Genomic DNA, 72,017 nt, shown 5'->3' on the forward strand with positions numbered 1-72,017 from the left:
GTGTCCGCACACTGTCTTTCCTCTATGTGCATCCCTGGTGTCTCTCTGGGTGTCAATTTCCTCTTCTTGTAAGGACACCAGTCAAACTGGATGAAGGCCTATCATAACAACCCCATTTTAACTTAATCACCTCTTTAAAGGCCCTATCTCTAAATAGAGTCACATTCTGAGGTGCTGGGGGTTAAGGCTTCAACATATGAATTTGGGGCAAGGGGGACACAGTTTAGCCCATAAAAGTCAGGAATATGATTTTGGAACCTAACAAAACTGGGTTCTGAAATTCCCTATTAATGGCTATGCCAATGAGAGGATACTTTGTTTGTCTGAGCCTCAGTTTCCTCATCTGAGAAGCAGTGATAATACCACCTCCCTCACAAGGGTGTTAAGAAGATTAAAAGCATTGACTTACATGAAGCACCTAGCAGAGCTCAGCACACAGTAGGCACTCAGTTAATTAGCGTCACTTGTCACGTCACTTCCTTAGATTTTCTCTGTCCTTAGCCCAGCAGCAATCCCTCCCTTACTTCAGGTCCCTGCAGCACTGGCCTCCCCAAGCCTTTTGTCATATACGCCCCCTCCTTATATTCAAATCCTAGCCTTACTTGTGGCCTACTTTTCTCTGTAGTCAGGGGTCAGCCCTCAGCTCCTATGCTCCACGGTTTGTCAGCATTGCTATCAAGTCTATACCACCATCCCATCCAACTAGCACCTACGAATTAAAATCCCAAATTGTTCATTTTTCTGTTGACTCTCCCCACACATAGGCCAACCCTCCCAATTAGATTGTAAGGCATCTTAGATCAAAGCCCTCCATTACACTTGCTAGTTTCTCTCACAGTGCCTGTCAAAGTGTCTCAAACATAGTAGGCCTTAAATGATCAATCAAAAGAGTCTGTGAATATAAAAACACTTATACATGGTCAATATTCACTGATTAAATAGATACACGTATATGTATATATATAACGTGTGTGTGTGTGTGTGTGTGTGTGTGTGGTTTTAACATAAAGATACCGTGAAAAAGAGAAATACCAAATTCAGGAAACTGACTCTTGAGGGAAGAGGAGATAATCCAGGGTGGATATAACTGTGTTGACAATGTCGTGTTTTGTTTTTTAAACTGGGTGGCAGCTTCATGATTACTTGTTATATTATTCTCATACCTTTTTGTATTCTTAAATATTGCAAATTAATATTCATTAATTGATACATATCTACTGTTTATAGATGGGCTTATTAACATACACAACTAATGTATGAGGAATTCTCCTGACAGGAGAGAAAATACTTAAAATATTTGTCTTAGACAGAAGAGTTTTCAGTTAGGACTTCAGAGTATAACTCAACAAACTCTTTTAATTAATATTTTATCTGGTAGGAAATATTTATGAGACATTACCAGCCTCATAAATGCAAATAGAATTTCTATAAATAGGAGAAAAAATAATTTCCTGTGTGTCATATTCTAAAGAGAAAACTTGAATTGTGAACTCATCTCTTGCTCGATGGAGGACAGGAAGACAAGCAGGAGAAGGAGGACAGAGGCGGCGGGTCTGCCCTCTGAGCCACAGTGATCACACATGTAAACTCCCAGTTGCTTTCAAGCACCACCTCATCAATTCTCAGACAATGGAAGGGGCACTCAGCGCCTTCCAGGCCCCTGAGTGGTTCTTCACTTGTGTCTCCTGTCCACACACGTCACCTGGACTCTTTGGGAGACTCGGGCAAGGAAAAGTTAAGGCTTGCCTAAATTTGCAAAAACCAGTCAAGACTGGAACCCTCATATTTCTCATTTTTCAGGTCTAGGCTGAGAACTGGATCTAGGTTTTCTGTCTTCTGATCTAAGGTCCCATCACTGAGAGAATATTTACCAAACAATATTTCCCAGGTCACCCTACATTTTTCTTCAAAGTCAGCCAGGCTCCCTGATCAGTGCAGAAAAAATTCCATGGTCTTTATACTGAATCCAAAGGTAACTGCCTCCCCAGGACAGAGCACCTCATAGACTTTGTCTCCTTGTAATTTAATAAACCTTTTTTCTTGTTGGTGACAGTGTTCTCTAGATAAATACTCATTGAGCACCTGTGCTAGGTGCCAGGGACAGGGCAGAGAGCAAGACAGTCACAGTCCCCGTCCTGGTGGAGCCTACAGTCTGGTGGACACTGATCTCACACGCTTGATGGGGTGTGCCTACCCTGGAGAGAGGAGACACACTTAGGGCCAAAAGACTGGGCAACAGACAGGGAGGGGCCGGGCCTAACACCACCAGCTAGGAAGGGCCACCCTGAAGGGACCAGTCCTCGGAGAAGCCTGCCCGCCCTCCCCAGACAGCAGCCTTCCCTTTGCAGGAGCTGTGATGGCTGCAGCTGCCCTTCCAACAACTCACATGAATTACAGAATAAATACATGCAATCATCTTTCCTCAAGGCAAGGAGGACTCCAAGATGGAGGGACGAGAGGTGGCTCCTAAGGTGGTGGCTCCAGCAGCCTAGGTGTGTACTCAGCCCAGCTCTGCCTTTGGACTGCTCTGAGACTTCTTTGAGTGGAGGGAGCATTTCCCACTATGCCTACCCAGCCACAGCGACACGCCTCTGGAGAGGACGGCCAAGGGGTGAGCAGAGAGCCCGGGTGCCGCAGAATTGTTTCCTGTCTCTGGACCAGCTGTCTCCAGCCAGCGGGTCAATGCGCCCCAGACCCTCACTCCACCCACGGGAGGGAGAGCCGCCGGGTGGGGATGCAGTGCCCAGACTGTGGCTCCCCCAACTTCCCGAAGGAATGCCTCCCGTCTGCTCTGTTCATCTAAAGAAACGCAGCTACGTTTTGCTCACGGCCCCCTCCACGCACTCGATGCGGAGTGACTGAGCAGCCCTCCAAGGCTCTGATCCAAGGTCTCTGCCCTCCTGGTTTCTTCCTTCTTTTGGTCTGCTCCACCACACCCACTAGACGGGCGGGCGCTCACACACATACACACGCGCGCTCACACACGTGCACACGCGCGCACAGATCTCCGTCCTTTGCATCTGCAGGACCAGAAGCAGCCCCGGTACCACAGGCCGGGTGTAGCAGGGAGGTGGGCGAGCCTGGCGGGAGGCAGAGTGGGCAGCGGGGAAGGGAGCGCAGAGCTGCCAGCCCCCTCCCCTCAGGTTCTCCCTCCACCTTCTCGGACCCGATTCATTCAGAGCTGACCGCGTCCCCACCGTAGGGGAATGCCCGCCCCCACCCCCGCCTTTGCCTGTGGCCCTTTAACTCCGTTATTACACAGAGATTCGTTTGTAGTGGGGGCAGAAGGGGAGGAGAACCAGGGGAGAGGAGAGGGCGGAGAGGAGGGAGGGAGGAGGATGAGAGGGAGAGGGAGAGAGAGAGACTGGGGCGGGGGGGGGGGGGGAGCGCGAGCCTCCCGCCCTCTCACTGGAGAAAGGGAGCGACTGGAGGAGCTGGGAGGGAGGGGACAGGGCGGCTTAGCGCCTCTGCCCACAGGACCCCAGGCAGGGAGAGGCTCCAGGCAGAGCCTGAGGCTGCGGTAATGGCTGGGGCTGGAGAGTCCTCTCAAGAGCCCTGAACTCCCGCTGCACCACCTCTAAGGGACACCTCAGAAGTTAGCGTCAGTGGGACTGGGAAGCTCCGATCTCAACAAGTAAGTTGTCTTCTTTTCCTCCTCCATTTCTCCTCCGCTCGCTGGTTCTGGAAGGCAGGACGGGCACTCTCAGGTCGCCCATTGCCCCCGGCGGCTACCTTTTGCCAGGCACCTGCCAGTTTGGGAGCCGATGGGAACAGGGAAGGGCTTCAGGCGAGTCCAAAGTTCCGCCAGGAAATCCCAGATCTCCGTAGCCCTGGTGGTTGGGAGTTGAGCCTCCTGAGGGCTGTAAACATCTCTGTTCTGGTCCTGGAGCAGGGATACCTGCCGGGGCTGAGTGCCCCCGTCATTGGTGTGAGAGGCCAGGGCAGTGGGGAGGGGGCATCATTGCCCCCGGTAGTGGCTCTGCCTTCAATTGGGGGTGTAGAGGGCTGGAGTGGGGTGGCCATCTCCCTCAGCCACAGATCCTCAGCTTAATGTTGCTTTCTTTTAAGTCTGGCCAGATTGGACCCACGGCCTTGCTATTTCTGCCCCTTGCTGCCAGGTCACTTCCTGCACGCTCCTCCATCTCTTTTTAAACGTCTCTCAAACTGTCCAGAAAGACTAGGGATCAAGGCTCCAAGGGCAGCGATAGGGAATAAGGAAGGGCGTCGTCATTATTCCCGGTCTCCCCAAACCTTTGTATCTCCCTGGAGAGCTTCCCTGTGCCTCCCCTCAAACAGGGCTCTCCTCCCCCGGGCTGTGGAGCAGCCTTAGGTCAGTGCCGGCTCCTCGGACCAGGTCTGGTCCCCAAAGCTCCAGGGCCTACCCCAGACGTGGGGTCGGGTGAGGCCAACCCAGCACCTGTCCTGAGAGTCCTTTCCAACACCAGAAGATCAACAGGCATGTGACTGCTTGGGGTCTGCCTGTGCCAAGTGCTTTGCTCTCTTTTGATCCTTTCAATGGAGTCGATATGATCATCTTCTTTCTACAGCTGAGAAACTGTGGCTTGGTGAGGCCATGTAATTTACCAGAGGTACACAGCTTAACAAGTGCAATTCTCACCTGGCTCTGACCTCAAAAGGTACCTTTTCTTCATCACTGAGCTGCTCATCATAGGGCTTCCTGGTTCACAAGCAATTTTCCATGTGGGAGAGAGGTGGTGAAGAGAAGCTAATATTTATGGAAACAAGTTCTGAGCTAGACACATTCATCTGAGTTAATCTGAACACTGGTCCTGTGAGGGGGGGGTCCTTTCACCCACTTTATAGATGAGACAGATGCTTAGAGAGCTCTGAGCACTGATGAGCGGCAGAGCTATGTCTTCTAACCCTTGTCCTCTGGCTTCAAATGCAGAGTCTTTCCGCTATCAAACACTCCCCTGAAAGGTGTTCTGGCCTTCCCAAATCCATACCTTTTCCTCAAAAGCCGGGTGTAAATCCCATTAGCTGGCTAAATGAGGCCTTTGGGCTTTCTAGAATCTGATGGAAGAACCAAGCAGAGCCAAGGATGTGGGAGTTAGAGAGAACAGGCCCTTGGTTGGGCTCTGATACGAAAATTGTGGTCAGCTTGACTGGGATTTTAAACTATTGCTCTGACCTGAGATGGCATCATTGCCCTGGGTAGGAGTCCCGGGGCACAGGACGTGAGCTTCCTGGCAATAACAGCAAGGAACCGTCATGTTGAAGGCTTACTCTGCGATGTTAGACATTTTATGTGTGTGATGAGATTGTTTTTTTCTTTTCCCATCCACCGCTTTTCCCACTATTCCTCCCTCCCCACCCCCACACCCCCTCATCCCACCCCCTACACTATCCTGGACCCAAATAATCTAAAACTATGTTCAGAGTAGAGATTTAAAAACTTAGGCTAAAAAAGACAAGCATTCTTTTACCTTGGAAGGAATATTGTTTGGCATTTATCGAGTGTTTGTTACTCGTCAGTCTCTGCTCATTGATTATGAGATTGATAATAAATTATTACAACAGCACCAGGCCCACCACTGGAGGAGGAAATATCACACAGAGAAGTTGCCTGTACATTCCACCAAAGCACAGTGCTCCTGATTTTCCCTAAACCGTGGTCTAGACTCACTATCTAGCTCTCCGACACAGGGGACCACTCAGATGTAGATTCTCCCACTTTTTCCAAAAGCCACTGTACACTGCGGGCATTCCTCACAGGCAGGCTTTCTTGTTTAAGTAGCAGGTCTACATTAGACAGAGAAAGAAGACGCTCCATCCAGCAAGTAGTGCGGCTGGAGGAGACGAGGATGAAGTGTGAGCAACAAGAAGGGGCCTCTGCTCACTCCGCCCAGGGCTGTCCAGAAGCTCCGCGGCCCTCTCTGGCGGTGAAGTCAGATCTCAGTGGGATTCCCCAACATGGGCTCCGCTGAGTCTGCTGGCACCTCCTGAGCTGTGCAAGGCTCTTCCCTCTGCGGGTCCAGAAGAATCATCCGTGTGGCTCTGTCACAGACATTCTCTCGGACTCATTGGCAGGCTGAGTAGCAAGATCGCTTTGGGGCTCTCTGCAAGCACCTGCCTGGGTTTCTTGTCCAGGAATTCAGGAGACTCTAAAGCTGCTCCCTTCACCTGTGGTGAATTAACCCCAGAGCAGGGAAGAGACGGCAAAGTGCCCACTCTCTACTTCCCATTTGCCCTGAAAATGACCTGGTTCTCGCTGCCTTCTGTACTCAAAGTCAAGAGCGGGTGTACTGCGCACTCACGTATGTGAAAACTGTGTCTACTTCTGTTTTTTGTTTTTAAATCAGTTCAACAACCATGTATTTGATCACTTAGCATGTGCCAGGAATAATTAATTTTTGAGAACCTTGGAATGTGATCATCCGTCTGGGTTATGCTTTCCCCTTAGGAAGATGTTAGCAAAAGCTCGCGTTTTCTGAGCAACACTGATTGAATATTTAGGCTGTGGGTGGGAAGAGGATGGGGAGAAAGGAGGGGACCAGGAATCCATTAAGTAGTTTGAAGGAGCCATTTTTAGATTAAAATTTGCACTGTGTCTGAGCTACAGACAGGCCGTTGAGCGCTGGCAGTGTTTCTAAGAGAGGCCCGTCATCAGATGTCTATGAAGACAGTTGTCAGCCACAGAGGAATTTTTCTGTCTTTCCTAAAGACAAGATAAGAAGAATCGGAGTTCAAACACAAAGGATTGTAGGGAGGCATTTGAAAAAATTTCTCTAAGAGACTTGTGGAGTGGCTTTCTCTGGAATTATTTTTAAACGGATGGGACAGCTTCCCCTTCCTGAGACCCTGGCTGCCGAGGGACAGAGTGGTGGCTCCTGACAGTGCAGCACGGCTAATCTAGTGCCCCCTACCTTGACATTCTGATAAGGGAGCTATTCTGGTTGACAGAGCCCAGGATGGCGGCACCCCTTGCCAACAGCTGTGTTAAGTGAAATGTCAAAGCCAACCCTGAACACGTGACCCTGGAGAGCCTGCCTGGTGCTTACACATTCTGTTCCATTCTCATTCCAGACTCCAGCAGGCAGAGGGACAAAGGTCAGGGGTAATCTGACGAGTTTGGCAGGTGGCAACAGCACTTCCTGGTCACCAAGGGTCAACCCATGAGAGAGGCAGGGGGTGGGGAGTGAAAAGGGAAATGGAGGACGAGGGAGAGAGACCATGACAAGTGTTCAGTCTCTTGTTTTCATCTCTGTGACTTGGTTGTTTGGGGCTGAGTGTGCTGCCTGGCCCTGTCTCTTCTCTCACAATTCAGGCTCCCTACCTTAAAATCAGGGAGGCCCTAATACCATCATCCTACATTACTTCTTGCTGCTCATAAAGGAAAGGGGGGGGAGGGAACAAGAGTGAGCAGCGCCGTCTGGGGCCAAACCCGTGTCCTGTGCCTTGCCCTCAGAATCTGCTCCCCTCCCAAGGTCGTGCTGTTGAGCACTTGATGCTCAGAGCCTGGCCTGGAGGAGGGTCATAAGAGCAACAGGGACGAGGTGCCACCTGTGCTCCAGGAAGCTGGCTGTCCAGCAGGGATAACAGAGCCCACAGGTGCCAGGTTAGAGGGGACCTTACAAACAAAGGCTCTGACAGCCAGCTTACCTGGGCTATCCAGAGCACCCCCACTGGACATCAGGGTATGCAGGCCAAGCAGTCCCAAGTCAGGTTGCTTCAGTCACTGTGGAAAGTGCCCTTTATTGGACAAACTTAAAACGTCACTCATATATTCCTTCAAAAATGTGTATGGAGCTACCACAGGTTAGACCTTGTGTAGGAACCTGCGGTAGAAGATTGGGTCATTCACACACCCTGCCTGCCCTGCCCCGGACTCTCTCTGATGACTGCCCTGCCCTGGACTCTCTCCGACGACTGCCCTGCCCTGGACTCTCTCCGACGACTGACTGGGGAAGGCAGAGTGCCCATGAATACATTCCGGCATCAGGGGTAGGCACCAGTACAGAGATGCAAAGAGGGCTGAGGGAGGGCCAGAGAGAAGCAGGAGGGGCTTCCGAAGGGGGCTTGGAAAACAGTGAGGTTTGCAGGATGGTGGAAGAAAGGAGGGAGCCCAAGGAAGGGGCCTGGAGAGCCTGGCTTAGGTGGCCCTGAGACGGCCCTGGGAGAGCCTGCCTTCGAGCTGCTCCTTTCCTTCATCTATTCCTTCTTTTCGCCAGCCCTGGTGGTCTGGTGGTTAAGATTCGGTGCTCTCACCGCGGAGGCTGGGTTTGTTTCCGATGTTTCAAACACCAGCAGGGTCACCCCTGGTGGACAGGTTTCAGTGGAGCTTCCAGACTAAGACAGGCTAGGAAGAAGGACCTGGCCGCCCACTTCCGAAAAAATTGGCCATGAAAACCCTATGAACAGCAGCAGAGCGTTGTCTGATGCAGTGCTGGAAGGTGAGAGGATGGCGCAAAAATACCAGGCAGGGTTCCCTCTGCTGTACGCAGGGTCGCCAGGAGTTGGAATCCACTCGGCAGTACTAACAGCAATACATTCCTTCTCTTAACTGCTCACACTTGGTCACATTTTATTTCCTTTTTTCTCTCTCTGTATTTTCAGTTTGGCTCTTTTTTCCCTCCATTTTTGTCTTTTTCTCTCACTCATTGTTTTGACCGTAAATGCCCTTTAGCGATGCTTTAGCTCAATCCCTTTTTTACTGCATTCATTCTCTTATGTTTTATTAAGCTTTTTCTTTTGAGATAATTGTAAGTTCACATGCAGTTTAAGAAATAACGCAGAGATCTATGTTCTTTATGCAGTCTCTCTCAATGGTAACATCTTGTAAAACTATAGTACAATGTCAAAACCTATAAAAAATTGGCAATAAAACACTTCTCACAGCCAAGAAACAATCAACCAAATCAAAAGACAACCTACAGAATGGGAAAAAATATTTGCAAACCATATATCTGATAAGGGGTTAATATCTAAAATATATAAAAAATTCATACAACTCAATAGCAAAAAAAACACAAACAAAAACAAAACAAATGATCCAATTTAAAAATGGGCAAAGGACCTGAATAGACATTTTTCCAAAGAAGATGTATGAATAGCCAATAGGTAAATGAAAAGGTGCTCAACATCACTAATCATAAGGTAAATGCAAATCAAAACCACAATGAGATAACCTCACACGTGTTAGAATGGCTATCATGAAACAAGAATTAAATGCTGGAGAGAATGTGGAGAAAAAGGACTTTGTGCGCTATTGGTGGGAATGTAAATGGGTGCAGCCACTAAGGAAAACAGTATGATGTTCCTCAAAAAATTAAAAATAGAAATATCATACGATCCAGCAATTCTACTTCTGGGTATATATTCAAAGGAAATGAAAACACTGTGTTGAAGAGATCCTCATGTTCATTGCAGCAGTATTCACAACAGCCAAGATATGGAAATAACCTAAGGGTCCATCAATGGGTGCATAAAGAAGTTGAGGTACATATATATTATATTATATATATATTATATAACGGAATATTATTCAGCCATAAAAAAGAAGGAAGTCCAGCCATTTTTGACAGTATGGATGGACCTTGAGGACATTATGCTAAGTGAAATAAGCCAGAGCAAGACAAATACTGTATAATCTCACTAGAGTCATGCATGGCTTAATGATGGTGATAATGTTCTGAGAAATGCATCATTAGGTGATTTTGACATTGTGCAAACATCATAGAGTGTACGTACACAAACCTAGAAGGTATAGCCTACTACACACCTAGGCTCTGTGGTACTAATCTTATGGGGCCACCATTGTGTCTGTGGTCTGTCGTTGACCAAAACGTTGTTATGCAGCACATGACTGTATGTGGAATCTAAAAAAACTCGTAGAAAAAGAGATCAGATTTGTGATTACCAGAGGTGGGGAGGGGGGGCGGGGCAGGGGGAATTGGGGAAAAAATTTCCATCACCACAAAGATCTCTCATGTTTCCCTTTTTTATAATCACACCCACTTCTCTCCCATCCCCTCCCTTCCTCAACCCCTGGCAACTACTACTCTGTTCCCATTTCTACAGTTTTTGTTAGCTCACGGTTGTCATATAAATAGAATCATACAGTCTGTAACCTGTTGGGATTGGCTTTTTTCACTCAGCATAAGTCTCTGGAGATCCATCCAGGTTGGATTGTGTGTGTGTGTGTGTGTGTGTGTGTGTATTCATGCATATTGCTGTGTAGTGTTCCATAGTGTGAATGGACCACAGTTTGTTTAACCATTCATCCCTTGAAGGACATCTGGCTTATTTCCAGTTTGGAGCTATTTTAATAACACTGCTATAATATTTGTATATCAGTTTTTGTGTGAACATAAGTTTTCATTTCATTGGGATAAGTGCCCATAAGTCCAATTGATGGTTCATATGGTAGTTGTATGTTTCGTTTTTTAAGAAACCTGTCAAACTGTCTTGCATAGTGGCTGTACCGTTTTCCTTTCCCACCGGCAATGTGTGTGTGATCCAGTTTCTCCACATCCTTGCTAACATTTGGTATTGCTGCTATTTTTCTCTAGCCATTCTGATAGGTGTGCAATGATGTCTTATTGTGGTTTTAATTTGCATTTCCCTGATGGCTAATGATGTCGACCATCTCTCCATGTGCTTATTTTCCCTCCACACAGTCTCTGCAGCTAAATGTTTCTTCACGTCTTTTGCCCATTTTCTGATTGGATTGTTTTACTGTTGAGTTTTGAGAGTTCCTTATACAGTTAGTATTTTTAGTATTTGTTCTAGATACTAATCTTTGTCAGATGTGGTTTGCAAATATTTCCTCCTACTCTGTAGCTTGTCTTTTCATCTTCTGAACAGAGTCTTTTTCAGAGCAAATGTTTTGAATTTTGATGAGGTCCAATTTATCAATTTTTCCTTTTATGGATGAGGCTTTCAGTGTTGAGTCTAAGAACTTTTTGCCTGCCATAGATTTTGAAGAGTTTCCCTCATGTTTTTTCCTAAAAGTTTTATAGTTGTATCTTTTACATTTAACCCCATGATCTGTTCTGAGGTAATTGTTATGTAGGGTCTGAGACAGGTCAAGGTTCATTTTTTTTTTTCACTATGGATAGCCAGTTGCTCTGGCACCATTAGTTGAAAAGACTGTCTTTCCTCCACTGAATTTCTTCTGCACTTTTGTCAAAAATCAATTGGGCATATCTATGAAGGTCTGTTTCTGGGTTCTCTGTTCTGCTCCATTGATCTATGTGTCTCTCGCTCCACCAATACCACGTAGTCTTGATTGCTGTAGCTATAGAATAAGTTTTGAAATTGAGTAGACTGATTTCTTCCACTTTATTCTTTTTCAGAATTACTTTTTTATATTCTAGTTCCTTTACATTTCCATATAAATTTTAGAATAATCTTATCTATATCTACAAAAAAGTTTTGTGGGATTTTGATAGGAATTGCATTAAACCTGTATATCAATTTGGAGAGAATTGACATCTTTACTGTATTGAGTCTCCCAATCCATGATCACAGTATGTTTCTTCATTTATTTAGAGAATGTTTCTTCATTTATTTAGAGAGTCTTTGATTTCTTTCATCGACATTTTGTAGTTGACCGTAGTTCTTTTTGATCTGCCATGAACTTCTTGTGTGACCTTGGGCATGTCGCTTGGTTTCTCAGACCTTCTGTTTACTTTCTGTCAAATGGGTGCAGTAACAGCTGCCTTGAAATGGCCTGGAGAAGGTCGGCTGAGCTAGGGCACAAGAAGTTCTGACAGTGAGTGTCCAAGGACTTACTCCCTTTGACCGATTCTCTTATCTGTTCTTTTCTTCTTCCCGCCTCTCGAGCTGATGCCCATGCTCACTTCACTTCTCTTCACTTTGTCTCTACTTTTCATCCTCTGTTTTCTTAACCTCCTTTCATTCTCAATGCCTTACTCCAATCCTCTTCACCGTACGTTTCTCTCTCGCTCGCTGGCTTTTCCTGTTCCCTCGTTCTCCCATGAGATCTGTCTCATTCCTCTTGACTGGATCATTTGGGGCATTCTCGTTTCCTTGTTTTCCTTAGACTTTGAGTGTGACTCCAGGGCCAGTTAGGCTGGGCTCAAATCCAGATCGAGGACACTAGCTTTGGGGCAGTTTACTCACCCTCCCTTGCGCCTCAGTTTCTTCATCTGTAAAATGGGGGAACAGCACCTACCTCAGCTCTTTTCTGAAGTGATTAGATGAGTTCATCCCTATAAAGCATTTAGAATGCAATCTGGTATAAAGTAAGCCCCCAATAGGTTCCGCTTATAATTATTGGGATTTTAGCTATTATGCCCTGTTTCTCTGGTCCTTTTTCACTGGTTCACTTACCTTCTGTCACCACCCATCTTTTTTACTTGTATGTAAGTGTTCACATTATCTTGCTTTCTTGATACTGTCTTCTCTGCACTCCTGTCTCATATTCTCTCACCGTCATTGATAAATTGGCACCAGCCCAGGAAATCTGCCCTTGGGGCTGTAGAGAAGAAAGAAGTAGTTTTTCGTTTTGATTTAATTATTAATCTCCTTTATTATTTAATGCAGAATATATACTCACAGTGCAGGGTTACAGTGAAGAGAATGTATTATTTCTCTGCTGCTCGCTTTCCGAGAGATAGCAGGCTCCAGAAGGAAAAGTACTGCCTAGACAGATACAAATGTGGGGAAAATATAAAATGAATTAATTTGATTTTCATGCCCTTTTCTTCATGATTTTTCATACATCTGCGGCAGGAGGCTGGGAGGGTGAATCTGGATTGTGGCCAGGAAGCCACAGCTAAGTACTGAAATAAATAGCCATAAGGACCCCACGAGCGGCCCACAGCAGCCTGCCCAGGGGGGCAACGAAGTATTCTGTCTTAAGCAAATGAGGGCAAACAAGTTGGGAACCTCAGTCCCAAGCTTACAGCCCTGTTCCATAGATTCCCTGCTCCGTAATTAGGTACACATGAAGTGTGAAATTGCTTGAAAGGTACTCACAGGTGATTAAGCCTTTCAAATCTAGACCCTATACCTTGAATTAGACCTCATTTTGCCCTTTTAAAAATTGCTGAATATATTTAGACTCATTTAGATATACTCAAATATATCTTTGAAATACCATCAAAATCACCTTTTTGTCTCTGTATTCTCTCCAAAGAATTGCACTCCATAAGCAAATGCCAGATCTGTCTGCTCTCATTTCAGACAAGAACTCTGTCTTCCTTTAAAAACCCTTAAGTGAATCACCACTTAATCCTTCTCTCTGTGGTTTTCTTCTTTAGTGTGAACTGTCTGTGTTTCTTTAATGATGAGGTAAGCATGGGAGTAGCCCACAGGACTTCTCATAAGGCACACATCTCTCTGCAGATACTATAACGTAACGCACGAGGTTTTATTACATCCTTAGAATTGTGGTGGAGAATCTTCCAAGGACGCAATCCGAATGAACAACCAATTATCTTCCCCTTTTCTGGGCTCACCTTCTGGTGCCCCGCATGGCCCCCTCCACTGTGCAGCCAAAAGTCAGGGCCACCTGTTAGATCCACTGTTAAATCTTTCAGCGTTTGACAGAAACTTCCCATTCGGTGTTTCTGTGTTGACAACGTCGTCATCTTGGGAGGGGGTTAACCCATATTTGTGTGCCCTGGGCAAGCCGCAACTGTCCAGCTATAAAGTAGGACTAATTATAGGATTCTCAGGAGCCCTCCCAGAGTTCTGAAAGAGCCCCACAGAGATGCAAATTAACGTTATTATTCCATAATAATTCCATATAATAATAATACTGGTGGTGTTTCATACCTCATACCTGCTCTCAATCTGTAACAATTCAGGTTGGGGGCCAAGTGCATTAACTAGTATTTGGTAAGGTATAATTTTCCTGAAAAAATGACAGATATTTCATTGATGTTATGATTCCCATGGATATTTCCATTTCTTATGTAGGAAAGAGACCCAGGGTACGGAGCTATGGTGTCATGTGTAACTCAGGGCGAGGTATGTGCCCAGGAGGGTTGGGATTATAATTCAGGACCAAGATCACACTCTGTCTGATGCTCTGGACTTTGAGGGGTGTCAGGTGGGAGAGTGGGAGAGCACGGGCTCTGAGGTCAGGATAGTATCAGTTCAAAGCCAGGTTCTGCTGCTTACTAGCCATGCAACTTGGGCAAGTTCCCTACCTTGTCTGAGTCTCAGTCTCCTTATCCATATAATGGACACATTGAACTTACAGTGTTGTTGAGATGACTAAATGAGATTGCATGTGTAAGGCACCTAGTTCAGAGGAGCACGCATGGAAATTTCAACTCCAGGGCTATTTTGCAAAGAAAACCAAGGAATCAGCATAACCTGCTGCAGGAAATAAATTGAACACATCTAAAACAAAAGCAACATGAGCGCAAAGGGCATGGGGGAACACAGCACGATGGGATAGATGCTCCCCAAGGAGCTGGCTCTGGTCAGGATGTCTCCGAGTCAAAACCAGGGATAGCTGAGTTACTCTGGGAGCAACCTCAGGGCTGCATCCATATCCCTACTTAGACTTTGTTCCAAACAATGATCCCAGATACAAGGGCTCTTCTTGGAGGGACAGAGGCAACCCCAGGATGGAGGCCCAGGATGCCTGAGCAGGGGAGACCTGTGAGTCTGTGACAGCCGCCCAGGGGAAGGTAGGTCTGAGCAGTCTGATGCAGCGGGGCCCTTGTCACCTGAGGCTTCCTCAGCCGCCTGACACAGCAGCTCCCTTGCAGAGGCCGTCGCAGCTCAGCAATCAGGAACATGGTGTGCAGGGACATCCACGGTGAGGAAGTGTCCCATCTGACACAGCCTGTCCTCCTTCCACTTTGTCCCTGGCTCCATGTTCCACTGAAAGCCCCTCACCCTGCTCCTGACACACACACCCCCCTCGCACAGCCACGGGACAGTTTTGCATTCCGGAGAGAAAGGTGCCAAAATTCACTTTGGCTCTGGCAGACCTTGAAAGCATTCCCTTTCTTGGCATTCAGCTTGGAGCAGAGCTAAAAGGAGTATGCGTTCTCCAAGTCCTCATGAGCCCATGACAGTGACGAGCATCCTGGACATAAAAACCACATATGGTCTACCTCCACTGCTCTCACAGAGCTCCACAGTCCTCCTATTCCAGGATGCCTGAATCGTTGGTGATCAGCATCCATTACATCCAAGCCAGAAGTGAGCTTGGGTGGTGACCTGATCCACCCTCCTGTCCTTACAGCCCTCCCCCAGAGAGGGAGCCCCCTCTACCCTCTTTGAAGCATTTATGGTCAGAAACCTCTTCCCCCTGAGAACCACTTCTACTGCCAGTGAAATGGAAGATGATAATGCTTACCCAAGACCCTGCTCTCTGCAGCAGATTTGCAGGGAGTGCAGTTAGGGAGGAGAAGGCAGCAAGGTAGAAGATGCAATGTAAGAATAGGGGCGGTCATGGCAGCCATCTGCCTGATGGAGGGGACTGGAGGGGACAAGGCTGTGGGCACGGAGACAGGGTTGGTTAGGACCATGGGAACCAGGCTAGTGGGAACTGAGGGAGCCGCCCATACCCTCTCTTTGCTGTGGGGTGAGTCCCAAATTGGCCTCCTGGCTTCCTTTGCACTGAGAATTGACAGGCTGTGTTCACGGCAGACTCGGTAGTGCAAACGGGAAAGCTTTGAGGAGAATTTATAGGCGCTACTCTTAACACCACGCTCAGCATGACTCAAAGTACAACCCAGTGTGTCCATGTGAGGAAAGCCTCTCTCTGACTCGGTAGCCCAGGAGTATAAATTGGCAGCTGACAGACTGAATCTGACTCACAGATCTATTTTCTTTGGCTAGCTCAGTGTTTCAAAAATTGTTGAATTAGTTGTCAACATCGGGGGAAGAAAAGAAATTTCATGTTTAATAAGTCTTAATTTCTAGCTTTTCTGGAAAAAGAAGTGGAAGATCTTGCAGCACTGGCTCTGCATTTTTGCATGGCATTGATGAGCTTGAGCTGAGCAGCAGTTGCTCCCTTTTAGGACTATGCTCAGCTCACCTCAGTCCCCACCACTCCCTATTGCATCCCCAGAACCCCAAGCAAGTTTTGCATTTACCATGTGTTCATATGCTTTTCCTGGAATAAAGACAATTAATCTTTTTAAATCTTTTTCTCTATCAAAAATGTGAAAATGGGGGCCAGCCTGGTGGCGCAAGTGGTTGGGTGCGCGCGCTCTGCTGCGGCGGCCTGGGGTTCGCTGGTTCGGATCCTGGGCGCGCACCAACGCACTGCTTGGCAGGCCATGCTGTGGCGGCGTCCCATATAAAGTGGAGGAGGATGGGCATGGATGTTAGCCCAGGGCCGTCTTCCTCAGCAAAAAAAGAGGAGGATTGGCGGATGTTAGCTCAGGGCTGATCTCCTCACACACAAAAAAAAAAAAAAAAAAAAAAATGTGAAAATGAAGGTCTGAGATCTCATATTTGAATAAAAATGGGAGAAAGTGTGTTATCTGTGCATGATCGATAAGCATATGCAGTGTGTCTGTGTTGAAATCACCCCATCCAGCCGCCCCGCTCACTGTCTTTGTAGGCGGCAGAGTTTGGTACTAACTACGCAGGTTCTAGTTACTACAGCACGCACATCACACTCAGCTAAACAATTCAGGCATGTAAGGTCTTCACCCCACTCCTGGCAGAGGCAGACACACCTTGGATGAAGGAAAATCCAGCCATGAGTTGTTGAGTGAAACCAGTGGCCGCTAGTTAGTGGTCTCTTCCTTGTAGGGGGGCTGTTGTCCAAATGGAGACACTTCTGGGAGTGCACGGGGCTCTCAGTGATTCCACCAGAACAGCGGGTATTGGCTGGGACGTGTGGACACCCTGCCTCCTTGGAGCAATTAGGGACCTGGGGGGGCAAATACTGTAGGTAGAAAAAGTGCAGGAGCAGCTGTGAGCGTGAACAGGGGGCACTCTGGAGGAATGCAGGAGGGTGGATGGAGAATACTGCCCCAGCGGGAGGAGAGGAGGGGTGGCCTCAGCTCTGCCAGGCAGCCTGGGTGCAAGGGGCAGCGCAGTGCTTCATCATGAATTGGTTTCCCGGCACAGATCAGGATGTGTTATCTGGCTGCCTCCTGGGCCAGGTGTTTCAGGGCCTGACCCCCTGAGGCTTGGAACCACTGACACCTGGCTCAGACCCCGAGGGCCTGGGAGGAGGAACTCAGAGGCAGCGGTGTTTGCAGGTCCTGCACTTAATCACTGAGTGGCCTTCAGCAATTTCCTCCAGCACTCCGCTCTTGTGATCTGTAAGTGAGGCTACTAAGACGGATTTAGTACATCTGTCTGAGTATTAAAGGAGACAATGCATAAAAGCACCCAGCACAGAGACGGCACACATTGGGTGTTCGACACGCGAGCTGTCGTTAGTGTCTGCTCCCCTGTCTCTCATGTCAGGAAGGCTCACCTCACCCCACTCTCTGTGCACCTTCTTCACCAAGTCTTTCCTGACTGTTCCTCACCCCCCTGGCCAACCGAATTAAGAACTGTGCCTGGGTCCCTCTGTCCCTCTCTGTTGCAATGATGGTTTGTTGTGTGCTCCCCACCATACATACCACAAACTCCTCAAGGGCAGAAAATAGAGCCGTGGTCCTCAATCTCAGTTGCCTATTAGGGTCGCCTGGGGTCAGGTTCTCTGGGGGTGGGACTTAGGCATCAGCATGGCATCCAGCTCCCGGCCCATCACTAGAGTGGAGAAGCCTTGCTACTTAAAGACTGGACTGAGGACCAGCAGCATCCACATCACTGGAAGCTCCTTAAAAAAATGCAGACTCCGGAACCCCGAGAACTACTGAATCAGAATCTGCATTTTAACAGGATCCCTGTGAGTAGAAAGCACAGGAAAGCTGGTGAAGTGCTGTTCCGCCTCCTTCCACCCCCAGGGCCCAGCGTAATGCAAACCTGCAGGGGCTATTCAGTGGGGCTTTCACTGACTGACTGAATGAATGAATGAATGAATGCGTGTGTTACAGTTTCTGATGGGCTTTCACGTGCTTGGTGTTTCCTATGCTATCACCCAGATACTTTCTGAACTTGGGGTCAAAATCACGTTCAAAAAGTAAAACCATAAGTGCCCAGTGGCATAGTGGTTAAGTTCGCACGCTCCACTTCAGCCGCCTGGGGTTTACAGGTTCAGATCCAGGGCGCAGACCTACGCACCACTTGTCAAGCCACGCTGCAGCAGGCATCCCACATAGAAAGTAGAGGAAGATGGGCACAGATGGTAGCCCAGGGCCAATCTTCCTCAGCAAAAAGAGGAGGATTGGCAACAGATGTTTGCTCAGGTCTAATCTTCCTCATCAAAAAAAAAAAAAAAAAGTAAAACCATAAAACACCCAGGAATTAAAGAATAGACTCACACCTATGTTGATAAGAACAAATAGCTGCAAAATGATGAGATTTTTAAATAAAATACTTGACAAGTTTTTAAACATTTATTACTACTGAGTTCTTTGCCATTAAACCTCAGAACGCACTTAAAAGAGTTTTTTCCTTTTATTTTTTTTAAAGGTTGGTAATTCTGAAAGCTGGGAAACCACCCCACTCATTCCTGGGAGACAGGGTCACTGTCTCCACTCTCCACAGGCCCCACCTGGCCTGGCCTCTCCCTCTGCTGTTTCTGCGTGGGGCTCCAGGAGGGGCAGCCTGCGGGGTGAGGTGATGCCCTTCTGAGTGGGCGGCTGTCAGGGGACTAGAAGGCAGAAAAAAGGCTAGAGCTGCTGTTTCCATCCCCAGTGGGACAGCCTGCTGAGAGAAGGGCAGGTCACAGAAAGCCCCCTGAGTTACATTTCCAGAGTCCCAGATCGGGAGGGTGACCGGGCTCTGGCCAGAGCCACCTCGGGACCCTGACCCCATTCTCCAGGCCGCCGTGCTCTGGGGCAAACCAGTCCCCACCGTGTTGAGGGCTCCGCGGTCCCGGTTGCCTCCTCTCCTCCTCTTCCCCACGCTTCTGCCTCGGGGGGTCGGTAGCAGGGGCTCATCAGGGACCCAGAAAATGAGGAGCAGAGGAGCGGGCCTCTGCAAGTCCAGGCGTGGAGAAGGCAGGTCACGGCGCAGGAGAAACGCTCTGGGCCAGTACAGCCTCTGCCTCAGCATGGAAGGGCTAAAAGCGAGAGTTCTTAGAAAGTTCTACGGGCACATCTTCTTGAGCAAGGGGTTCCCAACCAGGAGCCCACGGAGACCCGAGCCGTCTAAGAGTTCCTCTCCAAGCAGCCATTACTCCTCCAGTGCAGCCACTGTGGGGTCGGGAGAGCTGTGCTGGGATCCTAGGTCACCCACAGAAGCTATGTGACTTTGGGCAAATGATTTAAGCTCTCTCCTAGTTTGCCGCTTTGCAAAATGCAGACAAACCTCCCTCGTAGGAGAAAGTGAAAGGAAGCCATGGAAGCATGATGCTGACACGTAGGCACCAGGGAGCCGCTGGTTCTCCTTCCTCATCCTTGAGTTGCTTGAAACACTCCTACGTCTCCACACCCCACCCCTGGATAGAAATAATAGCGACTGCTTTCCAGGGCTCCTGTAAGCCAGGCGCTGTGCATACACCTGTGACTTCATCTTCTCAGCAACCCTCTTTGGTTGGCATTATTATCATCCCCAGTTTGCAGAAAAAGTAACTGAGGCTCAGAGAAGTAACTTCCCCAAAAGTCCCTCAGCTCAAGGTACAATAGGAAGCTAGGCCATCAGATGCTAGTCAGCTCTCCTAACTATTCATTACCTGCTTCCCCTTCTATCCTGTGGTAGCTTTTTATTTCTGCCATAACAAATGAGCACAGACTTAACGGCTTAACACAACACCCATTTATTAGCTCACAGTTCTGTACGTCAGAAGTCCAGGCACGACATGACTGTGTTCTCTGCTCAGGGTCTAACAAGGGCTAAAATTCAGTGTCAGCAAGCTGCATTCTCCTCGGGAACTCAGGGCCTCTGCCAAGCTCCTGTGGTCGTGGCAGAGTTTAGCTCTCTGTGATTGCAAGACTGAGGTTCCTGTTTCCTTGCTCACTGTCAGCTAGGGGTTGCTCTCAGCTCCTAGAGGTCACCCACATTCCACGCCATATGGCCCCTCCATCTTTAAAGCTAGCAAAGGGAATCTCCCTGTGGTCTAATTCCTCTCCTGCTTCCAATATCCTGCTTCAGGAAAAGCCCAGTCCCTTTGCAGGCTTATCTGGTTAGGTCTGGCTCACCCCAAATGATCTCCCTTCCTTAAAGTTAACTGTGCCATAACCCAATCACGGGAGTGACGTCCCACCCCCAAGTCTGGGGGACTATACATCTTAGAAGTCCGCCTACTTTCATGTACCTTCTCTATACCTGGTACATACTCTATTGATAACACCTTTAATAATCCCTGCTGATCTTGGAGTCTTTGAGGGCATTGAGGCAGTCTACTCACCAAGAAGTCTAGAATATTTTCATATTTTTACAAGCAGTACAGCCATAGAGGTTCATATAGAACAGTATACAAATATCTCAGTCTGAGATAGAAGTCTATCCTCCTCTGTCACTCTTCCTCCAACCTCATTCCTTATCCCAAACCTCAGAGAATGCAGACTTTGACTCAGCATGTATAAGAGAGGAAGGAGGAAATCATTCCCATTTTCACAGTAGGGAAACTGAGTCTGAGATGAGACTCCTGGCCCAGGAAACCCTGCTGACCCTGAAATTCAGTTCCTATCCAGCTACTGTGTCCTGGGTCTGTTACTCCTGACTTTCTAGAGCACCCCCATGACAGAGTTCTCTTCACGGGCAGTGGATGGGTGGGGTTGGAATTCTTCATACAGAGGTCCATTTAAATGGATGTCAGATTCACTAATGCATCATCTGAAATACAACTTCCTTTGATTTTGCCTCTTTTGATTCTTTCTCCACTTGTGTTTTTATATCAAAGAGATTAACCGCTTTGCTGGACTTTAAGCTCTGTCCTTCCCAAGAGCTTTCATCGTGTCTCAGCACAGCTTCCCACGCAGGGACACAGGAGAGGATTAAAGATGTAGAGCAGTAAGGGGCTTGATGAGGTTTCTTAGGATTTGCTGCAGTCAGTGCCTCTCCCTGGTCCCGCAGAGAGCAGGCGCAGTGCTCGGCCGGCCAAAGCCTATCTCCCTGCCTCTCTCCCCACAGGCTGTTCTGCACAGAGCCCTGGGGTCAGTGGCAATGCTAGATATTAATACACAACGGCTGGGTCTGCATCTGTCTTGTTCACTGCTCTATCTCCAGCACAGGAGCTGGACCAGAGTAGTTCCTCAATTAATGCTTGTTGAATGGATGCATAAATTAATAGAATGGATCTTGAAAATCTCATTAAAGAAGCTCATCTCCATTGACCCTGAAAATTCTTATGACTTGTGGGCACATAGCACTGGAGGCAAAGATTTCTAGGATGGGCACTTCACTGGCTTTTAGAAGAAATCTGGGTAGTAGAGGCTTCATGTCTGTCAACACGACGCCTGCCCTGCACATTGCCCACTAGGGCTTTAGATACTTGGCTGAGATGGTCCACGCCTCCTTCTCCATCTTCAAAATAGGGGTAATGGGACGTTGCGTTAAATTTCAATTCAAAGAGAGTTGATGAATATATATTTACATTTATACTTATATCTCTGTTTGTATTCATATCTCCGTTCCCTGGAACCCCATAATGGCCCCCAGGGGGGAGGAGCAGAGCATACTATCTGAGGTTTATAGCAGAGTAAACTGAGGCAAAGAAAGTTAAGACTTTTTCTTTGGATCACAGAGCAAGTTTGTTGGAGGTTGAGCTAGAATCCAGATCTCCCCCTGGGTTGGGCGAGGAATACCGTCTGCAGATGATTCCAGTGCCCTTGGAGAATATATCCCAGCCTCGAATCAGAAGAAAACCTCTTTTTCCTGTCTGCTGGACACAAAAAGTTTTCAGGTCTTGGCTCAGGTGTCCTAGAAAAGCTTTTTCTGTTTCTAATACAGCGTAAGGCCTTCTCCTACAAGAACGTATGCAAGTACGTTTAAAAATAAAGAAGGAAACAGTGCAGAAAATCAGCAGAAAGCTGTTTTCCCAAAAGAGCTGAGGACAGGAGAATGTGGTGTCCCAGGAGCGCTGGCCGATGACGCATCCTCACCAGGGCTGCCACTGCCCTGTCTGACATCCACGGTTCTGGGAGTCCATGGGCAGCACCCGGTCGGGCCCCTATCTGGCTTCCAACAGTTGGGGTCCCCAGGAGTACACAGAGCCTCGGGATTTCTCACCATTTCTGGGCATCTCTGACTGAGTTTTCAGTGAACAGTCTCCTACTGAAAGGCAGAGCAAAACCATGCATGGGGGTCTGCAGAGCAGCACCACGCGTTTCCCTCCCTGTTTCATTTATCTGTAACTGCCACGTGAGGGAGCAGGTGGCCCTGTGCAGAATGGGAAGTGGCCAACGGATGTCTGAGACAAACAGCCCTTCCGATGACCCTTCAGGACGATATTTTAAAGATTGCCTTGAAATTGCTGCAACCACCCAGGCAGCAGACAAAAAGGTCTGCAGGATCATCTGACTTTCCATGATGGGTGAAATCTTCCTCATTAGTCAATGAGGCAGTTGGCTCCATGGTTTATAGAATGTAATCCAGGCTGTTCTATCAGGGACAGTTTTCTGGGAAGGGGAGTACCTGTGAAATCAAGGAAAGCTTGATTATAAGATGAAGAAGGGCTGAATAGTAGTATCCCCTGAGGTGACTTCTCCCAGGATCAAAAGCTCACAGAACTTTCTGGAGGGAGCAGCCCGTCAGTCTACACATGAGCCATTGAGCATCAATGTCTGCAGGCCATTGCATGGTGGGTGATGTACACCCTCCGGCTGGAGCCAGATACGCCTAGATCCCAAACCTAACTCAGCCACTTGCTACTCGAGCTTCACTTTCCTCATCTGAAAATGTGAGAGATAATAACAGGACTTGTCTAATAGTTTTGTTGTGAAGATTATAAATGAGCTAACGGATATAAATTTCTTAGCAGTTATTAGCTGCAGAGATTCTCATGGTCTTTCCTAGCTTTATCAGAGTCTTAAAGCGTTTTAAATGGGTGTGAGCAGAGTATCAGAAAAACAGTAGACTGAGTATTACAGGTTTCTGGGTGTTTCTTTAAAGTGTGGCATATACTCCAAAAACATTTTACAGCCTTTTTTTTGTTATTTTTTTTTATTGAGGTACAATTGACATATAACAATGTATAAGTTTAAGGTGTACAACATAATGATTTGATATATGTGTATATTGTGAGATGATCACCACGGTAAGTTTAAACATCCATTCCCACACACAGTTACAATTTTTTCTCGTGACGAGGACTTTGAAGACCCTCTCTTAGCGACTTTCAGATATACAGTGTACTATTGCTAACTATAGTCACCCCGCTGTACATTCCAGGACTTACTTACCTTGTAACTGGAAATTTGTACCTTCTGACCACCTAACCCATTTCGCCCACCCCCAGCCCCTGCCTCTGGTAACCACCAATCTGTTCTTTACATCCATGAGTTTGGTGGGGACTTTTTTAGATTCCACATATAAGTTATAGCCCTTTTGAAAACCTTGGGCGTTACTATCTTGCTCATCCCAGTTTCTTAGAGGACAGGGAGCTACTGCATTAAGAGTTTTAACGGTGTGTCTCCACAGCAATTCGTCACATCAGTAAGTGCTCGGATGGCCTCAGACTCCCCACTCAGATGGTGGGAGCGACCACAGGGTGAACCAGACACACACTGCCTTGTCGTTTCTGTCTGCTGCAAGATCTCAGATAAAAGGAAGGGAGACAGGGAGGCATACAGGGAAGAGCACAGGCTGTGGGCCCAGCGAGCAAGAATCCAAAGATTGGCTCTGTCACTTACTTGTTGGGTGGCCCGGGTATCACTTAACCTCTTTGGGACTGTTTTCTTATTTATTCACCCATTTATTCAATAAGTACTTTAGTTCCTAGTATGTGCTGGGCTATGCTCTGGGTATTCAGAATGTATTAGAGAACAAAATGGACACAAAATTGTGCCCATGGGCAGCTTACCCTCAAATGCAGGGAGAGACACTATGGGAAAGAACCATGATGTATAACCAAACAATACAGTACTTGTATAACGGAGATGACAAGATTGAACTCCAGTGGGTTGTTGTGGTGATGACAAATGACAGTTCACATCTAATATATCGACTATAGTAGGCATTTAATAAATTGTTCCAGTTGTTATTTATTTTTTATTTTTTATTTTTTTTGGTGAGGAAGATGAGCCCTGAGCAAACATCTGTCGCCAATCCTCCTCTTTTTGCTGAGGAAGATTGGCCCTGAGCTAACATCCATGCCCATCTTCCTCTACTTTATATGTGGGACACCTGTCACAGCATGGCTTGATGAGCGGTGCATAGGTCTGTGCCTGGGATCCGAACCTGTGAACCCCGGGCCACCGAAGCAGAGTGCGCAAACTTAACCACTATGCCACCGGGCCAACCCCTGCAATTGTTATTTTTAAAATTGCTCCCAGATTTCTTTAAACCCTTTAAACACTTAATGTGTAATTTGCATGTAGGAATCATTCATTTACTCAATCCACAAACAACTATTGAGCTTCCATTATATGCTAGAACCCGTACTAGGCACCAGATATACAAACCAATAATATAAGAAAACACGGTCCCTGCCATTGAGAATTCCACAGTCTGGTCTACTGTGCACTAGATGAGAGGTCTTTGAGAGAACAGGGCAGGAGTGACCTTGAAGTCTTGTGTTTCTGTGAATGAGAACAGTCCACCTCACTGATCGTGTGTTTTTTTACTCCACATATCCCAGCTATGGCTGGCGATTCTAGGAATGCTATGAACCAGGATATGGAGATTGGAGTCACTCCCAGGGACCCTAAGAAGATTCCCAAACAGGCCCGCGATTACATCCCCATTGCCACAGACCACACTCGCCTGCTGGCGGAAGGCAAGAAGCCCCGCCAGCGCTACATGGAGAAGAGTGGCAAGTGCAATGTCCACCATGGCAATGTCCAAGAGACCTACCGGTACCTGAGTGACCTCTTCACCACCCTGGTGGACCTCAAGTGGCGCTTCAACCTGCTCATCTTCACCATGGTCTACACCATCACTTGGCTGTTCTTTGGTTTCATTTGGTGGCTCATTGCTTATATTCGGGGTGATCTGGACCATGTTGGTGACCAAGAGTGGATTCCTTGTGTTGAAAATCTTAGTGGCTTTGTGTCTGCCTTCCTGTTCTCCATTGAGACTGAAACCACCATCGGGTATGGCTTTCGAGTGATCACAGAGAAGTGTCCAGAGGGCATCATACTCCTCTTGGTCCAGGCCATCCTCGGCTCCATCGTCAATGCCTTCATGGTGGGATGTATGTTTGTCAAGATCAGTCAGCCAAAGAAGAGAGCGGAGACCCTCATGTTTTCCAACAATGCAGTCATCTCCATGCGGGACGAAAAGCTCTGCCTCATGTTCCGGGTGGGTGACCTTCGCAATTCCCACATTGTGGAGGCCTCGATTCGCGCCAAGCTTATCAAGTCCCGGCAGACCAAAGAAGGGGAGTTCATCCCCCTGAACCAGACAGACATTAATGTGGGCTTCGACACTGGGGATGACCGTCTATTCCTAGTGTCGCCACTCATCATCTCCCATGAGATCAATGAGAAGAGCCCTTTCTGGGAGATGTCTCGGGCCCAGCTCAACCAGGAGGAGTTTGAAGTCGTGGTCATTCTAGAAGGGATGGTGGAGGCAACAGGTAAGACGGTTTATCTCCCTTGGCCCTTCCCATGCCCAGAAGATTAGCCCACCATGACTCCAAAAGTCATGGTGATACATACATATCCAGAAGACTGAAGTTTGTGCCTAAGAATTCTGAGATGGTACAATCAACCAGCCTGGTCCCTGACTTGTGATCTGAGGGGTATTGTTACTCAAGATGGAGTAATAACAGCTAACGTTTATTGAGCCCTCCCAACTTCCAAGGATGGTTCTAAACTTTAAACATATAATATTTCATTTAACGCCCTCCCACATGCCATAAAGAAACAGAGGCACAGACAGGCAAGTTATTTGCCCAAGAGCAAGCGCTACTAAGTCGTAGAGCCAGGATGCACGCAAAGGCAGGGGGACCCCAAAGCCAGCCATCCTGGAGTAGGTGTCTACCCAAAAAGAGTTCTGTGATCAAATAACTTTGAGAAACACAGAGTCAAACAAGATGAACTGGCTTCTTCACAGTAAGACTTCACAGTGTCCTTACATGTTGTGAATTGCTTCTTGAGGAAAGGATAGTGTGCAGCATTTCCCAAACTCAAGGATTCCCGACGTCACAGAAGCCTCTTTTTGGAGACACACCTATGCCTGTGGGAGCAACTCTTCTGGCTGAGCCTCCCCCAGAGCAGCCTGCCCCTCAGCTTCCCTGCAGAAGGCTGGCTCAGTGAACATGGGGCATGCAGAAAACAGTGCACCCACATCCACATATGCCTGAGAAATGCCCTCTTGGTGGCCAGCCTGGCACCTCTCTGCTCAGCTACCACCTCTCACAGGCAGCTGCCAGCCGTGAGCTTCCACCACTCCTCGGCCAAGGCTGAGCTCTGTGCGGGGCTCCAGCGAGCCCGAGCTCCCACCTCCACCACTGGGCCACACCTCCTGGCGAGAAAAGCTCTCCAGCCAAACTCTGTACCCTCTTCTTATTCCCTTTTATCCTCCTGCTCCCTCTCTTTCTTTCACCGAGTAGACCCAGCAGCAGGTCTGGCCCTAGTAACGACTTATAGAAAACTCACTCACGCTTGGAATGAAACACACATACCTTTCTAATTCTTGTAACAACACCGAAGGGCTGGCTTCAATCTCGTTTTACAGATGTGGAAGTTGCATCATGGTGTTTCATGCAGACAGGAAGCGTTCACATGCAGGTCTTTCACTTACAGATCTGGAGCTTTGTCTACAACACCACACTGCCCCCTGAAATATTAGGGGCTGGTCACAAAGGTGGCCAAACAAGCTGGTTGGGAAGCTGGTTGCTGGATGGGGTACTCAGAGAGAGGCATCCACAAACCTTCCCATTTGGAGCCTGTGGAACCCAGCTGGGGGTGAGAACAGGCTCCAGGGACGGGTGCAGAGGGGGCTGCGTGGCCATCCGCTGGGGGCCAGAGCCTGGCCAGGCAGCATATGGTGGCAACTGTGGCGCCCCTGGGGCTGAGGGCAGTCAGGATGCAGGAAGCCTCCTCCAGCAGAGCTGGGGGCTCACAGGCCACACTGCCCTTGGTGCTGGGCTCAGGATAGGAACGTGGGCTGCGATTCTGGGGTGAAGAGCTCCACTCTGAGGCCACAAGGGGGGGCAGGTCAGAGATGTGGGGACAGATAGGAAAGCCATGACTTACCACTCCCCCAAGCACTCACTGTCACCTGCAGTGGAGGGGAGCAGTGCTGACCTGGCCCAGCTGGCCCCTCCCCTCACGTCTCCCTCAAAGTCAGTGGCCTGCAGTTGACCTGCCCTATCTGGTCCACCTCGTCCCCTCCCATGATGTGGGTTACCCTTGTTGCTGTCCTTGGGAGTGCAGAGAGACCCAGGGAGCTAAAGGAAGGAGACTACCCACCCACATCTGTTCCGATCTCAATGATATTAATGGATTGGTTGCCATACTTATGGAGCCAAGCACGGGCTGTGAATTCACACCGCGGCTGGACTAGCACAGCTCTGCCATAACCTGCCTGTGTGAGTGTGGGCAAGTTGCTTAATTTGTCAGCAAAATGAGAATAATAAATTCCACAGGGTCGTGGGGGGAGGGGTTGAATGATGAAGTGGAGGAACAGACGTGAAGCATGGCGCCTGGCTCCTGGAGGGGCTTCTGTCTTTCCCAGATGCAGTGAGAGACGACTGCCAGGGACACGGTGGGCTCTCTAGCTATGGGGCAGCCCACTGCCACCTGACAGAAGAAGAGCAGGAAGAGACCCAGGAGGCTTGGCCCAAAGGTCCCACGGAGGTCCCGTCTTGGTGCCTTTCCTGAGGCCCCCGTGCCTGTGGACATCTAGCCGGCGTCGAGGCTGGTCAGCGCCCAGCGTGGGCCTCTGCACCTCTGCTGAGGCGGGGCTTGGGCAATGGGGGCAAGGACTACATGGAGAGGCCTGGCCCAGGCAGCACCCCCGGGAGCAGAGAGCCAGCTGTGAGCCTGCAGTGTGTGGGGGCACTGGGGGTGCCCGGCACTGGAGCACTGGGTGGGAAGCAGCCTTTTACCCGGTCTGGTTTGTATGAGACCCCTGCCAGAGGAAGGCCAGACTGGGGAGCTAGCACAGGCTTCTTCAGTTCCCAAAGAGCACAGGCTAGCTTCCTTGGCCAGAAGATTAAATATCAGAAAGCTGCTTTCCTGTGACCCTGAGCGCAGAGGCTTCCTCATCCATAAACAAAGCCGCCCTCCCTCTCTGGAGAGAAAGCAACGCCCAAAAATAATACAGGCATGCCAGGGCTGCGTGGACAGGGAATGGAGGCACTGGAGCGTGCTCAGATCAAAGAGCTGAGTGGTGTGTGTGCACGTCTGCTCCCTCTCGTGTGTGTGTGTGTGTGTGTGTGTGTGTGTGTGAAGAGAGAGACAGAGAAGGAGCGCGAGGAGGCTTCTGCCCATATGTGTCTACCAGAAACAATCCCCGCGTGTTCTAAATGCCTGCCAGCTTCTCTGCATTTGCTCACTCTGAATTTATCTTTGTTCAAACCCTATTCCTGCCTCTTTTCTTGTCTCAATCTTTTAGACGATTAGTGCTGTTTTCAAGAACCAAGTCCCTGGCGCCAGCTATTCCAGAATTATCCACTCCAGTTTCTAGGAAGTTACTCCAGAATCTTGCATGTTGATTGCTAATTTTCTGCCTCCGCCACACCTTGAGTTCCTCCAGGGCAAAGGCTGTGTCTTATTCAGCTTTATATCTCCATCATGCTTAGCACAAAGTAGCTGCTCAGCGAACGTTTGATGAATGACTGGATGAAGGGAGGGATGGATGATTGGATGGATGGATGATGAATGGATGGATGGACAATAGATAGATAGATGGCTCTGGCCACTCTAATACATGTGCCCTCTGTCCCCCAGGCATGACTTGCCAAGCACGGAGCTCCTACATGGATACAGAGGTGCTCTGGGGCCACCGATTCACACCAGTCCTCACCTTGGAAAAAGGCTTCTATGAGGTGGACTACAACACCTTCCATGACACCTATGAGACCTACACGCCCAGCTGCTGTGCCAAGGAGCTGGCAGAAATGAAGCGGGAAGGCCGACTCCTCCACTACCTCCCCAGCTCCCCACTGCCAGGGGGCTGTGCTCAAGCAGAGCTGGATACAGAGGCTGAGCAGGATGGAAAGGACGAGTCCGAGGGGCTGAGTGGGTCCCAGGAGACCAGGGGCTCAGTGTGAGGGCTGCACTCTCCCCACAGCCTCCCCTCACTGGCTTCTATGAGCACAGGCTGCCAAGCTGGGGGTGGAGGGGGGTGAATTAGCTGAGTGGCTGTTAGAGGGGCCCAGGAGCTGTCAAGGCTCCGTGGGGAGGAATACTATCTCTAGTCCTGGAACCTCCCAGCTCAGGGCCTCCTGAGCAGGTGGCCTCCTGCCTGGGCCTCCATGGCAATGCTGCCTCTTCTCTCCCAGCCTGTGTCAGCACTGGCTCAGGGCCAGGCCAGGATGGGTTTCCCCACAGTGAAGGTTATAGGGTGGCCTCTGCCCTCACACTCTCCACTCTCTGCCAACTGGCCCAGGATCACTTCCCTCCTTTGGTGTCACAGGGCAACTGGTAGCTCCCATCCAGGGGCTGACACCTAGGGAGGGCTGTCACACCCTTTCCTTTCATTCCTACCATCCTGAGGCTTGTCATGGACTCGAGGAGGGGAGATTCTGCCCTTCTGGAAGCTCAAACCCCTGGTCCTAGGGTGAGCTCACAGACCTCATGGCCTAAGGTTGATTCAATTCATGTTAGGCAATTCCTTTCAAATCTGAGACCAATGTCTGCTCACTGAGAGCTGCAAAGGACAGGCCCTTGATGATCACAATCATTCTCTGTGAAGAGTGTGTGTTTTCCCTCTATTGTGTTCCTCATGTCAAATGTGGCCTACTGGATAATTGATGTACTTAGAGTGACTCTTAGAAGGCGGCCTGGGGCCACAGAGCACCTCTGAGCACATGTATGGTGGTCTCAGCCACTTCCTGGCCACTCCCAATCCCACTGTGCCCTGCACCTCCCACCAAAAGGAACACTCCAGCAGCTGGTTCTTTGCTGGTACTTTTGGCCCAAGACTCTCAAAGCTGTTCTAACCTTCACTGTGGTTTTCTTTCACAACCTCAGAGAGCCTGTGGTGTATGATCCAGGGAGAAAGCTGAGTTTCAGAGGGCAAGATGGGCCAGGCAGTGCCGAAACAGGGAGGGCAGAGAGGGAAGAAAAGCAGAGAGGAAGGCAAGCAACCAAAATTTTAAAATAAGCATCAGTACCAATTTTTGCCTGGCTTCAGGGCTCAGCACACCTTTGTTATCTGGCAAATTATGGGATGTGAAGCAAAGCAAGAAACTGCAGAGGCAGCTTCCCCTTCAATCCCAGGCTGGACTAACTCTCAGATGGTGCCCAGAAGCCCTTGGCTCCCCTCCCCCCAGGCAGGGGTTGCGAGCAGGGATGCTGCCCAGGGAAGGGAGGGGAAGCGCCGCCTCCTCCCACTTTGGAAACGTGGGTGAGGGGAATCAGTGGGAGAATCAGGGAGGGGTGAACGTTAAGAGAGAAAAGAGCAGAGATGAGCCTTCTACATGACAACTTCAGAGGGCCCTTCTTTTCCAGTCTAGAGGACGGAGCAGAATGTCGTGTCCACGAAGCATGTCTGATGTGTGTTGAAGCAGACAGGCTTCTGATGAGCTGACCTGGACCTGGAGAGAGATTTCAGACGTTCCCCCAGCCCCAGAATTATGGAGGCCTCACCCACAATTTTCACAGCTCCCAACTAGCCTCAGGAAATGGAAGCATTTTCCTGCGCAGACCTGAAGCACCTTCCCTGGAGTATGAGCTGCTCGTAGTGAGGCGGAAAGTTAAGGCAGAGTGGAGGGGATTTCCCTGGATCTCCGGCCCAGTTCCCCTCCGGCTGGGATTTCTAGGTCCTGGCGCTGGTGAGAGACGAGGCAGGCAGCCTGAGAGGGGGGCTGTCACACTCAGGGGCGGGGGACCCTGCGCTTGGGCCCGTGGCTGCCTCTTGAGAGGTGGGCTCCAGGAAGCAGGGAGCCAGTGGAGTCCTCCCGCCAGGGGCATGGTGCTGAGTCGTGGTGCCAGGCCTCCTTCTGTGGTGAAGCAGGCTTGGAGGGAATGGGCAATGGGCTAGAATCCTGCCCTCAGGGGAAAGGAAAGCAGGCGGCCTACATCACCCCAGTGCGGGAACTGCATGCAATCAGGAATCTAAGGCAGGGGGCCCATTGCTAAGACCAGATGCCCCAGTGGTGGGAGGAGCTACAGCTGGAACCCTAGGGTGAGTGCTCATCCCAGGCCCACTAGATCCAGGGCTTACACTGCAGGACTATTTCCTCACCCCCAGCCGGATCCACAACCTGCCTTAGTGAAAACCCATCAGTGCCTGTGGGTTACAGCCTTCAGTGAGGCGGCTAAGCAAGGATGGGAAACCACAGGGGAAGGTAGCCTTGGAGCTGGACTGGGGCCTGGAGCCTGGTTCACACTTGCCTCCATTACGATTCTGAAGAATCTCCCAACTGGCCAAGTGAGCCACTCTCCAGCTCCCTAACTCTGCAGTAACCTCCTTGAACCTGGGCCAAATCACATCTCAGCCGACTATAGAGGCCAGAGAGGCTACAGAAGAGAAAGAGGTCAATAAGGTCTTATTCTAAAGCTTCCTGATAGGCCAGAGCTGACATATGCTAATCCCAGTGACCAGTTAGCTGCTTTCTTTCATCAAAATTCAAATGCAAGAACACTGCTCTTCATATCCCAAGGAAATCCTTCTTGATGACCAGTTGATCCAACTAAAGTTTGGAAAGTTCTTCAAATCATTTTCTGGAAGTTCTTGTATAAACATGGACTTACTAATGCAAAGTCTGATGAAAGCCAGAGCTTCAGTGGGTCCCTTTAAAAACATCACGCCTGCACACAAGCCACCTGTGCGTCATAGCCCTTAGTTGCGTGGCTCTGAGCCCACACATCACTTCTGATGGGCCACAGGGAATTGAACCAGGCTGTAAGGTGGGGCCACCAGTAATTCCCACAGGCCTCAACATCTCCAGAATTCCAAAGCTTTATCTCACTGGTCAGACTCTGAAAGCTTTGGGAGCTAACATCCTGCCTTAGCTTCCAGGTCCTTCCCATCTGGAAACAAACGTCCCCTGTAAGGGAGAAGCCCCCAGGAACTCAGAAGAAGGTAAATTCCCACTAGTTCTCCTGTCTCCACCATCTGACATCTGATAGGGGTTGACACCATTGCCCAAAGGACCCTGTTGCCAGGCCAGGTAGAATGGGCATTGCCCACGACTCTCCCCTTCAGATGTGGCCCTTGCTGTGCAGTCAGAGCCCACTTCCTGTCCTTTCCTTCTGCTGCTTTGAGATCCTAGCTTGAGTAGTTGGCCTTGATGGAGGAGAAAGAGCCTTTGTCTGACTGGGGAGAACCTCCCTGCTCACGGTCTGTAACGGCTGGGCACCTTCTTTCACGTTGCTTATCCCATGCCCTGCCTTCCAGCATGCCTCAACCACGTGTCTTGTGTGAGGTGAGAGCCATAGAAACTTGAAATTTTTGTACTGAAGTTGCCAAATACAAAAACAGAAAACCAAAAACAAGTTACCTGTTGTCTCCTAAGAATATGTCTTGACCACATCTCTGCGCGTGCACCGTGTACTGACCGCCTCCTGTGTGCCCCGCCGTGGCTTAGGCCCTTCACCGCGGTGATTGCATTTAACTCTCAAATACCGCAGAAAGCTCTTACTAACCCTCGTTACCAATGAGATAACTAAGGTTGAGAGAGGTTAATTAGTTTGCTCAAGTCCACAGATGATAATCAGAAGCAGGGCCTCAGCGCCAAGCGCCTCCCAAACAGACCCAGATGGACCACCATCCTGCCTCACACCCACCTCCTGGGCACCTCCCGAGCTCCAGGGGCATGAGGAAGGAGAGCCCACCTCTTCAGATGGCCAGCTTGTGAGGTGTGCTGTGCTGCGCAGCCCGAGCTTCCATCCACCAGCCACGTCCTCCTGCAGCAGGATAATTGGGAAACACCTTTGTCTGGTTCCTAGACAACTAATGAGCTGTGAGAAGAGATTAGATAGATAGGGAGTTATTGCTTTCAGAAAGAAGCCACTTATTCTGCTCGGCTTGGTTTTTGCTAAGGACATCTCCTTAAACTGCTGTGTCAAATCTTTCTCCCTGTGTAGGATTTGTCAATCTTCTTATTAAAAAGAACACCATTGCACCACTAAAATTCATCCAATAAAGTGGATTTGATCTTATAGAACTCTTTCTCATCTTAAATAGATGGCCCTTGGTGTCCCATTCAAATTCACTGCCCGTATAAGCAAACAGGTCCTTCTTGTTTTCATTTGTCTAAAGATGCAGTCTCAATATCTAGACTAGTGTGGAGGTGAACATGTGGGCAAAGGCGGGGAGGAGGAAACTGGGTGAGGAAAGCTGAGCCGGGAGTCAGGGCTCAGCCTCTGGGGGCAAAGAGCAGACCAAGGGGACACCCAAGGCAGAGAGCACGAGCAGTGGGGATTCTCAGAGTAGATCATTCACTCCCTCCCCCAAATAATCTTCACACATTCTGTAATGTTAAATATTAGAATCTACATTACCTAATAATGAGTAACTATAAAAACGTCCACTTTAGGCAGCCCCTCGACTGGCAGTCTGCATTCTATTGAGAATGTCATTAGCAGTAGAGGATTTCAGTCTGGCTTCTCTTCTGTTCTAGTCAACCCAATGGGAATTGAACAGTTCAGATTTACAGAAGAGGTTAACAGAAGATCCCTCGCTTAAACCATTCTGAAAGGATAAACGAGGGTGCCAGGGCTTAGATTTAGAATGAGAAGCAATATTTTAAGTTGTGGAAGGCAGTGCAGCCCCGATGTGTGGGGGAGCGTGTCCCGTGTCTGGCCCAGTGGCACATGGTAACCAGGTATGTCTTAGTTTGTTCGGGCTGCTATCACAAAGATACCATAGACCGGGTGGCTTACACAACAAATATTTATTTTCATAGTTCATAGTTCATGGTGGAAGGGGCAGAGGGAGCTCTCTGGGGTCTCTTTCATAAGACACTAATCCCATTCACGACGGCTTCACCGTCATGACATAATCACCTCCCAGTACCATCATATTCAGGGTTAAGATTTCAACATATGAATTTCAGGAGGACACACACATTCAGTCTACAGCAAGGCATGAGCAGATTAGTGCCTGTGACCTGGACCTGAGCAGCTGCAGGGCCTCTCAGTTGGCACAGGCAGCGTACCTGGTGATACTGTGGGTGAAACTGCTGTCACGGTGGCAATGGAAAATAACATGGCAGAGGCCAGGCAGCTCTGGGAATGGCTGGCTGTTTGCCTGCAGATTGCATGACAAATACTGCTCAGTCTCAGAAGGGAGACACAAAATCAGGGGGCCAGAAATGGGCCCCTAAAAGGACACATTTGCCGGTCAAGACTGGATTACAATTTAGAGAAGGAGAACTATGCACACATTTCTAATAAAAACAAAAATCTGAACGTTACCCTCAGAAAACCGACCCTGGTCCAGAAGGTCCAGTCTTTGCTTGTGCCAGTCAGAGAACCGGCACAAGACGCACACAAGACGTCCCTGTAGACCCCATTAGGTGTCAGCCATAAAGTGTATTGACTTCTTTATGGCAAATAAATGTCCAGGAAGGAGTTTCAGAAACAGAAACGTTGCTGACTTCTTCTCTAAGGGACTCTTCACTTTTACGCAGAAGCTGCTACTAAAATAACCTTGACTCTCTTCTTTGAGGCAAAAATCCTCAATCACAGGGGAGGAATTAATGAGAATTTGGGCATATTAGCATATGCTTTGAGCTTCATTATTCTACCAAATGGCAACAGCAAAGTGGAGAAATCTAGGCTGAGAGGGTGAGGTGCTGGTAAAAAGTAGGTGATATGTACATGCATTTAGGACCCCTTTATGGGCACACACTGAATGTCATTGTCACATTCCAAATTGCCTCTTAAATAAAAATGCTCATGGAAGACACGGCAGTCAGCCCTGCGTGATTTGAACCTTCACAGCAGTAACCATTTTCTCTTCTAACCTGAGGAAGCGATCAGTCACGGTCATTCAGGAATTCACCCACCATCTGTTCTGCTCACAGAGTCGGAGTCCAGCTGGGTCTGGTCCACAGAGACAGTTGGGAAAGAGGGAAAGAGTGATGGCTGAACCCAGACTGCACCCTGATGGGTAGGAATGCGGCTGTTCAGCTCCCGGTCGGTCGTTCCCATTCAGGAACTGCATCGGGAGAGCCCTCTCCCTCCTCTTCAGAGCAAGCACCAGACTGGAATTCTGCCCAATGGACACACCCCATCTTCAGGGCTCCTCACAGCCCTTTCACATATAAGAAGAGAATCCCATGGGGAAACTGTTTGTCTCTACCTGTCTCCCAGAATCCCAGTGGGTCCACAACAGCAGGAGGACCTGGACCTTGTTCCAGCAGCTGTCCCTCCTGAGCATCCCGCCAGGCTCAGAGGAGCTTTATTGGCTTTCCAACAGCCGTCTCGTTGTGTTAGAGGTTAAAGCACTGCGCCGCAGCAAACAAGGGGCTGGCTCTGCACAAAGGCTCTCTGACGTTTCATTGCCTCCATTTTCCTGTACATTCCTTCCTTCAGCAAAGATTTATTGAGCACCTTCCATGAGTCAGAAGCAGGAACAGGCACCGTGCATTCAGCAGCCATCAAGACCAACACCATCTCTGCCCCATGGAATTTACTGTCTGGTGGGGAGCGGGGAGAGGGACAGAGAAAGTACACAAACAAGTGAAGGAATTACCGTCTGCAATAAGGGCTGTGAAGGAAACCAGCAGGGTCCTGAGGTCAGGAGGAGAGGGGTGCGCCTGAGGAAGGACGCAGGGACTCCTCTCTGAGGAGGTGCCGTGGAGCTAAAATTTGAAATAAGAGGAGGAATGAGCTGATCACGAAAAGTGGTGGGAGCGACTGATTCTGGGCAGAGGGAATAGCATGTGTGTGAAAGTCCTGAGGGGGAAGAAGCTGGGAAAAAGACCAGGAAGGCTGCAGCACTGGGGGAAGGGGGATGTAGAGAAGTCCAGACCCTACCTTACTGGGAGACGTGGCTATGAGTATGGATTTTATTCCAAGTACAGTAGAAAGCAATGAAAAGGGTTTTATCAGAGGGGCGACCCCATGCAATTCGACCTGGAGATGGTGTGGGCTCAGATGCACGGCCTTTTCATTCCCCAGTGGGTCAAGGGTTACCAGCCACACTGGGACACTTTCTGAGCTGCTCAGTATGGCTGTAGTCAGCCTTGGCCTCTAAGGTCTAAAAGCCACACATAATTTTAAACACTTCATAAATATTTCCAAGTTGTAAACTCAGGAGTCTTTCTGAGCCATTCTGAACAAATCCATCCCAAGTATTAGTGCACATCCCTCACACGTCTGCCGCTGATCAGATTGTGTGAGGCCCTTTGTAAGTGCCAGAGACCACACCCCATGTCCACTTGCTGCATTTCCCAGCCGGGCCTGGGGACCAGCCTCGTGGAGCCGCCTACATTGGTGGTCAAGCTGCACCCAGGCTACTTCAGAACATGGAGAAAGCCTTCCCGCTGTATAGAGCTGACCTTGACAGCTGAGTCCACATTCATTTCAGATAGACAGCAAGCTCTTTTGATTACAGCACTTCCAGGCAGCATCTGAAAGAGAAAACAGGTCTCTTTTCAACCCCTTTAAAGTTTTCACTTTAAAAAGGAAATTTCATTCTGTCAGGCACCGCTCATATGCATGACACATGTATAATATCTCAAAGCTGGGATTGCTCTGTGCGACACTCAGAGATCCAATTCTCACTCTGCTTCCCACCCCCTTCCCCTTCATGATCTCTCTTCCCAGTTTCAATCATGGCCCCCCCAGATGGCCCACACTTTGCCCTCCCTCCCCACCTACCTTCCACTGCATGATGCCCCATTGTTCCCCAGTTTCCCTCTATGGTCTCCTCTGGGGATATTAGCCCCCAACCAGGTTAAACTTACTATTCCTTCCTCCTCTGCATAAGAAAATAAGGTTGTTTTTAAAAAAACAAAACAAACAAAAACCTTTTCAGAGTAGAAAGCTTCAGTTTGGGAGATAGTTCTTTACGAGTCCCCAGAAGTCTTTCCAGGCCATCCTTTTAGGCCAGACTTAACTGGTGATCATTCGCTCAATTATGAAGCAAACATTTAATAAGCACTTTCTGTGTTCTGAGCATCTTGCCAGGAGCTGGGGAAACAGAATTGAATACGACATAGTCCCTGCCCTTCGGGAGCCCACAGCCCAGTTGGATGGAGGGTTCCAGACTGATTGCTCTGACTTGTCTCATTGACCAATCATCTTAGTCTCTTTTATAAACACAGACAGATGCTCATGTTGTTGATTATTAGGGGAAAGAACCACATAAAAATATATGGATATATTCATGAAAGATTATTGAAAGAAAAGATTCAAAATGCAGGTTTTGTCTATAAAATCAATGATTTGCCATTGAATGAGTACTAAAGATTTATACATTTAAAATGTGCCATTGAAAGACAGCACCAATCCCAGGCAAAGCCTTCATACTCTCCCTGCCTACCACTTTCAGACCACGTTTATACTCTTCACTGTAACCTGTGGAGAACTGGCCGACCAGCACCACTTAAAACTCTGGACCATCAGCCGTTTACCATCTGTGACATGTACAGAGTTCGCAGTATGCAGAGAATGATTCTGGTCATTGTGCGGATTTTACTGGCTTCCTCCTGGCTAAAACACAGGCATGGACAGGATCTATGCATGCTTTTTCTTATGTTACAATTGTGAACACAGTTCCCAGGATTTTTTCATGCTCCAAGTAAAAAAAATGAATCATAGGCATTCATTGTGGACGTGGAAAATCTCTAGCCATCCTGACCCCCTCACTGCCTATGGGCCCTCCGCCAGCCCACTCTTGCCCGTATCACTGCAGGGAGCCAGGGCGAGGCGGCACCTCCCACCTGGAAACTCACGGCCCACAGAGGGGAAGTCTGCAGAACCTGCAGTCCAGGCCCCTCACTCACACGCCCATCACTGAGCAAACCTCAGTGGAGCGGCCCTGCCAGGGGTAAGGACACTATGGACCTGCCACTGGGCTTGGGACTGGAGTTCCAACAGTGGGCAGAAGAGACACCGCTCTCGTCTTCAAGGGGCTTATATTCTAGCGGGGAGGCTGGCATTAATCTAATAAATTCACACATAGTGTAAACTTACACTTTTGGCCAGTCCTGTGACTGAGAGGTATATGGTCCAATGAAAGTATAAAAAACATTTCACAGGGGATCCTCCCTGGTCTGGAGAAGTGGTGTTTGTGCTGAGATCTGAAGTGTGAGAAGGGCTTAATCAGGAGGAGTCAAGGTGAAGAAAAGCCCTCCAGGTGTGGGCATTGCTTTGAGAAAGACTCATTGGGTGAGAGGAAGGATGATGCTCTGCAGGATCTAGAAGGAAGCCAGAGGGGCTGGGGCTGGGACATGGGGTGGGGGCAGAAGGGAAGGTGCTTGGAGATGGGCTTGGAGGTCAGCAAGGCCTAGGCCGCACCGTCTGCTAAGGCACGGGGCAGATTTTGATTGTTATCTTAAGATTAATGAATGCCACCGAAAGATTTTCATTTTTAGAATAATTACTCTGGTTCAGAGTAGAGAATGGATTGGAAGAGGCAAGAGGATGCATTAGGAGGCCAGTTGGGTGAGAAATGATGGTGACTTGGACTAACAAGGCAGCAGTGGAGCCGAAGAGATGTAAGTGGGTTTGAGAAAGTACAAGAGGAGTAATTAGCAGAATGATGGGATGCTGCAGAGAAGGGAATGTCAGGGAGGACACCCAGGCCTCCGACTGGCAGAACCAAATAGCCGTTTGGCTCATTCCCTGAGCCTATCTGCCTGGAGTAGAATCTAATTTTTGTGGTGAGAGGGAGCGAGAGACCGGTATGGGTTTGGTTTTGGACCAAACCCCCTGCATTTGCGTGTCTGCATTTCAGGTCTGTGTGAGGACCCTCAGAAGCAGCCATTTGAATATGTACATCTGGAGTTCAGAGAAAAGAAAGGAAGAATTCTAAGTTCTAAGGGTCTTCAGCATATAAATGGGAATTGGAGCTGAGTTCACAGAAGAGATTGTCCTTGAAGAAAGTGGAGTGGGAACCCGTCCGGTGGCGCAAGCGGTGAAGTGCGCCCACTCCGCTGGGGCGGCCTGGGGTTCGCCAGCTCGCATCCCGGGCGCGCGCGGACGCACCGCTAGTCGAGCCATGCTGTGGCGGCGTCCCATATAAAGTGGAGGAAGATGGGCACGGATGTTAGCCCAGGGCCAGTCTTCCTCAGCAAAAAGAGGAGGATTGGAGGAGGATTGGCAGATGTTAGCACAGGGCTGATCTTCCTCACAAAAAAAAAAAAGAAAGTGGGGCATGGTAGAAGCAGGTGTAGGGCTGATCCTTGAGGAACTCCTTCATTTAATGGACAGGATGGAAAGGAGGAGGCTGCAAAGGAACTAGACAAGGAGCTCTCGATGCCTTCAGCACTCCCCAGGATGCTAACTTCAGAGCCAAGTACAGCTACAGCTCTGGAGCCCCTGAGATTCCGAGGAGATGCTGAGCAAGGCGCCCACAGGAGTCAGGAGGTGAAAACATAGCAGGACCAGGCAACGGGAGGCAGCCCTCACTGACCCGCCCCCTGAGCAGAGCGCATCCTCCACAGTTCCCACCGCAGCGCCCTCTTGCTCCCCAGCACCTCCGCATCCCAAGAGGGCTGAACAAGAGAAGCCATCTTCAAACAAGAGAATCCCCGGGTTCCCCTCTGATTCCCTCTTCTCTCCCCTCTGAATATGGCCTATTTTTTTCTTACATGTCATGTGATCGCGATTGCTCTGAATCTCTCTCCTAATTAGTTCTTTTTACATTGTAGCTTTGCAATTTCTTTTGCTTTTCTCTGCCCGTGTAAATGCCGTCTTTCCTTTGTGAAGCATCCCTTTAAACACGGTGTCATCTCCTTGGTTTCTATTGTGATGTCTGACATGTAGCCAGCTTAAAAGAGTGAATTTCCACATTCTTCTTGCAGATTTGTATTTTCATATCAACTGGAGAAAAGACAGTTCAATCCTCTGAAATAGTTGGTGGGCAGAAAGGTGTATGGAGTGAAACAACGGCTTCTTTTGCACTGTGAGATCTCAGGGAGGAAAACTTGAGACACGAACCACCGGCAGAGAACTTGGATTCTCAATAGTTAATATGACATTTAATTCCTACATTACTGCCCCTCACTCCACTCCTTCCCCTTTCATTTATATTCACTCTGCCTAGAATAGTTTATTCTGAGAGAGAATCCAGAAGCAACCTCAGCTTCAGTTTCAATGAACTGTCCCAAAAAATTCCACTGTCTTCATTTTATTCACTTAAGGATGGTCTTGGTGCCCTATGAGTTAGTGCCTTTCATTTCCAGGGTGTCCACCCTTCATGACTCGTTCATTCTCAGGACAGTTGTGCTTTAAGTTTCTGTAGCAAAATCTTTCAGCCAAGTTTTATGAAAATGTCCAATTGATGGTCCAATTCACTCACACGTTTACAACACAGATATACAGGACGCTCACATCCCCCTCCAAGACCCGGCGATCATTAACTCATAATTCTAGAGCTCACTCTTTTCTTACTGACCTTTGAGTTGATTATAATAGCCATTGCCTTACTCACTAATTTACAGTTAGAGTTATAAATAGAAAACGATGCACAAACATTAGCATCCTGTGGTTGCATTAACACATCATCATTTCCTTCAAATACCACACAGGTGAGGAGCAGGCCGTGCCGATGCAGGGAGCGTCTTGATCTGGACTTGGGGTGTCCACATGGTCTTGGAAACAGAGAAGACTTTTCAGTCAGACAGAACCAGATTCAACCTCTGAGTCTCTTTCTCTGGTGTAGAACAGCGATAACTACTTCATGGAATGTCATAGAATTAATGAGATTTCATGGGAAAGGCCTCATTCAAAGTGGTGTCTTTGTGGGCCAGCCCCGTGGCTTAGCGGTTAAGTGCACACGCTCCGCTACTGGCAGCCTGGGTTCGGATCCCGGGCGCTCACCAACGCACCGCTTCTCCGGCCATGCTGAGGCCGCGTCCCACATACAGCAACTAGAAGGATGTGCAACTATGGCATACAACTATCTACTGGGGCTTTGGGGGGAAAACAAAAGGAGGAGGATTGGCAATAGATGTTAGCTCAGAGCTGGTCTTTCTCAGCAAAAAGGGAAGGATTAGCATGGATGTTAGCTCAGGGCTGATCTTCCTCACAAAAAAAAAAGAGTTTATTTCAAAGTGGTGTCTCTGTAAATACCAGCTTCTCTCCCTTTACATCAGGGCCTATGTGCAGAGAAAGGAACCTTCTTTTTCTACCCCTCCACCCTCAGGTTCCCCTGCCCTTTAGCCAGCCACTAATGCAGATGCCCCAGCTGGTTCTATCTTTCCCTCAGTTCCTCTTGTCTCCCCCTCTTTTCCTTCACCATTCCAGTGTTTTCCACCTAATTGCTGGCCTTCCAAGACACTCTTGGCCAAGCTAGTTAGACATCTCCTCGTGCACCTGACAGCCTTGTTGTGTAGCTGTTCCTCTGGGCAGGACACTGGCCCTGGCTGAGAAGGCCTCCCAGCCTCTCCCAGGATGCCTCCTCCCCCTCCTCCTCCTCTACAGCTTACCTCAGCCTTTCATTCTCTTATTCCGCAGTGATTTACTGAGCATGTCTTGGTCTAGTCTGTGTCCGGCACTGCATGAGGTCCCTGCTCAGGGTTTTACGGGAGGTATTTCAGACAAAATCCAGTCATGCTTCACACACGCGCCCTGTGTGCAGGGTAGCTGGGGAGCAGGCCTATCTTGGCTAACAAGGTTTAGCTGCCCTATTACTCCTGTACACAGGGGGACAGATCAGAGGGAAGGGCTCAGCTGTCACATGTCAGAAATCATCGAGATGCCAGCCACGCTCAGAGTTTCACCAGGTCCCTCTGATCTCCTTGCTCGCTCAGCTGCCATCATCTGTTGACCCTGGAGGGGAGGAGGTTCCCTGCCCTACCACACAGTCAGGGCAGCCCTGCTGGCATTTGCGCGGGGGGCAGCAGCAGAGCTGGAAACTCAGCTCTGGCCAGGGGATGGGCAGGAGCAACACGGCAGCCTGGCCCTGGAAGCACGGTTCTGCCTTTGGGTCAGGGGAGATGGGGAGATGGTGCACAGGGGCTGTGGCAGCACTGGGGGCCTGGCTTCTTTGAACTGATCATGGTCACTGATGTGAGTCCCTAGGGGTAATAGTGAGTCTCATTTCCACCCTTTGATTCCTGGACCCATGAATCCTGGCTATGAGAGAAACAGCCCATACATTGGACACTGAGTCAGAGCATACACAGCTTTCTAGAAAACCCTGCCCCAGCCCTGCAAGATAGTACCACCTAGTTGGTGCTCTAACTGAGTCTTCAAAAGGCCATTATACCATTTTCTCAAGCTAGCTGCTTCAAGATGGTGGGGGGAAATGGTAAAACCAGTGAATTCCATGAGCATGGGCCCATTGCTGCACTTCTTTTGCCGTGAAGTTCATTCCTTGATGAGAAGCAATGCTGTGTGGAATACCATGATGTGAATAAAGCATTCTGTAAGTCCATGGATGATAGTTTTGACAGAAGCATTGTGTGCAGGGAAGACAAATCCATATCCAGAGTGTCTATTCCAGTAAGAACAAACTGTTGCCTCTTTCACGACAGAAGTGGTTCAATGTAGTCAACCCACCGCCAGGTAGCTGATAGATCACCCAGCGAATGGTACCATATTGGGTACACAGTGTTAGTCTCTGGCAGATTGGGCACTCATTGGTGGCTGTAGCCGGTTGGCCTTGGTGAATGGAAGTCCATTTTGCTGAGCCCATTCATAATCTCCATCCCTGCCATCATGGCCACTTTGTTCATGAGTCCACTGAGCAATGACAGGAGTGGCTGGGAAAAGAGGCTGACTGGTATCCACACAACAGGACATCCTATCCACTTGATTATTAAAATCCTCCTCTGCTGAGATCACCCTTTGGTGAGCATTCACAGGGAACACAAATATCTTCAGCTTTTTTTGCCCATTCAGAGTGGTATATCCACATACCTCTTCCCCAGATTTCTTTGTCACTATTTTCCAATCATGTTCCTTCCAAGTCCCTGATCATCCAGCCAAACCACTGGCTACAGCCCATGAATCAGTGTATAATCTCATGTCTGGCCATTTCTCCTCCAAAGCAAAGTGAACAACCAAGTGCACTGCCTGACATTCTGCCTACGGGGAGGATTTCTCTCACCATTTGGCTTAGGGGATGTCTTAGAGAGGGGCTCTAGTGCTGTAGCTGTCCACTTTGGAGTGGTGTCTGCATATCATACAGAACCAAACCCAAGTCTTTTCTTCCTCTGTCAACTGATCATAGGGAACTCATCATGAGACCACAGGTGCAGGCTGAGGGAGAGAAGGCAGTGTAGCAGGAGTAGGGACCATGGGCATTTGGGCCACTTCTTCATGTAACTTTCTTGCATCTTCAGGGCCTGCTCCAGCCCCTTCTCATGTAGACTACTTCCATTTGATGATGGAGTATTGATGTACATGCCCAATTTTATGACTTGGTGGGTCAGATAATACCCAGTTCACGAGCAGCCAGGTCGCATGATAACTTGGTGACCCATGGTTGAGCTTTTAGTCCCCACTAAGACCCAGTAGCAGGCCAAGAGACATTTCTCAAAAAGAGAGTAGTTATCTGCAGAGAATGGAAGGGCTTTACTCCAAAATCCTAATGGTTCCCACTGTAATTCACCTATAGGGGCCTGCCAAAGATGCCAAACAGCATCCCCATCTGCCTCTGATACTTCAAGCACTGTTGGAGCCGATGGATCATATGGCCAAAGTGGCAGAGCTGCTTGCACAGCAGCCGGGACCCATCACAGAACCTTCTCTTGTTCTGGGCCCCACTCAAAACTAGCAGCTTTTTGGGTCACTTGGTAAATGGGTCAGAGTAACACGCTCAAATGAGGAATATGTTGCTTCCCAATCCAAAGAGGCCCATTAGGCATTCTGCCTTTCCTGGTTGTAGGAGGAGCCAGATGCAACAACTTATTCTTCATCTTAGAAGGGATATCTTGACATGCTCCCTACCACTGGATCCCTAAAAACTTCACTGAGGTCGAAGGCCCCTGAATTTTAGTTGGATTTATTTCTTACCCTCTGCCATGCAAATATCTTACGAATATGTCTAGAGTAGTTGCTACACTTGCTTACTAAGTCCAATCAGCGTAATGTCATCAATGTAATGGATCAGTGTGATATCTCATAGAAGGGAAAGGTGATCAAGAGCCCTGCAAACTAAATTATGACATGGGGCTGGAGAGTTGTTTTAACCCTGAAGTAGGACAGTGAAGGTGTATTGCTGGCCTTGCCAGCTGAAAGCAAACTGATTCTGGTGGGCCTCACAGACAGGTATAGAGAAAAAGGCATTTGCGAGGTCAATAGCTACATACCAGGTACTAGAAGATATAGAAATTTGCTCAAGCAACAAAACCACATCTACTACAGCAGTTGCAATTGGAGTCACTACCTTATTAAGCTTATGATATCTATTGTCATTCTCCAAGACCCATTTGTCTTCTGCACGTATAGGCCATAAAAGAGAGTTGAACGGGGATGTGGTGGGGGTCACCATCCCTGCATCTTTTGAGTTCTTAAAGTTGCCACTACTCTCTGCAGTCTCTCCAAGAATGTGGTATTGCTTTTGGTTTACTGTTTTCCTAGGTAGAGGCAGTTCTATTGGCTTCCATTTGTCCCTTCCTACCATAATAGCCCTCACTCCACAAGTCAGGGAACCAACATGGGGATTCTGTCTGTTGCTAAGTATGTCTATTCCAATTCTGCTTTCTGGAACTAGGGAAATAACCACAGGACTCACCGGACCCACTGCGAGATGGACCTGAGCTAAAATCCATTGATCACCTGACCTCCATAAGCCCCTACTCTGACCAGTGGGCCACAGTGATGTTTTGAGCCTCCTGGAATTAATGTCAGTTCAGAACCGTTTTCAGTTGTCCCTGAAAGTTCTGATTATTTCCTTTTCCCAGTGCACAGTTACCCTGATAAAAGGCCATAAGTCCCTTTGGAGACAGCTGGGAGGAAAATTAACAGTATAAATTTTCAGTAATGTACCAAAATCCTTCCTCAAGGGGATCTGGCTTCGCCTTCATTCAAGGGGTTCTGGGTCTATAAATTGGCTCAAGTCTGGGAATTGATTGAGGGGCCGTGACCCTTTGTTTTTATGATTTGAGTTAGACTTTTGTTCACTTGACTTAGAACGTTTTTTCTTATACAGATCAAGTAAGAATTTAGTAGGCTTCCTATTTATTTTACTTCTGGGAACGCCATAATTACCTAGCCAAAGTTGTAGTTCTGTGCAGGTCAGACTATTCTGATTCTGCTTTGACTCTGCTATCCATTCTGGTAGCTAGGCCTGTCTTACCTTCGGCAGTTGCCTCCACTTGGCCCCTGCCACACTGAGTTGCAATTAATCCCATTGCATTTACGTTTCCCAAGTTAGTGACTGCAGTTCTCATTGTGAGGTCTGGTCCACAGACAAGAGCAATCACAGAGCTCTTCAAGGATGCTGGGGCTCCCTCACAAATTTATTCCTCAGTCGTGGTGAAAGGTTTGTTTTCTGGAGCCCCCCAGGGTGGGTAAGTGGGTCTTAAATGACAAATCCACTTTAATATTCCAATTTCCCTGAGCATTTGTATCCCTTCCTGTACGTTAAACCAAGCACGCTTGGCATTTCCATTTTTCTCATGGTGGGTCACTTTTTGGTCTATGTTTTAGCCAACCAACCAAAAAAACTGTAGAGCCCTTTCTAACTCCCTGAGCTGCAACATTAAATGCAGAATCTCCATTTAGTGAGTCCATGTCAATAATTTTGGCCTAATCTAACTTTATGTTCCTTCCACCATTATCCCACACATTTAGTATCCATTCCCACACACGTTCCCTAGACTTCTGTCTGTATAAATTAAAAAACTCAAGTAGTTCTTTTGGAGTGTAACACAGCTCCTCATGGGTCACACTTCGTATTCACCTTTAGGGGTCCACTGGGACTAGAGTCTAGTTATAGGTCTAGACCGAAAGAGGGTTAGTGGGGTGGGCCTCTGATTCTGACTGTGGTTCTAGAGGAACAAAATTTTAAGGATGAGTTTTATAAATTGGTTCTGGGATTTCTGGAATTGGCATTGTCTCAAGCAAATTGGCATTTGCTCAAGCAACAAAACCACATCTACTACAGCAGTTGCAATTGGAGTCACTACCTTATTAAGCTTATGATATCTATTGTCATTCTCCAAGACCCATTTGTCTTCTGCACGTATCAGCATTGTCTTACATGGCAGCTCCTCAGGGGAAGCCATTATAGTTTCCTCAGGCAATGCAGGGTTAATCCCCTCAGAAGGAGGGGGAAAGGCTGATACCACTCTGGGCGGGGAGGTGGCTGCCCCTGGGTGTAGGGAGGCCAGTGTCACTGCGGTTGGGTAGGCCACTTTTGCTAAGGGTGGGGAAGTCAGTTCTGCTGGGAGTAGCGAGTCCTCTTCCACTTTAAAGAAGACTCGACAGAATTTAGGGGCTTAACGTCCCCAGCTTCATCAGGCTCTTCCCACATGTTCCCATTCCAGCTTATACGATCCCATTCTTTTCTAACCAATGCCCTCACTTTAACAGTAGACACCCTGAAAGGCTGAGAGTTCAACTTTCATTATAAGTCTGCCCCTCAAAAGATGAGATACGGCATTTGATTTTTAGCCCTCTCAGCCCTCCACTTACAGGAGATAAGGGTCTCACCAGAGCACACAAGAAGATCGTAGGTAATTTATGTGCCGCTTGAGATGGGAATTCAAATGCCTGAGCTCATTCTTTTCTTTCATCACTTTGTCCAGTGACCTTAGGAGCAACAATCAACGTCATTATACTGGTTAGTTTTCCAAAAATGTTCGAAAGTATCATATACACAGTCACTCAGCAACTTGCTTCTATAAGTGGTTGATCAGGAGTATCCAGTGTAGATATTTTGCATATCTCTATAAACAGTTCATGTCCTGGACTATCAGTGCTCTCATTACTAGGGGAAACAGAGTCATTAGCATCTTTAAATCTAATTAGATTAGAGAGCCAATTCCAGAAATCCCAGAACCAATTTATAAAACTCATCCTTAAAATTTTGTTCCTCTAGAACCACAGTCAGAACCAAAATATGTATTAGTCAGGGTTCTCCAGAGAAATAGAACCAGTAGGAGAGTATACATTTATTTACTTATTTGTTTATCATGAGGAATTGGCTCACACAATTATGCGGGCTGAGAAGTCTCACAATCCGCCATCTGCAAGCTGGAGACCCAAGAAAGCCAGTTGCATAATTCAGTTCAAGTCTCATGGTTTGAGGACCAGAGGAGCTGATGGTATAAACCGCAGTCCCAGGGCAGGAGTAGATGAGATGTGATGTCCCAGCTCAGCAGTGAGGCAGGAAAAATCCAGCAAATTCCTCCTTCCTCCGCCTTTTGTTCTATTCAGTCCGTCAATGGATTGGACGATGCCCACCTCCATTGGGGAAGGCAATCTACTTTATTAAATTCACTAATTCAAATACTAATTCACACCCAGAAATAATGCTTAATCTGAGCACCCTGTGGCCATCAAGTTGACACATAAAATGAACCATCACAATATAAAAAAAAGTGGACGGCTTCAGGTAAAGTAGACATAACAGGATGAGAGATGAGGTCGACTCCTTCATTTTGGGCTTGAGCGTGGATGAATAGCAATGACATTTACTAAGACAGAAAATAGTGGAGAATGATCAGGCTCGGAAAAAACTAAGTGTCACTTTTTACGTGTTGGATGTGAAGAACCTGTGATGCATCCAAGTGAAAATGTTGAGTTGGGAAAGAAGCCTGAATAGGACAGTCAGAAAAGTAGGAGACAAACCAATAGAAGCTGTCTGGGGTCATTGAGGACAAAGGAAAGAACACTTCAAGGAGCAGAGAGTGGTGAATAGTGTCACATGCTGCTAAGAGGAAGTGTGATGAGGACTGATAAACGTTCCTTAGCAAGACCTGTTTCAGGGGAGTGTGGGCATGGAGAACACTGAGAGGGGTGTGTGAGGTGAGAAAATGGAGATGAATGGTATACAACTCCTTCTGGAAGCCCGGCTCTGAAGCAGAGGAAAGAACTAGGGCAGTAGGTGTCTGGAGAAAAATGGGGTGGGGGCAGATGGTGTTAGAGTTTTGACTGTGTGCTGCTGTTTTAAGGTGCTAGAGACTTAGCATGTTTAGATGCTGTTAGGCAATATCAGCTACAGAGGAGAAAGCAGAAGATGCCCAAAAGTGAAGGGACCATCAGTAGACGACCTCAGAGAAAATGGGAGGGTGGGATGTGATGTATATTGGCGACACCACAGTGGAGAACCCCTCTCTGTCGGACGTTTTGCTCTTCCCTGGTTTTCCCCATCACCTTCCTTCTCCCTTCTCTTTGCCCCTTTAAAATCCTGTTTGTCCTTCATTGCCCAGAAGAAGTCACCACCGCTTTTCTCTTCTCCCCCAACCCAACCCTCGGTGGTCCCTGTCCCACTGAATGCCTGTGGTCTTTGTGTGTGTGTGTGTGTGTGTGTGTGTGTGTGTGTGTGTGTGTGCGTGTGTGTGTGAGGAAGATCAGCCCTGAGCTAACATCAGATGCCGATCTTCCTCTTTTTGCTGAGGAAGACTGGCCCTGGGCTAACATCCGTGCCCATCTTCCTCTACTTTATATGGGACGCCACCACAGCATGGCTTGACAAGCAGTGCATTGGTGCGTGCCTGGGATCCGAACCTGCAAACCACCAGCCACTGCAGTGGAGCGCGTGCACTCAACTGCTACGCCACCAGGCCTGCCCCCCTGTGGTCTTTTTAGTACTCATTGCTCACACCAAATAATGACCCTGTCCTCTAGATGTGCTGAAGATCTCATCTACCAACCGGCCTGTCAATCAAGATAGCATTTCCCTTCTTTTATTATGACTCCCTCAACACCAAGCTCTGGCCTGACATGAAAGATACATGGGCTTTTACCACAAAAATATCTCTATACAGGATTCACGGTAAGGAGAAAGACTTGACAGCTGCCCTGGGCACATGAGGACTTCAACCCTTGAATGAACACTCAGAGACAGACAGATGTCCTGCTAACAAGGTCCAAACTTCTCAGGATGGCAGGGCTGAGCTACTGGCAATTAAGAAAAGGTGCAAAACAAGAGTGCAGGACAGTGGACCTAGGAGAGTCGGGGTGTTGACAGCATCCCTGGTTCCTGTGTATGTTCTCCTCTCCTCACCAAATGTGTCAAACTAAGATAGGAGCTAATCTCAGAAGCCATTAGAAGGTGCTAAGAACTAATGAGGTGTGAACGCCATGGAGTAGGCATATACACCCTGAACAGGCATTAATCAGTTGCTCAGTAAAAATAGCAGGGAAGACGACTGGCAGGTGGGAGAGAGATAACATGCCCCAGGCAGCACAGAGCCCTCCAGGGTGTCGGAGCCCAGGCAATGTCGACTGCAGGCAGTTCACACTTTCTATGACTGTTTATCACATCTGCCTGCAGAATCCTAGAGGATGGTTAGGATACTGAGTTAATTAAGAAAGTTGATATACGTAAAGTGCCTGAAACATGGTAAGCATAAGTGCTAAATACAATAATGAAACAAAAGCAACAATAATAATTATTATTATCCTTGACAAGCAAAAGCTAAAGACAGATAAACTTGGATTTGAGTAATGCATCTTCCGGTTTCCCAGAGTCATCTACTAATAAGTCATTTAAACTCTGATTTTTGATCCTTAATTTGAAAAATGAAGATATTCCTGCCTGCCTGTGGGGGGTTGTGAGGATAATAGAAGATACTATTATAAAGTTTAGCCAAGCCCAGAAGGACTTCCCAGGGAGGGGGAGTGGATCCCCCAAGGTAAGGGTGGTTTTCAACAAATGCAACACCTTGATTCCAGGAATCTTCCCCATAAGTCGCTGTGATGGTGAATTTATGTGTCAACCTGGTTGGGCCAAGGTGTCCATACATTTAGTCAAACATTATTCTGGATGAGATTATTTGGATGAGATTAACATTCAAATCGGTTGACTTTGAGTAAAGCAGATTGCCCTCCATAATGTAGGTGGGCCTCATTTAATCAGCTGAAGGCCTGAATAGAACAAAAGACTGACCTCCCCCAGCTAAGAGGGAATTCTGCAGCAATGCCCTTCAGACTTGAACTGCAACATCAGCTCCTTCCTGGGTCGCCAGCCCGCCAGCCTACTCTGCAGATTTTGGACACGCCAGCCACATAATTGCATGAGCCAATTCCTTAAAATAAACCTTTATATATATTTAAATATATGATACACATCCTATTGGTTCTGTTTCTCTGGAGAACTCTGACTAAGACAGACATAAGACTCCCTCTGATTGTCAGAATGATGCAAAATGGGACAACCTACCTACCCAACATTGAAGAGCCAGCTAAAATGTCTGGTCTCATGGCTAAGGAGAAGGAAACGAGAGGATGGCATGTCTAAGAGCAGTGGCCGTGTGTCTGCTCGATCGCTCTTCATTCTGCTCATCACTGAGCCCACACTGATGGTCACAATGGCAGACCTTTAGTCAATATGACTCCAGGAAGGGAAGGCCTAGAGAGACACCAGGAGGGAGAGAATTTAGTCTTTCCAAAAGTATATAGAGTCCTTGTTATTGACCAGACATTGTGCTCAAGATGGGATAATAACAACAACAATAATAATGAATTTACTTGAATCTAAAACACAACACGTTGTAGGGCACACCATATTTTATGTACCAAAAAGACAGAAAAAAAAATTCTTCAGATTTCAGAGATGTCAAAATGGGGAAAAAAAGTACCTCAGAATGAATAAAATAGGATAATAACGGTAATAATAAGATGTCTAGGACTTACTATGGGCAGATACTGTTTTGAGCACTTTCCACGTATTCATTCATTTAATACTCAGCAAATCTATGAGATAGAATCTATTATCATCCCGTTCTGTGGACGAGGACACGGAGACTCAGACAGGCTAGGTGCCCTGCCCAGGTGCATGCAGCCCCCAAGGGGCAGAGCGAGGATTGGAACTCAGGCAGACTGGCTCCAGAGCCCATGCTCTCAACAGCTCTATAAGAACCCAAGTTAGGAGACTGCTCATTCACCTACGGCCCATTCCAGAAAGTTCAATGGCTGTCAATCAGATGGCTGTTAAGTAACCACTCTTAAATGTACCATTAGCTTTTTTGAGAAGTTCAAATAAAATATATCTGTAGCAGTTCGTGACCTGCCATGAAGTCACTCTGTCAGATGGCAAATTTGGAGAGAGGCCAGAACTCCAAGAGCCCATATTGTTACCTGGATTTATTGAGAGGACAGCAAATTACTGCATTCGCTCACAGCCCTCGCCCAGGAATTCCCTCAGCGAGTCCTGACCACACAGCAGCCAGGTACAGGGCAGCTGCTAAGGACCAAAGATCCAGAGGAAATGGAAGAGAGCGCCTATTCCCCTGAGGCCTCAACGAACTTAGGGACACAAAGCTAAACATCTAAACTGTGGGGGAAAATGGAGGCAGAATACGAGGAAGCGCCCTGCAGGGCAATTTCTTAGGCAGGTTATTCTTCTCTGATATTTTTCCCCTGGGTATTCGTGGCATCCTGGGGCACTGTACCTCCCCAGAGGGATGATGCTGCCACTCCAGTTCCCATGGAAACCAAACTGGGACAGGAGGAACAAAAGGCTCCTCAAGGTCATCAGAGCAAAGGAGAGTGGAGACAGACAGCAAATAACGGGCACTCTTCCTCCTCCTCTCATCACCCAGCACGAAGCCTCCATCAGCCCCACCAGCAGGGCCCCCAGACCTTTGGGGCCGTGAGTGCGGGTTCTGGGGACAGGAGCCAGTGCCTTCAGGGATGCGTGTGGGCGGCTGGGCAGCCCCAAGCCGAGGGGCCAGGCTTGGTGGGGGTGGGGGTGAGGCCTGGCTCCTCACTGCCTGTGCAGCCCCCTGCCCTGGGTCTAGACCCCAAGAGACATGCTACATGTTTTGGAAATGAATGAATGTCCACATGTGCCCTTCCCCCTCCGCAGAACCACAAAGCTTCCAAGTGCGTCATCTTCATTATCAGCTTTGGAAAAAGACTTCCTGGAGTCAAGGACTGCTGCTCGGAGCGTTCTCTGATCAGGAAGCCGAGCTGTGACGGAGACTGGGCTCAGGGACGGATGCAAAACCGTCCTCTGTCCCCTGCCCACCGTGTCCGTCTGCTGCACAGCTTCGTCCTCTACACCCCAGCCATGAACTCTTCCTCCCTTGCAAAAACCCAAGCTGTTTCTTCTTTTTTTTTTTTACCATCTTAACCATCGTTTTTGAGGAAGATTGGCCCTGAGCTAACATCTGCTGCCAATCTTCCTCCTTTTTTCCTTTTTTCTCCCCAAACTCCCAGTAGATTGTTGTATGTTGTACATCCTTCTAGTTGCTGTACGTGGGACGCCGCCTCAGCATGGCCTGATGAGCGCTGCATATGTCCATGCCCAGGATCTGAACCTGTGAACCCTGGGCCCCCAAAGTGGAGTGCTCGAACTTAACTGCTATGCCATCAGGCTGGCCCCCCAAGCTGTTTCTTAAGAAAAGACCTTTCTGCTTCCGCCACCCAGGATTGAGAGGAGGGCTGGCCGTTCCCTGGGAGCTATTTATCTGCCAGTCCCCAGAGCTGGGAACAGAGCCCAAACCTTGAGGACCTGGCCACTGAGTCATGGCAAGGCTGGGAATCCAGGTACAGAACTCGGGGACCCGGCGATGTCCATGAGAACAGAGTCCTCCTGTGGTGACCAGCAAAGACAAGCCCATGTGGTGTCCTCTGGTTTTCATTAGGACCCAAATTGTGCAGGGCTGCTCTTCTGCTAGGCAGGCGCGTCTGGGCCCTATCCTTTCTGAGGCACCACCACAGGGCTCTGGGTCTCCCACCAGCCCAGGCCCTGCCTTCCAGATCCCATGGTCTGAAACAGGAGTGTATCTGAGCTCACCCCTGGGGAGACCCTGTCTGTAGAAAATAGGGGGAATTGGCTTCTCCTCATTTATTGTTAGGGCCAGTGGTGAAGGGGGTAAAAAAAGTGCAGGATATAAACAGAAGCGGTGGTGGCAACACTGGTGGAATAATGATTACTTTTAATGTCAGGTCTGTTCCTTCCTATTTCAGCTTTCCTTGGGTCCCCGAGGGAGAGGTCTGTCCACCCTGAGTGAAATGGCAGGGCTAGGCTGTACTCACACACCGCAGAGCTGCCTTTACAAACTCACACTGAGTGGATTTTTCCTGGATTTGGGGAAGGGTGTGGGGCGGGGGCAGAGCTGTCAGTAACCTGCCACATGACTTTGGGGAAGGCAACGCTCCTGTTTCCACGGTTGTAAAGCGTGGGCTCTAAGGATTCTCTATGGCTGCAGCCAGCTGTAAAATCTTATGATTCTCTGGAAAGAAATTATATTAATGATTAACATTCACTTATTCATCAGGGTCCAGGCGCAGAGCTGCAAGCTGCCTGCCCGAACCTGCTCTCCCTGCACATCTGCCCAGGGACTAAGGGCCAGCTGCCCAATGGAGGCCGGCTCTCCACCTCACCTCGGAGGGGGAGGCTGGGGGGGTCCCGGGAGTGGAGGAGGTGGAGGAGGAGGGGGAGCCGAGCTGCAGCTCAGGGGCAGGTCTTTGCCAGCATTCTGCAGGTGTCCCCTCAGTTAATCCTCATAACAAGCCACGAAGTCAGTGTCATGATTGTGCCCATTTCACACATGAAGAAAGTGAGTCTTACAGAAACGACATGATGTGCCCAGAGTCACAGCTGGGGAGGGTGGGGACATGATTGGATGCTCACAGGCTGGCTTCAGAGTCCATACTCATAAGGGGGACTGGACCCAAGAAGTCTCTGAGAATTCTGGAGAAGGTTCACCCCGTTATTAGTCTTGGTCCCAGCTGGAAACAGATGGCACCTTCTCACAGGGTGACTGAGGGAGTTTCATGAAAGGACCATTCGCAAAGGTGGGGCCAGTTGTAGGGGAAGCCACAGGGATGGTGCTGTCTCTGGAACTGAGGGGAGGGAAAGGTTACCTGAACCCAGCAGACAGCAGGATAAAGTCCGCCAGTCAGGAGCTGTGGCCTTTGTAGAGGGATGCAGTCCACTCCGACCCAGCAAGGAGGGGGCCCAGCAAACAAAGGCCACCGTCTCATTCTCCTCCCACCTTCTAATCTGCAGCTCCTTCCACTGGCCAAAGGCCACCAGTGCAGTGCCTGTGGTCAGTGGCCCTGGGAGCTGAGCAGGGAGAAGGGCGAGCAGATCTGGAGGGACGACAGAAGACACACGGCACGCTGCTAACACCCTTCCACAGGAGGTCAGTGCTCCCCGCGATGGGACACATTCTCGGGGGTCACTGGTCAGGCAGTCTCCCCAAGACACCCCTCATGAGGCAGTCTCCAGCCCTGGGCCTGGCCCTCTGCACCAGCCTGGGGTGGAGGCGAAGGGAGCGATGCGCGTGCCTCCTTTCAGGAACTCCACGGAGTGTCAACACACCATGAAAGGCCACCAGGTGACGTAGGACGGAGCCATTGGGCAAGGAAACAGCTCCAAACCACTGAAATCATTTCCCTTAAGAAAGGCTTCCTAACAACCCCGTGTCCCTGACACCAGGGCTAAAAATACTCCTTCAGGTCAGTGAGAAGTGGAGAAGCGCTCGGCCTGGAGAATAGGAATGAGGCCCAGGCTCACCGTGGCCTGGCCCAGCCCCCAGCCAACTTCCCCGAGGACCTCCATCGCGGGGCTCTCAGATTCAGGGACAGAGTCCCATCTCAGATGACAACCTGACGTCTGTCCTGGCCCAGATGGGTTTAGGGCAAGACATGAAGCTCTCCATCTCTAACTTTCCTGCTCCCTCTGCCCAGGGCCGCCCCCTCCTCCCCTCTGCTCTCCTCTAGGGGTCCTTCCCCATCCAGGGAAGCTGGTCCACTCACATGCCTTCCATGGCCCCCTGTCCTCCAGTCACCCCTGGGCCCTCCCCTTTTTGGGGGCTGCCCGTTCGCCCCTTTCCCTGTTCTCTCTCCTACAGAGTCCCTGATCACCCAGGCCTCCATGGCAGAGTCTCCTTTGGAGCCAGTGCCCACACTGCCGGCCTCACTCTTGATGGCCGGTGTCTCAGTCTCCATGGCCCCCAGGGGCCGCCCAGGAGGAAGCGGCTCTCCACACAAAGGGGCTGAGAGGACAGAGGCCCCTCAAGGGGCTGCACAGAAGCAGCAGGGAAGGTACACTCCAGGCCAGAAGCTGAACCTCAAAGAATCATACCCCTCGGGTTACAAAGAACATGGAGATCGTGGTTTCCTCTCTACCCCATTTCTAGTCAAACAAACATGCAAATTCAGCCAATCTGGGAACACTACACTGAGGACTGTACATGTATCATTTCTTAAAATCCTTCTTGCAATCTTATGAAGTTCTTTCCCAATTTTATCAAGGAATAACCAAACTCAGAAGGAGTTTACCCAATGCCACATGTCAGGAAAATGTGAGAGAACTGGGTTCAACGCCAGGACTGAGCTCAAAAGTCATGATCTTTCCACGAGGCTCCCTCTCCCACCTGTTTTGGGGGAGGTACCGCAGCCCCCAACAGTACCTACACCCTGAGGCTCCCGAAGCTCAGCAGCGATAAGAAATTCACCCTCTGAAGAGCTGACCCCAGGACAGTGGCACCTGCTGTCCATCCCTCACTCCCTGCTGAGGTGGTACGGCTGCTGTCCTCCCTGGATCAACACAGAAGGCCCAGATTGGCCAACCATGTCTACAGGATAGAATTGGGAACTAAGAGTTAGAGTTGGTGCCTCCATCTCTATCTTCAGCCACTGGGAACAAGGTGCCCCAGAGTTCATTTCAATTTGTCTGGTTCTCCACCTGGCATTTTTCAGGCATCAGCCGGTAGAAGTGCAGTGAGATGCCCCCACAGGCTGCGGGGACCCGCCTCAGGGACCACCCGTTGATGCGCTTCCTCAGCACCCAGACTTGACTTAGAGGATTTGCTTTCCCGCCCTCATCTATCTGATTCTTAGGAGGTCCTGCTACAACTGATTTTAATTCAAGAGGGACGATGGGTCAGAATACCGAGGTGGCCCTTCCAGAAACGTGATACCTCAGTGCAATGAGAAGATGGCTGCTGCGCTTGAACAAGTGGGCTGTTCCTACCTAAGGCTGGCTGCATGGGTGGCGTTTCCCACTCATGCCTGGCTTTAAAATTACAGTTTTCAAGTTAAAACAAGCCTTATTCTACTTCCATTTCCTGTTGGAAAAGTGAGGTAACTACAAGCAGGAGGGGTCCCAGGATGGGATTCAGGCTGCACACAGCTTGAGGTGGTGGGCTATCCAAGGTGAATTTCAGAGGTGACGCTTCCATTTGCTGTGTGAATTTATCACGGACTCTTCCCTCCTTGTTCTGGACCTGCTCAGAGGAGCCTCAATACCCAGGTGCCCTGGGCAGCTATCCATAAACATCTGGAGGCTAAATATGAGATGAAACCCTTTGCCATCCCTAGTCTATTATCACAACAAACCTTGGATCTTCCTGGAAGGGAACCCACTCCTTAGAGGGCACAATGGCTAAGTTTTGGTTGAGACCCTGAGCTGGTGTTGGAGGGCAGAAGTGACCCAGTTTCTCTTCTGTCCCTGCTCCCAGGGCCAGGGGGATCAAGCTGCTTGGGTCCCTTCTCTGCAGTAGACATGAGCACACCCATCTCAGGCAGAGGCAGCCATGGATGGAATGTCAGTGGGCATCAGCAACTGCGCTAGCACCCTCTGGGGCACCAATGGTGGCCACATTTGGCACGTTTCAACAGCAGGCATCGGGAACTCTGGTGCAGCCCTCAGGGGGCATTTGCTGAGGTGAAGGCGCCACTGGCCTGTGACAGTTGTGGCATCGGCAGCATCAGAAGGTTCACCCACAGTGAGCCAAAGCAAGAGAGGAGGGAAGTGGAGGCAAAGAATCACCTCCTGCGAAGCCCCCAGATTACATCCTGGAGACTCCCCAAACTACTGGGGAGAAATGGGAAGGAACGGGGACTCACCAAGTGTAAGGGGGCAGTGCTGGGAGAAAGGAGTGGCAGCAAGTAGGGTTGAAAGCAGAGGGTCACCATGGGGGAGGGGTGGGAAGAGTAGGGGAGACATAAGCAGCAGCTTCCTCTTATCTTTTGGCCCAAGGAGGTGACATTCTCTGCTGAAAGGGGACTTACTCTTGGGAAGATGAAAAGCTCAGTATCTGCAGTCCTCTCTCCTGAATGGCTCCCTGGGCAAGTTCATCGTCTTCTTCTCCCTCTTCAATGCCTTCATACAAACTCTTCTTTCTGCCCACAGTGACCTTCCTCTGGCCAATTTCCATGGGTTTCCCAAGACGGACTAGAGTATTTCAAGGAAGACTTCACTGATCACCTTCCCACTGGGGTGAATGCCTCTCTCAGGGCCACCATGCTTCTCATTAACAAAGACCACTCACATTGTAGTCTAAGTAAGTAGATGCCTGGTGTGTATGGTTATCAATTTATTGCCTCTCAACTCTAAATGCACCCTTCAATGCCTTCTCCAAGGTAATGAAACTGGGCCCTGTGAACATTTCTCCTTTGCCAATGGCATGATGTTAAGCTTGTGTTAGAGGACACTGAAGGGACCCTGCAGGAGGAAGGGGCCTCTCTCCCTGGTCCATACTTCTGTTCCTGCTTGCCCATGGCTCACAGGGGCATGTGGGCTGAATACCCAGTGGTGCTCGCCCTCTAGCAGGTGTTGTTGCCAGTCCCAGCCTGGATTCTAGCCTGCTGGCACCTGGAGGGCTTGTTGGTCCTGGTCCGTGACTCCCTGCCCACCCACTTTGGTCTCCTGATAATCCAGTGGGAAGCTTACACCTTGCCAGTCCCCACCTGTGATTCCTCGCTCTCCAGCCACAATCTGCCAGCTGTGGACCAGCTGTGGTCCAGCTGACTGGGGGTGCAGGTCTGACCAGACCCCTTTTAAATATGCCGAGGCCAGCAAGGAAGGCAACCTAGAGCTCAGCCTCTCCAGGAGCGAGTTAAGAGACTCTGGAGCTCTCCCTGGAGATGCCTGCGGGCCCTTGGTGGGGAATGGCTGAGTCCTGCCTGTTCTTGGCAAGCTGACAGTGGTGGGGGATGCTCGGGCATGCCAGTCCCCCATGCACAGCCAGTGCTGGGGCATGGGGGAGGCAACCAGTGGGTGAGCAGGGACAGACTTCTCTGCATTGCCAAGAGGTCAGGCTGGGCCAGATTTTCCTGTGCAAACTGTCTTCACGTGTTAATGGTAATCTGGAGTTTCTCCAGAAAGCTCATTTTAGTGCTCCTCACCTCTTCTTCCTCAGCTTTCAATAGGCCTCTCCTGAGGGACAAGATGGCACTACAAAAACCTAAGGTTCGGGACGGCCCCATGGCTTATTGGTTAAATGCGCGCACTCCGCTACTGGCATCCCGGGGTTCAGACCCTGGCGCGGGTGCGCACTGACGTGCACCGCTTCTCTGGCCCTGCTGAGGTGGCGACCCACATACAGCAACTAGAAGGATGTGCAGCTATGACATACAACTATCTACTGGGGCTTTGGGGAAAAAAAAACGAGGAGGATTGGCAATAGATGTTAGCTCAGAGCCGGTCTTCCTCAGCAAAAAGAGGAGGATTAGCATGGATGTTAGCTCACGGCTGATCTTCCTCACAAAAAAAAACAAAAACAACAACAACAAAAAAAACCTAAGGTTCCTGAAGGCACATGGAGACCAGGCAAGGCAGGTTTCCAGTCAGCCTCTGGAACTTTCTTTTAATGTGTTACTTTGCAGATTGGTTTTCCAAACCTTCCATGCTCTGCCTCAACACTCTGGCCTTCCTCAGGAGCTGGTACTCATCTCTGGCACTCACTGTTGACTTCGTCTCATCCTAATCACCAGGCCCAACCATGAGACATAACTCAGATCTCAGCTAAAATGAGACCAGGAAAGATGGTGTAAGGTAAAGGTGAAAGGTCAGCTTTCTGTAGGAACGGGCCTACTTGTTGTGTTGACCCTAATTTGGGGTCAGCTTGAATGTACTTTGTAGTTACCCAGTGAGATTCCACTTCTACCTGGAAGGGAGACATGTCTGATTTTGAGTGAAACATCATCCACTAAAGAATTATCACAAGCAGAATACTAACCTTCATCTCTACTCCGTTTTGAACTTTCAGATACATAATTCCTTTTTATATCTCCAAATTTCTTGAAAGATGCTTATACTTTGGAGCTCTTTTGTCTCAGTACTCGGAAATTTCTCCTGGCTATGTTTTTATTGTAGAGAAGGAAACCCAATGTAATGAACATCCACTGAAGAGTCATCCTGGGGCTCCTCTTCACACCAAATAAGACATCTTACCCTGAGAAACACTCCCATTTGCTTCTTAAAAACTTGTTTCTATTCTCTGAAAGATGTAATTCATATTTACTAGTCTCATTCCAGAATGAAAAGTTATAATTTTGCAAAGAATGTTTTTTGCCCAAATATGTTTTCTTTCTAGTATTCCAAAGAGTCTGTGATGGCGAGGAGTGTGGAGCTCTGTCCATGAGTAGCTCTGGCTCCATCGTTCCTCCAGCAGCCTGGGAGCAACAAATGTTGGGAAAGGAATCTCTGTCCTCTTTCCAAGCTCCCAGCTTTCTCCCAATGGTCCCTTACAAGACCCCTCCCTAAAGTAAGGGAAGAGAATTTACTTAGCCACATTTTACTAGTGAGCACTTACTGTGGTTTAAATGCTGTTAGCTATGCATAGTAACTCTCTTAAACTTTGTGCTTCCATGCAACAAGCACACTTCTACAAGGCTGGCCTCCTTAGACAGACTTGGCTGGCCATCCTCTTTACTCTTAGATCTCCTGCCTGGATATAGTCCAGTCATGCTCATCAGTGGGACAATGAATTCAGGCCTGGCTTTGTAGACTTGGGCACTGTTGATCTGGGTGAAACATCTTGCTTCCTTCCCTTTGTCCTCTGCTAAGCCATGTTTAGCATTTCAGTTTTTATAAGAGAACCATGAACTCAAGGCTATTGGGCATAGTCTGAGCTGTTAATAACATGGTATCTTTCTTACTTTCTCCTATTGTAGCTTGGGGGTAGAACTCTTTCAGTTAGATCCTCAAAGTGAAAATGAGTGAGTAGCAGGCCAAGATCCAAGCATTCCCAGGCTTCTAGCCTAATGCCATCTTGATCCCCAACCCTGAACACTGGATTTCATGACATGAATGGGAGAATCGACATAGAGGAGGTTAGAGAGGTAAGTACATACCAGAAAATAATGAGCATGCATGCCATACCAAGGGCACTGAATTGTCCTGCAGTGCAATGCTTCTCAGAATGTGATCTGAAGACGACCTGTATCAGAGCAGTCTGACATGTTTGTTAAAAATGTGAATTCTCGAGTGCCATTCCCAGATCTACTGAATCAGAATCTTGGTGGGTGCAACCAGGATTCCACATATGTACAAGATGCCTGGATAATTCTTATGCACTTTAAGACTTTAGTTTGAAAACACTGGCACCATTGCTTAACAGGTTAATTCAAGTACTAAGCCAAGGGATAACATAATCAGATTGATCACTTTGGTTGCAATTTATGGGATGACTTTTAAAAACTGGAGACCAGACAAGTGATTATTATAATACTCTAGGTGAGAAATGATGAGGATCTGAACTAAGCCACTAGTAGTGGGGCCAGAACAATATGAAGAGGTCAACTATAGAATTTCTGGCTTGAGTGATTGAGTCAACAAAGGATAATTAGGGAATTTCAAAGGACGTGTAATTTGGGGAGGAAAATTATTAGTTGCCTTAGACATGTTGAGTTTGAGGGGCCTGAGGGATATCTAGATGGGAGCTGTCCAGGAGGAAGTTGGATTGAAGTTTGGAGCTCAGGAGAAAGTTCTGAGCAAAAGATACAAATAGGTGGAAAAGGAAATCCTTGACATGGATGCGATTTCCCAGGAACAATGTGAGAGCAAAGAAAACGTCTGAGGACAAAATCTTTAGGATTATCAACATTAAAGGGCTAGGCAGAAGAAAAGTTGCCCAATGAATGGGGCTTATTATTAGGGAAAGTATTTTTTGTGTGTCTATTTTAGACCAATTTAAATTTTAACAAGACAAAATGTTTTGGTGGGTAGTGACTGGTAAACAGAGTTCCATTCAAGTATTATCCCAAGCTGGTTAATAAATTTACTCAATAACCAAAATGAGATGAATGCAGTAACTGGAGTTACACATTCCAGTTGTGGGCAGGAGGAGAGAGGATTAAGTTGGGTGGGAGGATAATGTATTATCAGTGAGAGTTTAGGTGATGTGGACCTAAGGGAACATTCTGCACTGAGCCTCCAGTCCCTGCATGTTGAGAAAGTAAAAATTCCTTCAGTAAGAAATGCCACTGGCCAATTCTTTAAGGTGGGAGTGTAAGAAAAACCAAAAAGATATTTTGGAATTACAAAGTAGAAACTTACATTTGAGTGGGGACAGGAAGGATATTTGTTTAAATGTCTCTCGGCTGGGAACAAAATGGATTTTCCTCTTTCCTTCTTTATATGTGTATTGTCACTAATAATTTACTAATTTACAAAGTATTTTCCTATTTGTACTTCAATTCCCCCCAAGTAAATGTTTAACCATGATTGCACCTTACAAAAAAATACGAACTTACATTGAGTGCTTTACCATGCCCCAGAACTTGTTCTAAGCGCATTATTGATCTCAGACCATTTGTTCTGCACAAACATGTTGTGAAGTAGGTACTACTATCCTTATTTTAGAGAAGAGTAAACAGAAGAATAGGAGGTCATGTGACTTAACCAAGGTCACCCAACTAGTAAGAATTCACACCCAGGCAGCCTGACTCCTGCTCCCTTGCCTATTATTTTATACCACTTTTAGCTCATAGGTTCTAGTCGTTATAATAAATGAGGCTGTTTAGATTACACAGGTACTTCTGAATTTCTCAGAGGAAGCCAAAGGCAGTCAACAACTGTGAACTGCCATAATGGTTTATATAAATAATCCATGAAGCAGAATAACTCATAAATGTTCTTTCTTGCTATTGGGCTCTATAACATATGTCCATTTCATTAGATGATCTTATGCATATTTACCACTTTAGATGGTTTTCATCTGTGTGGTTTCAGATAGATTAGAAATTCTCTGAGGCTAAGAAGTACATACTCCCAGTATTCGGAGCCCTAGCATAGGACAGCAGTGAAAGTCCAATGACGCGTTTTTAATGAATGACTCAGGTAATGAAGAGGAGCTCGGAAGAGCTTCTTTTAGTCACAAAAATACTTTCAGTTATTTTCCAAATTTCCTGAGTTAGGAAATCCAAGTCTAAAGTATGTTTCAGGGCCGGCTCCGTGGCTTAGCGGTTAAGTGCGCGCGCTCTGATGCTGGCGGCCCGGGTTCGGATCCCGGGCACGCCCCAAGGCACCACTTCTCCGTCCAACCCGAGGCCGAGTCCCACGTACAGCAACTAGAAGGATGTGAACCTATGACATACAACTATCTACTGGGGCTTTGGGGGGGGAAAAAATGAATAAATAAAATCTTTAAAAAAAATAAATAAATAAATAAAGTATGTTTCAGAGCTTGGTATTTATTTCTCTTTTAGAAGATATTTTATTAACATTTTTATAACTTTAAAAGAAATGTATCCATATAGACATGATTCATTTTAAAAGGAACCTATGGAATTTATAGTATTAAGAGCCTTTTTTTTTTTTTTTTTTTGCTGAGGAAGATTTGCCCTGAGCTAACATCTGTTGCTAATCTTCCTCTTTTCGCTTGAGGAAGATTCACCCTGAGCTAACATCTGTGCCAATTCTCCCCTATTTTGTCTGTAGGTTGCCACCACAGCATGGCCACTGATGAGTGGTGTAGGTCCACACCTGGGAACAGAACCTGGGCCGCTGAAGCAGAGTGCACTGAACTTAACTACTAGGCCACGGGGCTGCCCCCCTCCCTTTCTTTTTTAAAGAAAAGGACAAAATTTCTTGCCCAAACTAATCTCTGAACCAAAGGGCTGAAAATGAAGGCTGACTGTGGTCCAGAGTTACCCCAAACTCTTGTGCCAGCATACTGAATGCTCTCCCCTCTCTCTTTCTTTCCATCAAGGATATTCTCAAATACAATTCCTGCCTACTGGACAATGTCTGATATTATACAGTAAAGATTAAGTGCTGGTGGTCAGAGCCCTTCTGCTGAAAGTCCTAAGAGGACTTCTGTTCCTGGTAATGGAGAATTTGGTAATATAGAACAACTCTCCTGCCGAGAACAAACATAAAAGGTAGATAAAATCTTTAAAACACTGCTCTTGAAGGCATCTTTAGCTTTTGTTAGTGAGCTAACAAGATCATGATGAATGCTGGAAAAGGTCTAGGAGGGAGACCAGAGGCTGAGAGAGGTAAGCACAGCAGTTGGGGCCACTTCTCCTCTGAGAGTGTGTGTTTATTCTGGAGGAGTTGGCTGAAGGGCTGAATGGCACAACGCACGGCTTAGTGTACCTGGATTGGAGTATAGAGCTCACCAACAGAGGGGTGAGCCAGTATATAGAGGGGTGGCCTGATGAACTCACTTCCTTTTAGGTCGGGATCACAGAAAGGCTGTACCCTAGGAGCAAACTGAACAGAAGAAGCTTGCTCTCAGGGAGACTGTAATTCAGCACCAAGCTCTCTCAATGTCTGGGACTGGATTAGGTAACTCCAAGTGTTGGCATCCCTAGATGCATAGCAGAAGCAAGCATAAGTCATTTCTAGAGAAAGGCAATGTTATTCTAGTCCTCAAATTATTTTAGCAAACAATGTTTCAAAAATACTGTTTAGCACACAATAAGAAACAAAAAGCACACAAGAAAAGAAAACAAGTTAAGAGAAAATAGGCAATAGAAAGAGACTTACAGGGACTACAGAAATAGGAGTTATTGGACATGGACTTTAAAATATCTATGCATGTATGTTTGAGATGACAAAGGACAATATTGAGAATTTTGACAAAGAAATAGGATTATCAAAAAAAGAAATTCTAGAACTGAAAAATACAAAATAGTCTACTTTTAAAACTCAAAGGATGTATTTAATAATAGATTAATCTGAAAAGATAATTATTGAACTTATGAACTGGTGAAAAGAAAATATGCAGAATGAACTGTGGAGAGACAAAACAATGGAAAACAGGAGAGTAAGAGACAGAGAGGATGCAGTGAAAGAGTCTACCACACATATACTTGGAATCCCAGGAGAGGAGAACGAAAACAAGGCAGAGACAATATTTAGAGATATAATAGCCGAGAACTTTACAAAAATGCTGAACAATATTAAGCCATAGATTTAAGAAGTACTATACCCCTCAGCCAAATACATTTAAAAAAATGTAATATATCTTTTATATTTTTGTATATATATATAATCATTTCCACATCTAAGCACACTATGTTAAAAATACTAAAAAAAAAAAAGAAAGACAAAGAGATGATCTTAAATGCAGACTGAGACGGTGAAAAAACAGATTACTTTCAAAGCAGTAACAATTAGACTTCAAGCTGACTTCTTCATAGAAACAGTGGAAGTCAGAAGACAAGGGAAAGAAAATAATAGCCAGCCTATATCCAATGAAAATGTTCTTCAAGATGAAGGTATAAGAAGCATTTTCAAATAAAAAAACTAAAACAATTAATTAATAGCAGACTCATACTAAAGGAAATACTAAAAGATGCTATTTAGGCAGAAAGAAATGATCCCTCATGGAAATTCAAAGACACAGCAGGAAATGAAGAGCAATAAAAATTATAAAAATACGAGTAAATCTAAATGAATATCTCAACATCTGATTTATAAAAATATGGCATTAATCAACTTTGGGAAAAATTTTTTTCCAATAATTAGTGTTATACAATTAGATCCACATAGAAAAACAAAATACTAAACTTGACCCCATCACACGTTATATGGAAAAAATCTATTCCAGGTAGATTTTGGGTCAAAGTAAAAAGGTAAAAGTATAAAGCTTCTATATTCATGACCTCATGTTAGGGAATGACTTTTTAAACAGGACATAAAATTCACCAACCATAAATGAAAAAATGGACAAATCCGACTACATTGAAATTAAGACTTTGTTCCTCAAAAGATATCATTAAGAGAGTGAAAAGATGAGCCTCATGACATGGTTCTTGGCCCTGATCTAGCTGGAAGAGGCTGTGAGAACGCTAGAACCACCTGTGCCTAGACTAGACCACAGTCACGTTTCCAGCCTACGGGTAAATCTAAAAGCTCAATTCAAGATGGGAAAGCCTGCAAACTCTGTTCCCCAATCCAAGCCTAACTTAAGAAGCACAGGGAAATCTGGTGGGTTAGGTCGGGGCAGGGTGCATCTCCACCCAAACTGCTGCTCTAACAAATTACCAAAAGAAACAGTTAAGGAGACAGCACACACGGGGATTCTAAAGGGTCCTTGCCTTTTCCTTCAGAGAGAGGCTAGGCCTGAAGCAAGCCATGAAAAAAATTATTGGAAAAAGTGATGTGTGTTCAGGACTAGGCTAGGAATCCCCAAATTCTTCTCCAAGTTATGGGGCTGTTGACAAGGCAGCAGAATTCTTCAGGTGGACATAGCAGGCACCATGATTGAGCTGAAGTCCAGAGACCTCTGGTTCTTCCCCTACCCCAGGTCCCAAGAACATTTTCCTGGCTGTTTGATTCTCCCTACTTCCTCAGCTGTAACATTTGTGGGTTTCCCAACTAAATGTGTGGGTCTTTGTATTAGTTTTCTATAGCTGCTATAACAAATTACCAAAAACTTAGTCGCTAAAAAACACATATTTATTGTGTTGCAGTTCTGAAGTTCAGAAGTGTAACATGGGCTAAAATCGAGTTGTCAGCAGGGGTGTGTTCCTTTCTGGAGGCTGTAGGGGAAGATCCATTTTCTTGCCTTTTCCAGCTTCTAGAGGCCACCTGCACCCCTTGGCTCATGGCCCCCTTCTTCCATCTTCAAAGCCAGCAATGGCGAGTTGAGTCCTCACATTGCATCACCCCAAACTTGCTTCCTTTGTCACATCTCTTTCTCTGACTCTCTTCTTCTGCCTCCCTCACCCACTTTAAGGATCCTTGTGATTACATTGGACCCACAGAGAATCTCTCTATCTTGAGATCAGCTGATTTGCAACCTTAATTCCCCTTTGCCACGTGTAACCTAACATATTCACAAATTTCAGGGATTAGAAGATGGACATCTTTGGGGGCCATTATTCCGCCAGTTGCGTCGCTTCACTAGCCAACTGGCCTTGCCTACTCAACACATCCTCCAATCAACGTGCATGCTCATGCACATGTACATGCATACAATTCATTCAAATCTGAACTGGTAGCCACTGACTGTCAGAACTGTGAAGTTTCTAACATAAGGGACAGAAACAAAATGAACAGATGAAAGGAAATTAAGGGGGAAAAGGAATGCAAGGGACAGAAGAAAAATAGTATAAACTCTTCTAATATTTCAGAAAGATAGGACCCACCTGGATCCATTAAGCAACAAAAAGATATAAAAGAGAAGAACACTCAAAGAACAAGAAAGAACTCTTGGAAATCAAAAACACAGAAATAAAAAAATTCAATATAAATATTAATTTTTAAATGAGTAAATGTCCTACAAAGTAAAACAAAATGTCAGAGAGAGACAATAGGAAAGAAAAGACAAGAAATTGAAGATCAATCCAGAAGTTCCAACATCCAAATAATAGGTGTTTGGAATGATAACTGATAAGAAAATATCAAAGAAAGAATGTTTTAAATCCTCACAACTAAAGACCATATGTTTTCTGATTGAAAGGGCCACTGAGTGCCCAGCACGACTAGTGAAAAAAGACCCCCACCAAGGTACATCATCATTAAAATTTAGAAAACCAGGAAAAAGATCATAAAAGTTTCCAAAGAGAAAAATAGTTCACATACAAAGATCAAGAAACGAATGGCATTAGACTTCTCAACAGCTAGATTTGCCACAGACAAAAAGCAATACATCCAAAATATAAGGGGAATTGATTTTCAGACTAGAATTCTATATTAACCCAAACCATCAAAAAGTGTATCAGTAGGGAAAAAAGATATTTTCAGACATGCAAGATTACAAAAATTACTTCCCTTGCACCTTTTTCCATCACAAAGAGGGAATAAAATAAGACAAGAAGATGGGATCCAGGAAACAAGAGATTACCCCCAGGAGAGCAGTCCAGGGTATTCCCACAGTATTCACAGTTGTGAAATATGCCAGAGAACCACATTCTAGATTTCAGCTGGCAGAGGAAGGGCTCCACGAGAGAGACTCTATTCCCTGCCTCCAAAAACAAAAACACAGAAACAGAGATTATCTGATGTGTCAAACCATATTGAGAGGAATTTTACAGTTCCACAGCAGAGGCTGAGGATGAATTAATAGGTACATAGAAAATATTGGATATTGATTAAAGGACTCTGTACTATAACTAGAATAGAAAAATGTCGATGGAGAGTGTATGCGTGGGTTGCTGGGGGAGAGGGTGGGGCAGGGAAAGAGGATTACCCTCATACCCCTCAGTGGGAAGTCAATACACGATGTCTAAAATTGAAAAACCAAGAAATAGCACATTATTGAGAAATTGGGTAGTAAATACCAGAAGAGACACCTAACAGAGTTGAAAGAGGTTGTCTCTGGGCACTAGAAATTAGAAACTGAATGGGAATTGATGTTTTATTATAAGGCTTGTGATCCTATCTGACTTTCAAAAGTAATTACTTGAATTATTTTTGTTATAGAAAAGTTGTGTTACAGATGACAGCTATTATCATAATAGTTGTAAATTTATATGTTAGCTTGAAAGCTTTCAACTCTCTGGAGCTACTGGGCTGATTCTCACATCCTACCAGACATACCACCACCTTCCCCTTGATGGTCCTCCACTCTTTTCACAGCATTTTCCTATATTTCCCTTCATCTGTCCCTCAGCAGTTCTGAGGTTGTCGTGACTACAATCACTATTCCCATTTTACAGAAAAGGCAATGGAGTCTTCAAGAGATGGAATAACTTAGCAAAATCACATGGCTAGTTTCCTCAAGTTTGGTGTGAAATCAGGAGGGTATAAATAAGTCACGTTGTTATTAATAAAGAAGCTGCAACCAAAACCAAAACTCCTGACACCTAGTTCAGATCATATTTAACTAGACAAAGTTTCCTAAAATGTGTTCTGAAGAAATGTTCTGTGAAGAAACGTTCTGTGATCCAACACTAAATACGCCTTCTTAGAGGCTTTAATGCACCACGATGTAGTGTGGATCTCCAAGAAATTCTGCAGTTAAAAACCCAAACCTGTTTAATGCATTATTTTCCAAACCTTGGGATCACGTGATCTTTTGGGGCTGGGGGCTGGGGAGATTCCCATTAACAGTGAAGATCGTGAAACAAGACTTGGTGACAGTGCACTGGTCCCGACAAGCGAGGAGTGGTGGGCAGAACCGGCAGGTGATAGAAGAAGATGGATGGCTAGCTCTTCTCCAGGAACAATGGCTTCCAAGTCATGGCTGACACTGAATCTTCTGAGAATTCCTTTTAAAAATACAGGTTCTCTGGCCATAAAAGAGACAACTAATTGAGTGGCACATAGAAATCTGCATCTTAAAAAAGCTCTGCATGGGATTCTCACGTGCATCCAGGTTTGGAATCTCTGCTGAGGTTCAGAAGCCCCGCCTGAACTTAGCATATGAAAATAGAGTAGCCAGATGCTATGATTTATGCTATTTCCTAAAAATAGCAATAAAATATACATGAGAATTTAAAACCGTGAAATCATCTTTAGAAACTATGGCGTCTCATAATGAAAGCAAACCCACACTAGAGTTCCTCTGACGGATGGCATTTTTACCCAAGTCCTGTGAGTCACCGTTCAAGTCTGACCCTGCTTTTTTTCAGCGCTGGCTCCAAAAACGCAGCTCCTCCTAGCGTTTGCTCCCAGCGTTTGCTGCTGGGCCTGCCCTTAGACTGCTCTTGCAAAAGTGGGATGAAAGGAGATGAGAAGAAAGCCACAGCAATAGCCTATTGAATCATGTTGGGAGCCTCCGTGAACCTTTCTGATACACAGGAACACTTGTGAATAGTGTGTCAACAGCACCATCTGGTGGCTTCTTCAAAATACCAGTTTACGCAGTAGGCACATCAAGTCAGCATGTGAAAAGACTCCTTGTGGTCACAAAGGACAGCCCTCTCCTTTAGGGCTGAGATTAGGCAACATAACAATGTTTTCTAAAGTTATTGTTTCCATGACTCCTTTCTTTCATTATTCATTCATTCATTCTTCCTTTCATTCAACAAACCTGTTTGAGTACATACGTGTACCAGGCACTCATGGAACTTACAACCTAGTGAACAGACAGAGACGATTAACAGATAAACCAATAAATACAAACAACTGAGTGATAAGTGCTATTTGGAGAATCAAGAGGTGACGTGAGCAAGTGGCTACCTCAAGTTGGGTCATCAAGGAAGGCCTCGCTGATGAAGTGAGACCTCAGTGAAGAGCAGTGACCTCCCACGCGAAGAACATTCCAGGCAGAGAGAACAGGTTTGGGATAGGAACAGGTTTGGTGTGGGAATTAAAAAAAAAAAAAAAGCCAGTGTTTATTTGTAATGAAAGAGAGAGACAGAGAGAAAGGTATCAGAGAGAAGTCAGAGAGCCAGATCAGATAGGCCAGATTGAATATTTTGGATTTAATTTTCAGTGCTACTGGAAGTCTGGAGGGGGCAGATGCCGAGTGGAGGGAGAGAGAATAAGAGCGCTCCAGGTGGAGAGAATGGTGTACTCACTAGGAAGCAGAGCAAGTAGCTCCAAACAACCCCCAGGTGGCGTAGGCCATCAATCCTTAGGATTTCACAAATATCACACAACCTCAGGGTTGGGAGGGACTTCAAAAGTTTTCTTCAATTACCCATCCAATGTTTCAATCCCTCCTCCAATATTCTTGCTCGATGGTTATCCATTTCTGATTGCTTCCACCATTTAGGGTCGATCAGAACAAGTCTAAATCCTTTTCTTCTGAGAGCTCTGCATACACTCAGGGCGACTCTTACGCTTGTTGCCTCCCTCCGAAGTCTCCTTTCTTTCACTGTAATGTATGTAGATCACGGGGTAGCTGAATAGGTTGCTGAGGAACTCAAGAGCAGCTGGAGTAGGTAGGTGATCAGGTCCTTTCCTGGACAATAAGGATGTCTTTGGACAAGCATCACATTCTCTAGGATACAGGACAAAAGGTGTCCATCTTTGCAAGCTGGAAACATCCCAGAAAGCCAAGGAGAGTACCTTAAAGTAAGGAGAGTGATGGTACTAGTACGCTATCCTGGAATACTCATTTGTTATTAGTGTAGCAAAATACTTCTCGAGTCCAACATCAGATGCTTTTGACTAGCCCCAAGGAAGCTACTCCTACATGTTTTAGTCTGTTTAAAGAGAAGGGTCATAAAAATCAAGAGTCAAGATAGCCTTTCACACCCCAATAATCATAAACTCTGGTAGAGAGAGAACCATTTCCTACCAGAGTCGATGTAAAACACTTGCCGTGGGGCATTGAGAGGACCACCAAGGGAAAGGGTAGCTTCGATATTAGGAGGGGCCAGGCAACAATGAAATCCAGCCATGGCAACTACCTTCAGAGAGTTCTTGAGGCTCCTGGGGTCTTGGAGTCCCAGCAACGTTATTCTGTAGGGTCTAGGTAACATGAGTGAGATAGTGTCCTACACTTTTAGCTATCCCCTTTAAACTCATGTAACTTAGAGAAGTAGATTATTCAGACTCACTCACTTATGTTTCCCTATATTCTACCATCCCTTGGTACGAAGGTTACTACATACGTTTGTTGAAAACTATCCAAGCTCTAATTTTTCCTTCTCTTCCAAAGTTGCAATGGCCTGGAAGAAAAGGGATCATTACATCTTCTCACCCTAAAATGTTTTGTAGGGTGGATGTGAGCGTGGGAAGAAAGTCTTTCCTGGACACCCGGAACATCTTCATTCCTCTCCTCCAAGTAACTTCCCTTCACTACTTTCCAAACAATTTTCAAAACCAACCTCCTTTAAAAAGATTTTCTGACTGGGGCCGGCCCCTTGGCTTAGCAGTTAAGTGCCCACGCTCCACTACTGGCGGCCCGGGTTCGGATCCCAGGCGCGCACCGACGCACTGCTTCTCCAGCCATGCTGAGGCCGCGTCCCACATACAGCAACTAGAAGGATGTGCAACTATGACGTACAACTATCTACTGGGGCTTTGGGGGGGGAGAAAAAAAAAGGAGGAGGATTGGCAACAGATGTTAGCTCAGAGGCGGTCTTCCTCAGTAAAATGAGGAGAATTAGCACGGATGTTAGCTCAGGGCTGATCTTCATCACAAAAAAAAATAATAATAAATAAAAATAAAAAGATTTTCTGACTAATTCTAGCAGTGTCTATCACTCTGGCAGTTGAGTTTGAGATAATCTAAGCCTACTTGCTTTCCTTTTGGGGCCATCAACCAACACCAGTAGTCCAAAGGTGCTTGTAACACGAAAGTAAACCAAACTAATGATGCTGGGTTCATTCTGGGTACTGAAGTAAGAGAACCTGTTACATTCCAGTACCCAAAGGGTTTCTGAGCACATGCCTTCCATTGCATTACCACGGATAACAGAGACCCATCAGTTCACCTG

General features: G+C 47.5%; 1 protein-coding gene across 1 annotated transcript; it reads left to right on the forward strand.

Annotated features, from left to right (window-relative positions):
• Positions 1 to 3,498: 3,498 nt before the first annotated feature.
• KCNJ5 (potassium inwardly rectifying channel subfamily J member 5) lies at positions 3,499 to 33,365 on the forward strand. The gene is made up of 3 exons (XM_014793764.2): positions 3,499 to 3,634; positions 24,770 to 25,708; positions 29,031 to 33,365. Exons 2-3 carry the CDS (start codon positions 24,772 to 24,774, stop codon positions 29,351 to 29,353), a joined length of 1,260 nt encoding a protein of 419 aa, XP_014649250.1. The 5' UTR covers positions 3,499 to 3,634; positions 24,770 to 24,771; the 3' UTR covers positions 29,354 to 33,365.
• Positions 33,366 to 72,017: the final 38,652 nt, after the last annotated feature.

Source organism: Ceratotherium simum, chromosome 7, assembly GCF_057802395.1.
Source record: "Ceratotherium simum simum isolate JZ-2026a chromosome 7, ASM5780239v1, whole genome shotgun sequence".
Classification (NCBI taxonomy): domain Eukaryota; kingdom Metazoa; phylum Chordata; class Mammalia; order Perissodactyla; family Rhinocerotidae; genus Ceratotherium; species Ceratotherium simum.

Coding starts and splice junctions, on each gene's coding strand:
- KCNJ5 (XM_014793764.2), top strand. CDS start 24,772: ATGGCTGGCGATTCTAGGAATGCTATGAACCAGGATATGGAGATTGGA. Junction 25,709..29,030: donor AGGGATGGTGGAGGCAACAG/GTAAGACGGTTT, acceptor TCTGTCCCCCAG/GCATGACTTGCCAAGCACGG.